Source organism: Protomyctophum parallelum (assembly GCF_964188405.1).
Source record: "Protomyctophum parallelum genome assembly, chromosome: 6".
Classification (NCBI taxonomy): Eukaryota; Metazoa; Chordata; class Actinopteri; order Myctophiformes; family Myctophidae; genus Protomyctophum; species Protomyctophum parallelum.
Genome location: NC_139701.1, coordinates 14,122,410 through 14,194,191, shown reverse-complemented (window position 1 = coordinate 14,194,191; position 71,782 = coordinate 14,122,410). Strand labels below are relative to the sequence as shown.

The 71,782-nt window shown below is 41.8% G+C and overlaps 5 protein-coding genes and 2 long non-coding RNA genes across 7 annotated transcripts; 2 read left to right on the top strand and 5 right to left on the bottom strand.

Annotated features, from left to right (window-relative positions):
• Positions 1-2,359: 2,359 nt before the first annotated feature.
• LOC310859856 (uncharacterized protein) lies at positions 2,360-6,850 on the bottom strand (the record flags this gene model as incomplete). The annotated part of the gene is made up of 7 exons (XM_083766623.1): positions 2,360-3,304; positions 3,391-3,476; positions 3,890-4,057; positions 4,609-4,695; positions 5,197-5,361; positions 5,777-5,971; positions 6,748-6,850. 7 exons carry the CDS (start codon positions 6,848-6,850, stop codon positions 2,360-2,362), a joined length of 1,749 nt encoding a protein of 582 aa, XP_083622749.1.
• Positions 6,851-7,402: 552 nt separating this feature from the next.
• On the top strand, positions 7,403-11,067 carry LOC310860146. Its single transcript, XR_014569348.1, has 3 exons — positions 7,403-7,493; positions 8,451-8,505; positions 9,726-11,067. It is a non-coding gene; the product is annotated as an uncharacterized lncRNA (long non-coding RNA).
• A 17,899-nt stretch (positions 11,068-28,966) lies between these two features.
• LOC310859855 (negative elongation factor C/D-like) lies at positions 28,967-30,721 on the top strand (the record flags this gene model as incomplete). Its single annotated transcript, XM_083766622.1, has 1 exon — positions 28,967-30,721. One exon carries the CDS (start codon positions 28,967-28,969, stop codon positions 30,719-30,721), a length of 1,755 nt encoding a protein of 584 aa, XP_083622748.1.
• A 2,446-nt stretch (positions 30,722-33,167) lies between these two features.
• On the bottom strand, positions 33,168-36,201 carry LOC310860980 (uncharacterized protein). Its single transcript, XM_083768208.1, has 5 exons — positions 36,040-36,201; positions 35,757-35,841; positions 35,130-35,341; positions 33,940-34,157; positions 33,168-33,187 (listed from the first exon to the last, which is right to left on the bottom strand). The coding sequence occupies exons 2-5, from the start codon at positions 35,839-35,841 to the stop codon at positions 33,175-33,177; spliced, it is 528 nt and encodes a 175-aa protein (XP_083624334.1). The 5' UTR covers positions 36,040-36,201; the 3' UTR covers positions 33,168-33,174.
• A 10,179-nt stretch (positions 36,202-46,380) lies between these two features.
• LOC310859665 lies at positions 46,381-48,504 on the bottom strand. Its single transcript, XR_014569324.1, has 4 exons — positions 48,343-48,504; positions 48,060-48,144; positions 47,433-47,644; positions 46,381-46,458 (listed from the first exon to the last, which is right to left on the bottom strand). It is a non-coding gene; the product is annotated as an uncharacterized lncRNA (long non-coding RNA).
• Positions 48,505-52,863: 4,359 nt separating this feature from the next.
• Positions 52,864-55,956, bottom strand: LOC310860413 (uncharacterized protein). Its single transcript, XM_083767297.1, has 5 exons — positions 55,795-55,956; positions 55,512-55,596; positions 54,885-55,096; positions 53,694-53,911; positions 52,864-52,941 (listed from the first exon to the last, which is right to left on the bottom strand). Exons 2-5 carry the CDS (start codon positions 55,594-55,596, stop codon positions 52,929-52,931), a joined length of 528 nt encoding a protein of 175 aa, XP_083623423.1. The 5' UTR covers positions 55,795-55,956; the 3' UTR covers positions 52,864-52,928.
• A 6,348-nt stretch (positions 55,957-62,304) lies between these two features.
• LOC310860743 (uncharacterized protein) lies at positions 62,305-65,370 on the bottom strand. Its single transcript, XM_083767876.1, has 5 exons — positions 65,236-65,370; positions 64,953-65,037; positions 64,326-64,537; positions 63,128-63,345; positions 62,305-62,382 (listed from the first exon to the last, which is right to left on the bottom strand). Exons 2-5 carry the CDS (start codon positions 65,035-65,037, stop codon positions 62,370-62,372), a joined length of 528 nt encoding a protein of 175 aa, XP_083624002.1. The 5' UTR covers positions 65,236-65,370; the 3' UTR covers positions 62,305-62,369.
• Positions 65,371-71,782: the final 6,412 nt, after the last annotated feature.

Sequence of the window (71,782 nt, the reverse complement as noted above, 5' to 3'; positions counted from 1 at the left end):
CACTTTACTGAATGAAATGGAGAACACAAACCATAGCACTACAATGTATAAAATCAAATGTCGTTGGACATGCTTAAGACAGAATAATACAAATGTACAATTTCAAATAGGATCAAATAAGCAATTATTAACAGAAAACATGTACAGGGTGAAATGCCATTAAAACAACAGTATTTACAATAGTATTGAACATACTGTCATTTTAACCTGTACATGTTTCTGTTAATAATTACTTCTTATTTGACAAATTACATTATACTGTCACGTTGTCAACAGCAGAGGTGAAGTCGTCATAGCTGCTAAACACTCTGTCGGTCAGACCAACACATGTTGAGCTTGACATCATTTTTACAGGGCAATACGTTTTCTTTTTGTATTTTCTATGTCCCTGAGATATTTGGCCACATAGTTTACAGACAGGTAGACTATTGTGAACCCGTGACACTTTGCCTCCTACTCCTGTTTCCATGTTCTTGCGCTTTAGGTATAACGTAGACTTCGCCCAAGATAGACAACTGGCAACAGTTTGAGCACCAGGTGTTGTGGGCATAGTTGGAGGGGCTGATGTAGGTGGCCCAGCAATGCCTGGAGTTGCCCGACAGGCAGCTATTATGGACTGTGTGGAAGGGCCCGTGACAGGCAGTGGTAGTAGCACTTGAGGTTTTGGTTGAGGCCAGGAGTGTGTGGATGGGCGAGCAGTGGCAGGGGCAAGCATTATGTGTCGTGTGGATGGGCGAACAGGGGCAGGCATTATGTGTCGTGTGGCAGAGCCAGCAGGCATTATGTGTTGTGTCGATGGGCCACCAGGGGAAGGAATTAGTATTTGTGTGGCAGGGCCAGCAGGCATTATGCGATGTGTCGATGGGCCACCAGGGGAAGGAATTAGTAGTTGTGTGGCAGGGCCAGCAGGCATTATGTGTTGTGTCGATGGGCCACCAGGGGAAGGAATTAGTAGTTGTGTGGCAGGGCCAGCAGGCATTATGCGATGTGTCGATGGGCCACCAGGGGAAGGAATTAGGAGTTGTGTGGCAGGGCCAGCAGGCATTATGCGATGTGTCGATGGGCCACCAGGGGAAGGAATTAGGAGTTGTGTGGCAGGGCCAGCAATACCTGGGTTTACTGTAGATGCTGAGAGAGTGAGCACAGGTCTGGTGATGGTAGAGGTGGCAGGGGTAATTGTCATAGGCAGTGGCAGTAGCACACAGGGCGGCAGTGACCCCAGTGGTGGTTGAGACCTGCAGGAGAGTGTAGCAGTATCACCAGTGGCAGGCATTATGAGCATTGTGTAGGGGTCAGCAGTTGCGCGGGCAGGTACACACACACACACACACACACACACACACACACACACACACACACACACACACACACACACACACACACACACACACACACACACACACACACACACACACACACACACACACACACACACACACACACACACACACACACACACACACACACACACACAGCTGTTATTATTCAAAAATGGCAAATATACAAGTTCACAATGTGTGATTTATTAGATTATTATTATTTAATTTTCTGAAAACACCTACAAGCCTGTAGATGTATAGATCTATTAAATTTAACATGTATAATATACATTATTATGACACAATGGGAACTATGCACATTGATGATAGGTCTTATAATCTGTCATGCTCTGTCAGCTATTAAATAAATAATTTAAGCTGCCCTGAATATGTGTCTATAACAGGGAGACGCTGACGTTGCTAATTGAGGCTGGCTAGCAGCAGCAGTAACAACAACAACAACAGTAGTAGTATAGTAGTAGTAGTAGTAGTCATAGTCTACACAATTATCCAATACCAAGCTGGGTCTAAAAACCCATCGACTGTAACTCGTAGCGTTTTCATAAAGTGTGCGTTCTCGTGTAAAGGGTCAATATAAATTGAGAACGCAACAGGACTTTGCCGTTTTATCTGGAGATGGTCGCCGTGTAAAAGAGGCATAAATCCTCTTCTCCTTTAGCTCTTTTGTAATGGTCGTTTTTCTGTTTCTCCTGTTTGTTAATGACCTTGTGTGCAATATCCGGATGGATCAAATCAAGAGTGCAGCACAGCTTCCTCTCCAACAACATTTCAGCAGGTGACAGGCCTGTTGTAGTCTGCAGTGTCACTCTGTAAGACTGTAACTGAACAAAACTCTAGACTCCAGGCTTCCCTCTGTACTGTATGTTCATCAGGCATGTTATAGTATTCTTGTTCATTGATACGTATTGTCTATTTTATAACCATGTGCTAAATAAACTAAACTATGTACAGTATTTTAAAAAAATACCAAAAATTGATGCCGCTATATAAATATTTGAAGTTTTTCCAGAAAACTTACGTCAGGATTTAGAAGACGTTTTTAGAATCGGCCTCAGTCCCAAAAGGGTTAACCTCCTCCAGCTCCTATGTCTAACCTCCTCCTTCCACTCGTCAAGTGGCACACTTGACGTGGGACAGTACACAGACCCAAGATAGTGCCTGTGGCCAGTTTCCTTCTTGCAGGCCTGGGAGCACCTCCTGCATGTAGGGACTTGTGGGATCATAAACACAGGCCAGGGGTCAGAGGTAGACGGAGGGGACGTCTGCCTCTCAGCGCTCAGTGTCGGGGAGTCAGACTGTGAAGGACGCGGGTGTTCGACCGGAGCCGCGGACTCGCTCGTCGTGTCCATTGCCTGTTCTGCTACAGTACTATGAGGAGAGCGGTATGGATTCTGGCGACGAGGCTGTGGGGGCGGTGCAGCGGGTGGCGGTGCCAGAATGCTGGCAGACGTGACCCCTTGCAGGAGAATACTACAGTCCTGCATCCGCATTCGCCTCCCGTGCCAATCAATGAAAATGTCCTGACTGACCATAAACAACTCAAGATTAGTGTTCTCCGTGACTGTGCGGTCACGACGGAGCAGCTGACAGATCTTGTTGTATTCCCTGAGAACCGGTGTCCATCTTAGTGTGTAACAGGCCTGGCCTCTTATGGATTTCTTATGGATGTCACAGAGTTTGACAAGGATAGACTCCACCAGATGACAACAGTCTGGCCACTGGGCACGGGATCCTGTTCCAAGATCTAGTATAATGAGACGTTTAATAGGCCTGGAGTGCATCGACATACACTGGTGCTGTGCTACTTGCCTCTGGTCGTATAGTATTGGTAGAAGGTTATCCCACAGGGCTATGATGGTATCGGCCTGCTGGGTGTTCAGTGTTGGGCCAGTTTCATTCCTCAGCCCCACCAAGCACTCTGCCAGGCTGCGCAGCCGGTCCATCCACGAGACACTGCACACGCCCTGGAAGAAATATACACAATATGACACAATGACACAAGCAGAGAAATCTTGTCACATCCGTCACAGGGTAACCTGTAAATGCTTACCAGCTGTTCTGCCGGGGTCATGTCAGTTGGCCAATGGGGACCAGGGGTTGTAGCGGTGGAAACGGTGTCTGGGAGGTTGGTGACAGCTGTTGGCCCAGAGTAAAATAATCTATTTAAGAATTTTGAATAGGAAATTTGATTCATGACCCAGGGGGCATGGCTCTGACGCAGTGTTTGTTAATTTCATCGACTGAAAACTATGACTACCTTTTTTCACTGACGTAAACGAAATAAAAACTAACCTATGATGACTAAGACTAAATATATTGTCAATTTTGTAAACTAGGCAAAAAGGGGGACTAGTGGCGAAGTGATCCAGTTGGTTGCGCTCTGGTATTGCACTCTGAAAATAACAGATCTACAAGCTCACAACATGTCACATTTTCTGTATGTAAAGTGTAAAATCAGGTATTACGACACCATCATGGCGTGCCAAAATAAAATGTTGTATGACTACACACAGTGGTTGCTCCTCACTTCACACAAGTTTTTTTTTTACCTGAGAGAGTGCCTAGGTGAGACTTCGTATCTTCTAATGTGGTCATTGTTGACACATCAACAATCTCTGGTATTGGAACAAGCTCCTCCGGTTCCTCCTTAACCCGTGGAGACTCTGGGTCCTCCTGGACCAGTCTGGGGATCCTCTCCTGCTGTTCTGAACAAATCTCTTTTCACACAGGAATGAAGGAGCAGGATTACATTATGTACAAGAGAGAGAGAGTAAGTAAAGTCAGCACAGGAGCAACTCGATGTGATTTCACATTTTGTCAATATTGTTTACATTTGACAAATTTTGCAGCACTGCCAAAACATTTAGCTTCACCAGTGAAGGCTCATTCATAGTCTGGATTTTCGGTGGTGGGGTGACCACCGCTCCGGTGGTCACCATGAACAGTATTTCTGTCCATTGTGTTAAGGAGACCTCCTAACGCTATGGACAATACCGTAGGGCCTTTTTGAGTGGTGCAACCACTCCAAGGAACAGCAATGTGTGTCTGTGTTCACCTATCTATGTGACGTTAATGAGCACCAGTATATGACTATTAGTACCAGTAGGGGCGCTGTTTGCCAGAAACAGAGAGAGGGATAGTGCTGCACTGTTGCCTGCTAATGAGAGATAGAGAGAGAGAGAGAGAGAGAGAGAGAGAGTGAGAGAGAGGTGTGTGTGGGGGTAAGTTGCACCACTCAGTTCACACAGGTGTGATTCTTATACTATACCTGAGGCAGGGAATCCTGGGAAATCATCATTATCATCACTTTCTTCTTCAAGCATTTTGACGATCAATTGTTGATGTTCCGAGATGCCTGCAGGTTTTAGAAGTGCAAGACTTAAAGGACAACTTTAGTTTTTTTCAACCAAAGGTTCATGTTTTAGGTTGTTATTAAGAGAGAGAAAAGTTGAGCGTTTTCATTTGCTGCTTTCTTTCGTTTTAGGGATTTTAGCTGTTTTTGACAGGGGGGCGGGGGCATTCCTAAATGGGGATAAATATGTATTTTTTCACAAACTTTTATAGCGATTTTTTTTATTATTATTTACTACAGTATAGTCCTACTAGACCCCAAGTAATTACATCTGGCCACAAAAGATCACAGGATCTACTGAATGTGAATGTAGCCTACTGGGGGGAAGCCACACTGTGTGTCATTGGCTCAATATGTCAGTTTGACACATTCAGTAGATCCTGTGATCTGTTGTGGAAACTAATCAATGATTTACTGTGTTATCTGATGAAGGTCAACGGACCAAAAACATCCCCAATATGTTTTCAATAGTATTAAGAGATTTGTACCAGAGATTGTTCTTACCCGACAGAATGTCACCCCTCGCCATCCCGTCTAGTGACATCAACGACAACGCTGACCAGTCAGCCACTGCTTTGAGCTCCTCCTGGCCTGCTTTCATCTGCGGTGACTCTGGTTCCTCCTGGACCAGACTGGAGCTCTTCTCCTGCTCTTCAAGTGAATCCTCTTCTACACAAACACACACACACACACACACACACACACACACACACACACAGGAGGAAGCGGGGAATCGAGGAGGAGGCGAGAAAAGGTAACATCCATCAGCAGAGCACAAGTACTTTCTGATTGCATTTTCCTACTTATTGTTTTTAACAACATCATTTCCAAGCTGTATACCGATACTCGTTAAGAAGACGTTTTATGCAGAACCACAGGCAGGCACGTTTATATGGCATGTGTATGGCTATTATTGGAAAACAAAATAGTAGTAGGTAAAACGATCATTAAGTAGACATAATCTCCGCCAGAGAGCATGTCTAAGTAGTACTTTTAAAGTTTTGTCTAATTCTTTCAGTTGGACAGATCCAGATATTTTTTCCCCTCTAAATTTCTGTTTTCGTTGAATCCTCCTCCTCCTCACCTGAGGCAGGGAATCCTGGGAAATCTTCATCTTCGTCATGACCATCACCATTATATCCACCCTCACTGGCAGTGATGGTCTCTTCTGGGGAAGTTTCTTCATCACCATCATCTGGGGAATGTTCATCACCACCACCACCATCACTTTCCTCTTTAAACACTTTGACGGTCCGTTGTTGGTGTTCTGGGATGTCTGCTGCAAGCATCAGAAGTAAGAAATAACAGTTAATCAAACCAATTGATTGAGCTTTTTAAATGATGTGACAGTGAAAAGCCTGACATGATTGCAGGACTGAACATATGAAAACTTCCCTTGTGGAGCACATTCGTATGTGTAGGACTAGGAGCCAATGGGATTTATAGTTTATTTTGTGCATTTTGAGTGGATTATTGACATAATGTGATGTAGGACCTAGGTAGATAAGTAAGCCTGGGACCGAGGCTAGGTAGATGTAGGCACTGCATTGGCACTTTGGTGGTGGGAGTGTCTATGTTGGTGGCCTCCGGTTACAAGTAATGGTCCTCACCTGAAGGCTGGTTTGACCATGGGGGTAGGGTGAGCTGGGAGGGATATTTTTGACCACATCTTGGGGGAAATGCTCATGGTTGAATTTATATCTTTGCAAAGATGCATGTTACTGACTGGAACATATCATTTCATGTGATATTGAAGTAAATCATTTTAAACTTTCATTTAACTTTGGACATGAGTCGTTTTAGTTTGCGTGTCAGATAAATTTATTGGGGATTGCTCTCAGCCACTAGCCATACACACTCAAACTTAAATTAACATTGATTTTACAATAGGCCTATAAATTATCTGCGGAGCAATGAGTGTCAATTTGGGGGTCCTTGACATGAAAAGGTTTGAGAGCCAATGAGCTACAGTAGGCTATGGGTCAAGCACAAGCACAAGCAGGGTTCCAAATTATGGAAGGAGGGGGAAAAATGGTTAGGCTATACTGTACCAACCTGCTCTGTGTAATTTGTGTGATTTTGAAGCCTTATCCAGAACTCTTCCCGGCTGCTTATCAATGTGGTGTTTGGAACGTAAAGCCTCATCCTCTCTTATCATTCTTTCAACAACCATACATATCTCTTCAGCAGCCGCAGAGAGGCGCTCGTTGACAAAGGTCTTCAGTGTTAGTATTGAAATCATTATTAGAAGAGTTACAATCTCCCCTTGTGTGGCATGCGAGCAAAGAGAATATAGATAGAATCTCTTTGATGCGAGTGAAAAAACACACACACAACCATAGAAAACAAAACACAACGGGGAGGGGGGAATCACTTCCGGGTTGACTACGTTGAGTTGGTTGATTTAACGATCAATGACCGCCCCTGCTGTTGAAGATCTGTATAAAAGGGGGTCAACCTGAAATAAATCATACGTTTACTTTATTTTTCAACAACATTCCTATCAATCCTATGTATTTATTTTAAACATAATCTATTTGACTTGAATTAATTAATTCATAAACCAGTTGTATTATTCAAGTGGTGTGTATTGATTCCCTTAATTTGCAAATGGACAGTTTTTCAGTTTACTCTAGGTACTGCTATTTTGAAGAGATCGATTCGTCCACCGGAAGTCTTGTATTTGTTTTGCTGGCTAGACACTGGCAGAAATCTGAGTTCCCAATAAGTTTTTGCCAGCTCCGCTCCCGCATTGCCATCCTGTCCTGTCCTGATAGTAGATTTGACATTGAACACAACAGGTTTGTTTTATTAAAACACTTTTCTTACTCAGATATTTTGATTTAAAAGTCACTGTGAGGAGATGTGTAGGGTTTTAAACCGATCGTGATTTATTTGTGTAGGCCTGTGCTAAAGACGTTGCAGAAGCTAATTGTTAGCTACTAGCTTGATTTTTTAATTTTCCATACAATTGCTTTTAAAAAGCATGTAGGCTACCGTGTCTGGCGAAGAGGAGCGCCCTCCGAACTAGAGTTCTGCACGTCTGCGTGTGTGCACATTTTAACCACAAATGCACGACTTTTAAATCGCTTGAGACGGGCATTGCCTTCAGTGTTGCCAACTCTCATAAGAGAGAAATAAGCCAACCCACCACCTCCAAAAACAAGAAAACTCTTGCGAGAGAATTACCAATTAAATCTACCCTCGAAAAACAAGCCCAATAACATGGCCATATAAATCCTAATAAATAAAGATGTAGGCCTAGGCCTAATGCATTCGAGGGCAGCTACCAATACTCTACTCACCAGGGGCAGCGGTGGCCGAACGGTTTGCGGAGCGGTCTTGATATCGGAAGATCGCTAGTTCGTATCCCCGGACCGGCACGTTAAAATTACCACCGTAGTGCCCTTGGACAAGGCATTGAACCTCTACCATGAAATGTTCTATGAGCAGGGCCTGGCTGTAAACAAGTTCTTGAGCTTAGTCCAGTTACCCTGGGTAAACATAGTACCTTTCCTTTCCTTACTGCAGTGGAGTCCACCCCCAGTGCACATGAACCCACACATACTCGTGCAAACAGCCAAACACTGATCACTTTAGTTGCATTTGACTTCAGTCATCTTCTCTAAGGTTGATTAATGATAACCTAATATTATTAAATGTATTTATTTTTTCCTTTCCACAGCACACCACAGGGAGAGGTCTACAGTATCATGAGAGATAACTTATTGTCTGAGGAACAGTGAGAGATGGAGCAGGGACGTGGACTGTTTGATGCATCGATGAACCCTGTAGTAAAGTTGTACAGGAAAGGTATGTACAGCTATTTTTTTAATCCACCGACTACTGCACAGTAATCTGGGTTAAAGGAGAATTCCAGAATAGTAATTTTCTTACCATAATCTGACAATAATCTAATGACGAGTGGTAGACGTGAAATATTACATAACATCCATAGTGCAGCACTGCTCAGATCGGGCGCGCTGGGTCATAGGCTCTCTCTCCCAATTGTTACAGAAGCCCCGTTGTGACAAAACACGTATGTACGTCTTTGGTCATTATAAAAATAATAATAATGAAAACAGGGTGGGGGGTATTATTGCAGGATTTAGGAATGCTCCGATCAGGTTTTTTGGGACTGATCCCGATCACCGATTGTATTTCTCACAATTGGCTGATACCAGGTGGTCCTGGGTTCGATTCCCGCTGGGGATGCTGTGGGTGCTGGGGGCGTGTTCTCTCTTCCGCGTCATCAGTGCCCATACACGAGGCGGGGTTGGCGAAATGGACTTTCTGTGAGGAGTTTGCATGTTCTCCCCGTGTCCCCTAGGGTAGGTACCCTCACAAAAAAGGGTAAACTACCTCCCCCTGGCCACCCAGGGCACCTGATGGAGGGGAAAGGAACTGGTCAGAATAACGTGTTCCTTCCATGCAAAAAATGGGTTGCAAAATCATGGGATAAAAATTATGATCGGCCGATACCAATAGGTCCAATAACCCGATCTTGTGCGTAAGGGGCAAATTGTAATATTTCCAAAATTATTATATATCCAAACTGTTCCTGTGTGGGGAGGAAGGGGAGAATGTTTAGGCCTGTCACAAAAATGATATTATACTATATATCTGATTGACATTTATACCACTTAAATGTTGTAAAAGATCGGTTTCTCCAGATAGGGTAAATTGCCGATCACCGATCGGTGGCCAATTATCGGAGCAGGATTACATTAGACAATTGACACTGGCTGAAGAAAATGGGTTACAAAAATCGTGGAATAGAAAAACAAAAAAGAGCCATGAGCATGCACGGCCCTTGTGTACACCCGGCTGGCTAATTTTTTTTATAACAGGTGGACATTGTGTAGACTAATGGAACAACACCCTGTTCAAATTGGAATAATACTAGTATGGCATCTCACACTTAATAAAACAGAAGAAATTCCTTCAACTACCACATGATCAAAACAGAGGAAACTGTTTGGGAAATATTGTAATGATTGCTCTCATTTCATCTTTTGCCTCTGTGTGTAAAGAGGTTTCCCCTGAACAGCAGGAGGGGAGCCGCAGTCTTGTCAAGGAGGAACCAAATGATCCACTTCAAAGAGCAATGGAGGCAGTGAAAAGTGATGATGGTGGTGAAAACTGTGGATCATCACAACCAACTAGTGATGACCAGCTCCTCTCTCCTACCTCACACTGTTCTGAATCTGACACTGAAGATGGTGATGATGAGTGGGATGAGACCAGAGAAGATCAATCAGCTTTAAATAGAAGGAAGTCACACAATACAAAAAATGCTGAAGGAAATCAATCTTTGAAAATGCACAAGATAATCCATACTGGAGACAAGGCTCGTACATGTACAGATTGTGGCAAAGGCTTTAATCGAATGTGTGATCTGAAAAGACACATGATGAGTCATACAGGGGAAAAGCCCTATAGTTGTACAGTTTGTGGTAAAACCTTTGTTCGTAATGAACATTTGACAACACACAAGAGAACTCATACTGGGGATAAACGGGATAAACTGTTTAGTTGTACAAGTTGTGACAAAAGGTTTGCTACTTCGCGAAGTCTGAGGAATCACATGCTGGTTCATACAGGGGAAAGGCCGTTTAGTTGTACAATTTGCAGCAAAAGCTTTGCTCGTAATCAATCTTTGAAAATTCACGAGAGAAGCCATACTGGGGAGAAGGCTCATAAATGCACAGAGTGTGGTGAAGGCTTTCATCAAATATCTGATCTGAAAAGACACATGAGGCGTCATACAGGGGAAAAGCCTTATAGTTGTACAGTTTGTAGCAAAAGCTTTGTTCGTAATGAATATTTGTCAATACATATGAGAACCCATACAGAGGATAAACCAGATAAGCTGTTTAGTTGTCCAAGTTGTGACAAGATGTTTACTACTTTTGGTCTGAAAACTCACATGATGATTCATACAGGCGAAAAACCCTATATTTGTGCATTTTGTGAGAAAGGATTTATTCAGCAAGGAGATCTGAATAAGCACCTTAGAGTACATACAGGAGAGAAACCCTTTATTTGTAGTGTTTGTGGAAAAGGTGTATCTTCAAAAGCTAATTTAAAGATACACATGAGGACTCATACAGGAGAAAACACCCTTTAGTTGTACGTTGTGTGAGAAAGCTTTAAGACTTTGGTCAAATGGGTTAACTGAAAATACATGAAGATTCACACAAATTGTTTGCATCCATTTAGTTGTACAGTGTGTGGCAATAGTTTTGCAGAAAAGTGGATTTTAAGGTGCACATGGAAAGACGTATGAAGCGTCATTCAGGGTATCCTCCGTGTACCCTTCCCATTATTTGTACAGTTTGTGAAAAGTTATAATTTGAAGATGCACGTGAAGATTCATACAAAGGATCAACTCTGTTATACAAACTTTAGTCAGACGAGGTATCTGAACACACACATGATACGTCAAGTGCCACCCATAAGCACCAACCAACGGATTCGAGTGAATATAAACCGATAATTCCCAGTAGGTTACTTATCAAGGCGATTTTATCGACCTACTGCATGTAGATGTAGTCTGGGAGCCTACTGGCTGCGATTGGCATTGATAAAACGTTCGAGTGAAAATCAACCGATGATTCCCAGCAGTTTACTTATCAAGCCGATCTTATCGGTCTACTGCACATGCTGGGAGCCTACTGAAAACGACAAGCCTCCTCATACCCTAACCTAAACATAACCGCAAGCACGTATAGCGTGGTCTCAACCTTAACGCATGTTCGCCAACCTTAATCAGGTCGTTTAGGTCTACTGCCTACTGAGAAACGACAAGCCTCCTCATACCCTAACCTAAACATAACCGCAAGCACGTAGCAGCGCGGTGCCAAACTTAATCGTCGTTTTATGCTAATTGTAGCCAGTAGGCTCCCAGACTACATGCAGTAGGTCGATAAGATCGGCTTGATAAGTAACCTACTGGGAATTATCGGTTGATACCATTCGAAGCAGGTGCAGAACAATGCGGTGCTCTGCTGCGCGGCTGCCAACTTTGTACAGTTGTAGTAAAAAAAAACAAAAAACACTTTCACCATGCTGCAACGCCTGGAAATAGAACATTGGTGCATCGAAGCGCTGTGCGATGCGTGAACGATGCCGCCGGTGTGGGATAGGTCCATTGAAAATAATGGAGGCAGCTGTTTTGACGCGAGCCTGTGTGTGTTGGGCTTCATAAGGCAGGGGGAGAATCCTTTACTTGTACAGCTTGTGACAAAAGCTTAAATCAAAGTCTGAAGACACTATGCAACATAATTTAACAATTAATTATGAATTAATTAAATGAGTTAAACATATTCATGACATCAACATGACTAGTAAATCAACATAATTTCGGTTTACTTTGAATTATTTTATTTGTTTTCACAGTAGAATATATTTAATTGCTCAAACATACATTCACCATGCTGTACCTAATTTCAGTTGAAACGGGTTCCATATTGATCTGACTTTGTTATGGTTCTAACTGGATTTGCTGTTTTGTACAGTACATCATTATATTAAAATGTGTGTATGTATTTAATTCTAGAAAAGCTCCTTCTGCTAGGGGCCTTTATGTGATCCCCCCACCTACACATAGTGGAAATAAGCTCTTACTTGAGATTTATCATTTGGACAGTGGTGTGCGATTGCATGTTTAAATTTTGTTTTCAGATCCCATCCCATATGTCAATAAAGATGGAAATCAAATTCATTTAAATGTTTGTTCTGTTTTTTTGTTACACAAAAAATATGTTTAAATGGCTAACTCACCAAAGACCCATTTTTGCTAGTGAATGGTTCGCTATGTTTCTCATGATTTTATAGAACTCAAGTTCTTTGAGGAATCAAATGGTTTCTGATGGTTAAAGAACCATTTAGAGTAGGGTAACCTTAAAGTTGCAGTGAAATGGCTAGCAGTATTGCCATGTCTGCTTATTATAAGCGGCTTTGGGCTTGTTTGTGTGTAAAAAAACACAGTTATTCGGGAACGCCTCACAAAAACACTTCCTGGCCTTGACAGCCCATACATCCAAACAAAGTTAAACGACTCTCTTTGCCACTCACTTCATGCATGCGCATACCCTCTGGTAGTTTGTTTTTTTGGCTTATATCTAAAGTGTAGTGCAGCTTATTTGGACTTGCTTCACAACGTTTGAAGTGGTTTCTCAAACTCTTTCATGTCAAGGACATCCAAAGTACAAATTAATATAGACCTATATTTGTCTGCAGTCTCCCATGTGTAGCATTACGCGCGGAAGCAGGGATTAACCCGGGGCTCCCATTCGCCAGACCAACACGTAACCGATCATGCCAATAGGGCTGAGCCTGATTGGCAGGGCTGTTGCGGGCTGGGACTTGGCTGGGGGCTACACATGCAAGCATCTGTGTAGCTTCTATGAATTGAATACTCAGGACCCCAATGGTAACAAAGCCATAGTAGGCCTACTCTTCTGTGTTTTTTTTTACAAACGGTTCATTTTTAAAGATTTGTCTTTTCAAAATAGCAGATCTACAATCATCATTGTCCATTTTTTTCCTTATTTATTTTTATACTCATTTAGAAGAAGAAAAAGGCGACCCCCCCGGTTGAGAACTCTGTTGACTATAGGGTCCTAGAGATGAAAACACAAACGCAATATAATCAGCTAATACTTTGCAATAATTAGATAGGATGGGAGTGGAATTATGACAGTTGCTGCCCGCATAGGAGTCTAGGACCCCGGACAGTCGGACACCCCCGAGGTCCCATGGTACGATTCCAGCTCATAATGTGTCCAAGTGTCCCTGACTCCCTGAGGAAGACACAAACCCACTTTGAGTTGAATTGAGAGAGCGAGAGATACTACTATTGTCTATTAGTCATTATTTTGTCAATATAGGCATACATGTTATTTATTTTCATGTTATTTTAGCCCAGCCCCAGGCTAGCTTGTTGAAATTGAAAATGTCTTCAAAAACGACTAGGCTTTTATTTTGACGTTTACTAACGGAACTGCTGCACGTGTTTATTTTTTACGTCTGGACTGTGTGCTGATGTTGTTAAACATTAATAAACAATAGATGTTTGAAAGAATTACGGCATGAACGAGGACTTCTCCTTCAGGCTGCGAATACATCCTGATACTAGGGGATCATGTAGATTATATATATTGAACACAACAGGTTTGTTCTTACTTGGTCTATTTAAAGTCACCGTGAGAAGATGTTGGAGGTACAACCGATCGTGATTTATTTGTGTGGGGCAGGCCTGTGCATGTTAAAGACGTTGCAGAAGCTAATGTTACTAGCTAGCGAACACAGTTACTCTGTGAGCGTGAGGGTTCATATTCGTCTCGTCTCTCAGAGTTAGCTACAGATTTCTAAGGGGTCCACGTCCACTCCATTTGGTTCCTCTCGAAGAGACCGCCTGGAAGCGAATTCCCCCTGTCCCTCTCGTAATGTCAGTCTTTTACTGATGTTGACGTTTGTATATACGAGCGTCTTAGCGACCACCCCCCAGTTTGCGCTGGACGGAAAGTCCGCAGTTCTCCGAACATATATATAATACGTGTATAAATGCAAAATATAAGGTGATTAGCGGTGAGCCCCAAATGTTAACTAGCGCTACGGATTCTTTGTGCAATGTATCAGTCCATATCTTTCAATAAAGAAGTGTTTCAAATTCCGTCTGTGGCTGAGCCATTTATTTTTTCTACTCGTTTACATAGTGTTGATTGAAGTATGTATTAACACAGTTTGCAGAATTACAGTACATTTCAAGCACAACTCACTACAAAAACTGTTAAATGTGAGTGGACGACCCAATAAAGCACTACACTTGTTTACAAGAGGGTCCATAATTCTTGCTTTCAATTAATAAGCCCTCTCACTACCGACCACTATAGCTCCGTTTGGAACCTCTATATCTAGGCTGCTACGCTTTAGCTCCGATGAGGTTCCGAGAAAAGCTATCCCTGCGCTGGTAGAATTGAGTCTTTAATGAATTGAACATGGTGGACCCTCTTGTAAACAAGTGTAATGCTTAATTGGGTCGTCCACTCACAGTTAACAGTCTTTGTATTGAGTTTGTGCTCGAAATGTACTGTAATTCTGCAAACTTAATAAATATTTAAATCAATCAATCAAAAGTCTAGCTGGGTCGAACCCGTTGACAAGTAGTGGATTAAACCCCTTTCGCAGTATTTATTTCAAAAAGTAAGGTATCAGAACCAATACACAGTTGATAAACTTAACATAGGCCCCTACATTTTAATTATTATTATTATTATTATTAACCTTTATTTAACCAGTAAAATCACATTGAGACTGCGTCTTTTTTACAAGTGGGAACTGGCCGAGAGGCAGAAATAAAAATTACACTTCAACTGAGGCAAACAACCGCTTAAATCAGGCTTAAATAAAAATGTGGTCCAGTCAACCCCCGTTGGCATGCAGAGTACTACTTCCGTAAGATTGCATTGGGAAAACCGGGGAAACAAATCTTACTGGGCCTGGCTGACAACAACCGCTGTAATGTTGTAATGTAATGTTTGATGCCTCAGTTAAAATGTTAGGGGCCTATATTAAAGGACCACTTCACCACTTTTCAACCTATCTTCATATAATAGGCCCTAACTAATAATCTTGAAAAGATTGCGCAATTTTTTTCTACTCGGTCTGTCTCATAGGAGGGCTGTGGGCAGTTCATAAACCGTCTTCCATTGACATCATCGATGGGGAATACAAGCTAATAAAAACTGCAGGCTTTCTAGTCCTGAAAAGTTGCAGTGCGAAAATGGAAGCCAACGTTCTCACGATAATGAAAATCGAAAAAGAAATGTCAAAAAAATCTTGTTTAAAAAATAATCTGCCTAATGATGATGTCACTGGAAGAAAAAAATCGTGCCATTTTATCATGATTATTAGTGAGGACCTATTATATGAAGATAGGTTGAAATGTGGTGAAGTGGTCCTTTAATTAACAAAAAGTAAAAGGTATCAGAACTAAGATACAATTGATAAACTTAAGTTTATCAACTGTATCTTGGTTCTGATACCTTTACTTTTTAAAATAAATACTGCGAAAGGGGTTTACCGGTAATCTAATCCACTAGCCTACTTGTCGACGGGCTCTACCCAGCTAGACTCCAATTCTACCAGCGCCAGGGATAGCTTTTCTCAGAACCTCAACTCAGAGCTAAAGCGTAGCAGCGTAGATATAGAGGTTCCAAACGGATCTATACCGACCACTGGGAACTTCCGACAGAATTGGCCACAGATGTGATTAAATTACTTCTTTATTGAAAAATATGGACTGATGCATTAATTTCACAAAGACTCTGCAGCGCAAGTTAACATTTGGGGCTCGCCGAAGCACCTTATATTTTGCATTTGTATTTTGTACGCATGTTTGTTCAGAGAACTGTGTGTGTGTGTGTGTGTGTGTGGTGGGGGGGTGCTAAGACTTGTAGATAATGACAACATCAATGGAATACATCTACAATAGTCTTGAAGGCTACCTGAGTCGTATAGGCCTACCTGAGATGAAAACTTGGATCGATGAACCAATATTCTCCAGCGCTTGCTCCATGTGCGCCCGACCCTCTAGACCAAAAAGCATGCTCGCTGGGCCAGGCTAGCTGCCTCCTAAGCAGGCCCGGCGCAACGGGAGGGCAAAAGTCAATAATCTTAAATGGACCATGCCTAGTCAAGATAATTTTGTTTTTCAAAGGGGCGCACCCCACTTACGGCCGATTCATACTCCTATTTTACCGCTGTTTCGGCGCTGTAGTGCCGAAATGATTTCGGCTCATCAGAAATTTTCAGTAGCACCGAAGAGCCGACTTTAGGACGGTACCCGCCCCCCCGAACCTCAAATGACGTCAAATTGTAGGCTCTACAGAGCCGAACCGACTTTTATTCGGCTCTAAAATAGGAGTATGAATCGGCCCTTACAGTAGCACAGAACGCACCGCTGCGCACAGACATATAGATATGCAAATGTATGCCTGACCCCTCTACTTATGCAAATGACCCCTACACGGTTGTCTCCTCCCGCCGGGCCTGCTCCTAAGCCAATGGGAGACATATACCCATGAAATCCATAGTCTGAACGTCATAAAACCCATACTCTGAACACCATATGTGAAGCCCTATTAGCTGCATACTCTGAACGCAGCAACATGAAGCCGTGAGCTGAGGCCAAAGCTGAGGCACACAAACGGATTATAGCTGTTCATAGAGCTTGCTGCAGCTGGCAATTATGACTGAGTCATTCCCTTTTTTCTTCTAGTAGTATTTTCCCACAGAGCACCACAGGGAGAGGTCTACAGTATCAAGAGTGATAACTACTTGTCTGAGGAACAGTGAGAGATGGAGCAGGGACGTGCATTGTTTGATGCATCGATGAACTCTGTAGGACGGTTGTACAGGAAAGGTATGTAGAGTATTGTTTTTTAAACTGTTGGTTTCCACTGACTACAGCAGAGATTGATCTGTATTAACAGACACGCTTATTGTTCATTGATTTGATCAAATACATTTGCAGTGTAGGCCTAATTAGTTTTGGTAGAGTGTTGGACAAAGTACTCAACGCATAGTCTTTGACTTTATTTGTTTATTTGAGAGGGACAGTATGTCTTAAAGGTATATTCAGTGATTTCACTTAATTCAAATATCACTTATTTTTTTGTTTTGTTGTGATAATCCTCCCTACTATAGAGTGTGCTGACCATATAAGGAGTTCCTCCCTGTCCCCAGTTAACCCCTGGGGGTCAAAAAACCTTAGGTTTCGTTTTTGACTCTCTATCCTGATTGGACGAAAGGCTGGGTCCCACAGCCAAAAACGAAACCGAAGGTTTTTTGAGTGAAATCACTGAATATACCTTTAATGGACAAGGCAAATACAGTACAGTAAAGTACAGTTACGGAAGCGGTGTAGCCTATATATAAAGGAGTTGGCAAGAATGCCGTCCTAATTTTCATCCACAGAACATGAAGCAAAAACAAGTACAGTAATGCAATTTATGCATATTGCATAAACAAAATTAAACGTGAATAACGGTAGTATACTAAAATGATGTTATAAATGTCCAAAAAGTATAGTCAAAGTATAGGTACTCCTGGTCAAATATGGACATGATACAAGTGAAATTGAAAGTGATGACAAAATCAGACAAAACTAGCCAGGCTAAGACAAAACTGGAAATGAACAAACACCCTACCATTAAGAATAGAGCCATGAAAAAAACTGCATGTACGACACCTGCGTGCACCCGGCTAGCTACTTTCTTGACCCAGGTGGACATTGTGTAGACTAATGGAACACCCTGTTCAAATTGGAATAACGCTAGTATGGCATCTCACACAAAAACCAGGCACAGACACTGTATGCTACCAACAGCAGAAATTCCTCCCAACTACCACATCATCAAAACAGGAAAGGGGAAATGTAATTGTAATGATTTCTCTCATTTTATCTTTTGCCTGTAAAGAGGTTTCCCCTGAACAGCAGGAGAGGAGCCGAAGTCTGGCCAAGGAGGAACTATATGATCCACTTCAAAGAGCAATGGAGGCAGTGAAAAGTGATGATGAAACCAGAGTGACTGAGCCTCTAGCCAGCACCTCAACTGAACACATGAAATCACAAGTTGATGTAGAGGACTGTGGATCACCACAACCAACTAGTGATGACCAGCTCCTCTCTCCTACCTCACACTGTTCTGAATCTGACACTGAAGACGATGATGATGAGTGTGATGAAAACAGAGAGACGGAACCTCCAGCCAGCACCTCAACTGAACACATGAAAATACAAGCTGATGTTGATGTTGAGGACTGTGGATCATCAGAACCAACTAGTGATCACCAGCTCATATCTCCGATCTCACAATGTTCTGAATCTGACACATACAGTGATAATGATTGGGATGAGACCAGAGAAGATCAGTCAGCTTTAAATACAAGGAAGTCACACAAGACACAAAACGTGGATGGGACTCATCAAGGGAGCTTTATATGTACAGAGTGTGGTAAACGCTTTCGTCGAATGTTTGATCTGAAAACACACATGATGAATCATACAGGGGAAAAGCCCTTTAGTTGTACAGTTTGCAGCAAAAGCTTTACTCGTAATCACTCATTGAAAATACACAGGAGAATCCATACAGGAGATAAAGTCTTGTGTAGTGTTTGTGGCAAAGGCTTTCAATTAATAAAATATTTAAATAGACACATGATGACTCATACAGGAGAAAAACCCTTTAGTTGTAAATTGTGTGACAAAAGTTTTCGCCACTGTGGAACTCTTAAGAAGCACATCAGGACTCATACAGGAGAGAAACCCTTTATCTGTAGTGTTTGTGGCATAGCCTGTACTAGTTTGAAGACACACATGAGGACTCATACAGGAGAAAAACCCTTTGGTTGTAAATTGTGTGACACAAGTTTTAGTCAGAGTGGACAGCTTAAGACGCACATGATGAAGCATACAGGGGAAAGAAGTATGAGTAAAGGGGAAATGTGTGAAGTTTGTGGCAAAAGTTTTATGCACCGTGGAACTCTGAAGAAACACATGAGGTTACATTCAGAGAGAGGAAAGTATAAGTGTGCGGTGTGTGGGAAAGTCTTTGGTCAAATGAGTTATCTGGAAACTCACATGAAGAATCTTCACACAACACGTCAGACTTCAGGTCCGACTCCGTGTCCATGTAGTTGTACAGTTTGTGGCAAAAGGTTTCAATTAAAAGCTTATTTGAAGAGACACATGAAAATACATGTGCGTCAATCAGGGAATCATCCCTGCCCCCATCCATTTATTTGTACAATTTGTGAAAAAATATTTTCAGACAATTTCAATTTAAAGACGCACATGAAGATCCATACAAACAGTGACCTCTGTAGTTGTACCGTTTGTGGTAAAAGTTTTACTCAGACGAGGTATCTGGACGCACACATGATGGTTCATGTAACAGGGGGAGAATCCTTTACTTGTACAGTTTGTGAAAAAACCTTCAATCGCAAAGGAAGTCTGAAGACACACATGCTCATTCATAACAGGGATAGTAGAACATAATTAAACAATTAATAAAAGCTTTTCTCAGACATCCGAGTTGAAAACACATCTCAACAAGACTGTTTGACAAGATTGTTTACTTTTAATTATTTTAGTTTTTGCAGTAGAATATATTTAATTGCTCGAACATACATTCACCATGTTGTACCTAATTCTCCACCAGGTCGAAGACACTGTTTTTTACACTCCGTCCGTGTAAGTCCGTCCGTCTGTTACCAGCTAATCTCCGGCACCATTAAACCGGTCAATGTCAAACTTTGCACACGCACTCCCTAGATGCCAATGATGAACCTCTGCCCCAAATTTTCCAGAACGGCCTGTTATAGCACCACCAGGAGGCCGACTTTTGTCCAAAAATCCCGCAAATCGTTACATGGTATCTCTATAGTCATATGCTCAAGACAGATCTGTCCGATATTTCATATTCCATCCTGTGTGTATTAAACTGGCCAGCCAGCCGGGGGAGCAACTTGGACACTCAGGTATGAAGGAAGCATGAGTTCAAGTCTGTTGCTCTCCCCTTGTCCCCCATATATGGGGACTAGGTTGGTGGAGGGTGTGTAGAGCCCAGGATCACATTAGATAATTGACACAGGGGTGAAAATGGGTTACAAAATCGTGGGATAAAAATTAATTATATATAAAAGAAAAAACTATTTACATATTGCTTGTCAGGTATGAACACTGCCAGTGTTTTCCAGTGTTGTATCTTATCTTGTCAACCCACGGGACCCAGGATGTGAACTGGATGTAAATAGGCTGGAGTAGCGGACAAATTGGACAATCATCTTTTCTTTTTGACCATTAACGCAATCTGGGAAAAGTATCAGAGATAAATGTATTTTCCTAAATACTTCCGGTTCATTTCCGGTTGTATCCGTCTCCTAGTAACCTAGAATAATTAATGAATACGTTGACGATGAGCACTCTCTAGCGTAAACACTGAAAACACACAATTGACATCCTGGGATGTCCATGGCAGTCAATGTATTTAATTCTAACTCAAACATACATTCCCTGTCACTCCCTTTATGTAGCGTGTGCGCATACACATTCTAAGGACAATAGTGGAAATAAGCTCTTTACTTGCATGTATCCTTTTGACAGTGGTGTGTGGCTACTTAATTGTTTGTTTTGTTTTATATCACATATGTCAATAAAGATAGCAATCAAATTAATTTAAATGATTTTTCGTTTTCCTTTTATTTCCATTTGTTTAAAAATAATGGCTCTCTAAATGGCTATATGGTTCCATAAAGAAAGCTAGCCATTTTGTGACTTGAATGAGATTCATATAGCCTACTGAGTAGTACTGTAATTAAAATCAGGTGTGTTTGGACTGGAGGAACGTGAGCTATGGGAATCAAAACGGGTGAATGAAATCAAATACATTTCTATATAGGCCTACATGAGTATCTATGTCATCATGCAGTACGTTTGCGTTCACAGGAAGAAATTAAGATTAGCCTCATTCGATATAAAAATACAAAATTGAGGGCAGCTAATATTGTTATAGGCATGTCCATAATTATGACCATGGATATCCTCTAAATGTGTGAATAAATACTTTTAATTTGAAATTGAAAATATCATCAAAAACGACTAAGCTTTTATTTTGACGTTTACTAACGGAACTGCTGAACGTGTTTGACATCTGGACTGTGTGCTGATGTTAAACATTAATAAACAATAGATGTGTTGTGATGTTTGAAATAACTACGGCACGAACAAGGGCTTCTCCTTCAACACAGAGGCTGCGAATGCATAATGGATCAGAACTCACACTAGACACAACAGGTTTGTCACCGTGAGAATTCAGATGTGGACTGTGGAGGTTAACCGATCATGATTTATTTGCGTAGGTCTGTGCTAAAGACGTTGCAGACGCTAATGTTACTATAGCTAGATAACACACGGAGTTACTCTGAGAGGGTTCATAATTAATTATTCGTCTCTCAGAGTTATCTACGGATCTCCAATGGACCATTTCCTCTCGAGGAGACCCGACCGCCTGGGGAGCTTTGGCTATAAAACGCTGAATCCCGCAGATAAAGTAGGCTAGGCTATAACTATAGTCTATTGCCAGCCCATAACCCCATTGTGAACCCGGACATGTAACATTTTGAGTACACCAAAGACCAAAGTCTTATGTTAGAAATGTTGAGTATGTCTACAGCATGTAGAAACTGCCGGATGAACTTGCGTTTTTTGATGAATTGAACAATGTGGACCCTGTTGTAAACAAGTGTAATGCTTAATTGGGTCGTCCACTCACAGTTAACAGTCTTTGTATTGAGTTTGTGCTTAAAATGTACTGTAAATTCTACAAACTGTTAATAAATATTTCAATCAATCAATCAATCGTTGAGCAATTTTCATAATTGGCATATGTGACCATACCATTAACAACCTATAGAAGGCAAAAATAAATTCTCCAAATTTCATCGTGCTTTATGAGTTTATGTATAGCATGTTGAGGCTCTTTGTTGGTTCCAAACATTTCTACCTTATAGCCAACAAACCCACTGATGCACCTAGGGATTATGGATGTACGCAGATATAAGAAGTAGATTGTCCACAGGTTCATTGTCATTTTTGTTTGTATTTACTTTCCTTTAAAGTGCAGTGATGGTACATTACAAACAGCTCCTTCTGGCATTTGTCTCTTCTGTGTTGTCTGTCTGGTAAAACTGGTTTGTCCACCAGGTGCATGTCGCTCCCCAATCACCCAGGCCTACATTATGCTCTCAATCAATCAATTAGGTCTGGGGAGGCGTGCCCTTGGTGTCCAAACAGTGATTCAAATACATAACACATCAAACCAATACCCAATAATGCCAAATAATAACTACAACAATTGTGATAATAATAATACTAAATAGACATACAAAACAGTGAGGATGGCTTCTTTCTACATAGCATATGTGACATGTTAAACTAGGGGGAATCCATTCCAAGCATTAGTTTTGCAAAATAAAACGCTCCTTGGGCTATAAATGGCCAAATGTGCTGACATCATCACATTTGTGATTAAGGCAGCAAGGCTATGGCCGTTTTAGCCTAAGGATTGTTTTTTGTGCAAAACTAATGCTTGGAATGGATTCAGCATCATGAAAACCCCCTAGTTTGACATGTCACATACTACTTAAAGCATGATGAAATTGTCCCAGTGTGCGTTGCAAGTCCTCGCATTCGGGAAGAGCCCCCCCCCCCCCCCCCGTCCATCTCATAGATGTATTCTATTTTATTGATGTTGACATATGATCGAGTTTCTTAATGACCAACAACAGTTGTTGTATTGAGTTGTACTTGAAATGTACTGTAATTCTGCAAACTGTTAATAAATCAATCAATCAATCAATTGTTAAATAACAAGACTCTCTCCCAGTCTCCAAACAGAAAATACATTTCTGTTTGGAAAACACTTACAGTGGCACAGAACGTACCGCTGCGCAATGCATAGACAGGCGCCTAGCGTCCATATATGCAAATGTATGCCTGACCCCTCTAATTATGCAAATGACCCCTACATGCACCGTTGTCTCCTCCCACCGGGCCTGCTCCTAAACCAATGGGAGACTTGCCCATAAAATCCATAGTCTGAATGCCATAAAACCCATACTCTGAACGCTGCAACATGAAGCTGTGAGCTGAGGCAGTGGCTGTTCATAGAGCTTGCTGCAGCTGGCAATTATGACTGAGTCATTCCCTTTTTTCTTCTAGTGGTATTATTCCACAGAGCACCACAGGGAGAGGTCTGCAGTATCAAGAGAGATAACTACTTGTCTGAGGAACATTGAGAGATGGAGCAGGGACGTGAATTGTTTGATGCATCGATGAACTCTGTAGGAAAGTACAGGAAAGGTAAGTACAGTTTTGTTTTTTAAATTGTTGGTTTCCACGGACTACTGCAGAGAGTGATCCGTAATTAAAGACACACTTATTGTTCATTGATTTGATCAAATACATTTGCAGTGTAATTATTTTTGGCAGAGTGGTGGACAAAGTACTCGATGCAGAGTCTTTGACTTTATTTATTTGAGAGGGACAGTATGTCTTAATGGACAAGGCATTCAAATACAGTACAGTAAAGAATAAAGTACAGTTAGGGAAGCGGTGTAAATATAAAGGAGTCCACAGAACATAAAGCAAAAACAAGTACAATAAGATTGCAATGTACTGTATGCATAAACAGAATTAAACGTGAATAACATTCTAAAACAGGTGTGTTTTAAAATACAATACATATAGTATACTAAAAATGATGCTATCAAATATTACTCAAGTACAAGTACAATCCGCAAGGAAAGTGTTAATTCACTAATCATTGTATCACTTTGGCTGCATTACAGCTTCAATTTAGGGGAAAAATACCCACTAAATTGATGGCCCTTCAGTTAAGGTTACCCTTCAGTTTAGTTATCCGTGGTTGTAGAAGTGTACATGTTTTCCAGTGTTGGCTAACCCTATTGTGTACCTACTATGATTGGTTGGTCTTGTCTTGAAGGCTATGGCTTTGCAACAATCAATTATATCAGATAGTATGATTAACCACTTAAGACTTATTTGATACTAAATAAAAAGGGTCCACAATGCAGAGTCAGTGGTGTCACAATACCACTATTATTCAACATTGCCATGATTGATCTGCAACTAAACTAGTATGTATATCTCAAGACATCATGTCATGTTATTTTGCGTGGCGTCCTAATCCAAGGCAGTGTGGTTTGAACGGAGCCTCGTTTAGACTCCACACATGGCACTCTGTTTTTCCTCACTAAAAGAAGCAGCTACAAGCTAACGCTTCGCATCGCTTGTTGCCTTTAAGCTGTTCTACCAACTACCACGGTGTAGTGCGGATAGCTGAGCCTATCTACAAGCGCACAACACGACTCATCCACACCGCGTTGTGGCCTTGTATGTCGCCTACGTATGTTAGCCGTGCAACGAAACAGAGCTTCGTCATGTGGCGAAAGTATAGAGACTTAAGTAGTAACTTCCTTGTAATTACAACAAGGGAAACGGCACCAAGCCCACTCTGTCTTATTTATTTTAGAACAAATCTGTATACTATATACAAAAAGATTCTGCATTCATATATTTACATTTGAATTCATATTATTTTTCACCATTCAAATGTAATAATTAGACATATTTAACCTGATTCAACAGTATGATGAGTTCATATGCAGCTTATAACCAGTAACCACACACCCAGGGACCTACTTCTGAGAAAGCGATAGACACCCAAACTACAGTAGGAAATATTTTGTAGAGCTAACAATATGTGTATTTTCTTTTCTTAAAATAGCTCTATATTCTGATAGAATTAATTGCTTTCAGTGTTTTAGTAACAGGAGTGTCAATGTCTCTCCAGCTCTTTATTAAACGGAAAATGCATTTAAAAAAATGTTAACAAATCAGGATAGAGCACTTGGACAGGATACAGATTAAACAAGTGAAATTGGAAGTGATGACAAAATCATACAAAACTGGAACCGGAACACTTTATAATTGAATCTGATAAATTGGTACTCTCTCATGATTGGTTGAAATTTTGCAACCCACCTGAAGATTTTATTTTATTTTATTGAAGATGGAGAGATGGATGTTCTTCAACAAACACCCTACTATTAAGAATAGAGCCATAAAAAACCCTGCCTTGGATATGGCATCTCACACTTGAATAAAAACCAGACACAGACACTGTATGCTGCCAACAGGAGAAAGTCCTCCCAACTACCACATCACCAAAACAGAGGAAAGTGCAAGGGAACATGTCATTGTAATGATTTCTCTCATTTTATCTTTTGCCTCTGTGTGTAAAGAGGTTTCCCCTGAACAGCAGGAGAGGAGCCGCAGTCTGGCCAAGGAGGAACCATATGATCCACTTCAAAGAGCAATGGAGGCAGTGAAAAGTGATGATGATGATGATGATGATGATGATGAAGAAAACAGAGAGACTGAGCCTCTAGCCAGCATCTCAACTGAACACACAAAATCACAAGCTGATGTAGAGGACTGTGGATCACCACAACCAACTAGTGATGACCAGCTCCTCTCTCCTACCTCACACTGTTCTGAATCTGACACTGAAGGCGATGATGATGAGTGTGATGAAAACAGAGAGACGGAACCTTCAGCCAGCACCTCAACTGAACACATGAAAATACAATTTGATGTTGAGGACTGTGGATCACCAGAACCAACTAGTGATCACCAGCTCATATCTCCGATCTCACATTGTTCTGAATCTGACATAGTATCAGAAGACAGTGATAGTGAGTGGGATGAAACCAGAGAAGATCAGTCAGCTTTAAATACAAGGAAGTCACACAAGACACAAAACGTGGAAGGGACTCATCCAGGGAGCTTTATATGTACAGAGTGTGGTAAACGCTTTAGTCGAAAGTGTGTTCTGAAAACACACATGATGACTCATACAGCGGAAAAACCCTTTACTTGTACAGTTTGCAGCAAAAGCTTTACTCGTAATCACTCTTTGACAATACACATGAGAATCCATACAGGAGATAAAGTCTGTTTTTGTAGTGTTTGTGGCAAAGGCTTTCAATCAATAAAATATTTGAATAGTCACATGTTGATTCATACAGGAGAAAAACCCTTTAGTTGTAAATTGTGTGACAAACGTTTTCGCCACGATGGAACTCTTAAGAAGCACATGAGGACCCATACAGGAGAGAAACCCTTTATTTGTAGTGTTTGTGGCATAGCCTGTACTAGTTTGAAGACACACATGAGGACTCATACAGGACAGATACCCTTTATGTGTAGTGTTTGTGGCATAGCCTGTACTAATTTGACAACACACATGAGGATTCATACAGGAGAAAAACCCTTTGGTTGTAAATTGTGTGACAAAAGTTTTAGGCAGAGTGGACAGCTTAAGATGCACATGATGAAGCATACCGGGGAAAGAAGTAAACTGGAAATTTGCAAAGTTTGTGGCAAAAGCTTTATGCATCTGAAGCAACACATGAGGTTACATTCAGAGAGAGGAATGTATAGGTGTGCGGTGTGTGGGAAAGTCTTTGGTCAAATGAGTTATCTGAAAACTCACATGAAGAATCTTCACACAAGTCAGACTCCAGGTCGGACTCCCTGTCCATGTAGTTGTACAGTTTGTGGTAAAACTTTTCAAATTAAATCTAATTGTAAGAGACACATGGAATATCATATGAGGCGTCAATCAGGAAACCACTCCCCACGTCCCCAACCATTTATTTGTACAATTTGTGAAAAAAGATTTTCAGACAACTGTAATTTAAAGACCCACATGAAGATCCATACAAACAGTGAACTCTGTAGTTGTACCGTTTGTGGTAAAAGATTTACTCAGAAGAGGTATCTGGACGCACACATGATGGTTCATGTAACAGCGGGAGAATCCTTTACTTGTACAGTTTGTGAAAAAACCTTCAATCGCAAAGGAAGTCTGAAGACGCACATGCTGATTCATAACAGGGATAGTACAACATAATTAAACAATTAATAAAAGCTTTTCTCAGACACCCAAGTTGAAAACATTTCTCAACATGACTAAAGTAAATGAACATAATTTCAGTAGAAAATATTTAATTGCTCACCATGCTGTATCTAATTTCAGTTGTAACGGGTCCATATTGATCTGACTTTGTTATGGTTTTAGCTGGATTTGTTGTGATGTTTTGTACAGTATTAAAATGTGTGTATTTATTTACACATTTCTTGTCAGGTATGAATTAATTATTCCGCCCCCGCCACAGTTTTCAAGTGTTTGTATTTTATCTTGTCGATAGCTTGTTTTGACCAAAAAACGCAATCTGGGAAAAGAATCAGAGATGAATGTATTTTTCTAAATCTGATAACATTGACACGAATGGAGAGTTTTCACTTCCGGTTCATTTCCGGTTGTCTTAGCAACCTAGAATCATTCATATGTTGGTGAAGAGTGCTCTCTAGTGTAATCACTGAAAACACGCAATTGACGTCCTGTGATGTCTATGGCAGTCAATGTATTTCAATCTAATAAAGCTATAGGGAGAGATAAGCGCCAGATTGTGCACAGATGTAGCCAGGGCATGCTCCAATCCAATGATTTAGCTAGGGCGCCCGACCCGGTGATCCATATATATAAGGCAAACATTTCTAAATTTCATTATGCTTTAAGTAGCATGTGACATGTTAAACTAGGGGATTTTCATGATGAACCAAGTATTAGTTTTTCACAACAAACAATCCTTGGGCTAAGTTCGGCCATAGCCAGATGCCCAAATGTGCTGACCTCATCAAATCTATGGAAGTCTATGGAAGTGGCCTATATAAGGTTCAAGTGGGTATAAGGTTCTAAATGATAGTTATACCCTATTATTTAATAATGTTACCTAATGTACTGTCATGATTATTAATATGGATTATTAATAATCCATATTGACCTATAGGCCTACCATTAGGTTAGACAGCCTACAAAAACATGCTCTCTCATTTGTGTTCATAAAGATAGCCTAGCAGGAATAGGCAGAGGTTCATCGTTGGCATCCAGGGAGTGTGTGTGCAAAGTTTGGCATGGATCGGCCTCATGGTGGCGCTATAACAGGCCGTTGAGGAATATTTGGGGCAGAGGTTCGTCGTTTGCATCTACTGTATAAAAACATAGTTCATGTACTGTAGCATCAAAATCATTTCAACCACTATCCATTTTTATACATTGGCTATATTCAAAATGATCAAACTTACAGCGTGTCAATTGTTCCACACTGCGAGCTTATATCTGCTATTTTAGATTTTTAATAATAATAAAATAAACAATCAAAACATTTGTGGAAGCTTTCAATAATTTAGAAAAAAAATCTCTTTTCTGGGTCCTTGGCACAAAATGCTCTGAGAACTACTGTGATATATAACTCACTAATTTATGTCATATAGATACTGACATCACAGATGCCTCACAGGTTGGTCACATGAAGTCCCATGTGGATCCAGACATCCACAGTTATAGTTATGTCATTATTTTACCCCTCAACACAGATCTCTTTGCCGAAATATCAGATATACAAGTTCACCTGATGTGTTCACCACGTTAGCACACCCACCCCTACTTGGTCTAGCACAGTGACATCACTGATTGTGTCACCCACTGCATAAATAGGAAGTGTCTGGGAGCACTGTTTAGTATTTTTGATATTAGTTTTTTATTTTCCTGTCGAGATGGACAAGGAATATCATGGTGGTGAGAACTGGGACGGTTCAGAGAGTGTTATGGAGCATGACGATAGTAATGTTGAAGGAGAAAAGCAACGGAAAATCCAAGATTGTCTTCAGAAGTTCTCTAGTAGAGATTACGTAATGGAGCCTGCCGTCTTCAACACCCTGGAAACGTACTTCAGAGCAGGGGGTTCTCAGGACCATGTCACCCAGCTCCTGTCTGAGAACTACACCGTCCTGGCGCGGACTGTCAACCTGCTGGCAGGGTGGCTCGTCCAGATGGACGTGGACCAAAGCGAGGTGGAGGAGCGAGTGGGGAATCATCTCAAGCGTCTTCTGATGAAGCACTTTGACCCTCAGAAGGCAGACTCGATCTTCAAAGACCACCCGAGCAGAGAGATACCCGTGTGGCTTAAACAAATGATAGCCCACACTACCTGGAGAGACCTCTTCTACAAGCTGGCCGAGGCTCACCCAGACTGCCTCATGCTCAACCTCACGGTTAAGCTCATTTCAGACGCGGGGTACCAGGGCGAGATCACCAGCGTGACGACGGCGTGTCAGCAGCTGGAGGTCTTCTTCGGGGTGCTGAGGACCTCACTGGCCACGCTGCTCGACGAAGGAGAAGACGAGCTGGAGAAGAACCTTCCGGGATTCGCGGAAATGGTGTGCCACGGTGAGCACACGTACCTTTTTGCCCAGGCCATGATGTCGGTCCTCTCGCGGGAGGAACAGGGTGGGTCGACCATGCGTAGGATTAGCCAGGAGGTGCAGAGGTCAGCACATCAGATGGGCCACGACGCCAGTCAGATAACCCTGGCGTTGGGTACAGCGGCCGCATACCCACGAGCGTGCCAAGCCATGGGGGCCATGCTGTCCAGAGGAGCTCTTAATCCCGCAGACATCACTGTCCTTTACAAGATGTTCAGCAGCGAGGATGATCTGCCGCCTCCAGTGGAACTGATACGAGTCCCTGCCTTCTTGGACCTCTTCATGCAGTCCCTCTTTAAGCCCAGCTCAAAGATCAACCAGGACCATAAGCACAAGTACATTTACATCTTGGCCTATGCTGCCACCGTGGTTGAGACGTGGAAGAAAAACGAGAGAGTCAAGATCAGTAAGAATGAGCTGGAGTCCACTTCTGAAGCCATAAGGAAGGTCCATAACTTATGTTGTAAGGAGAACAAAGGCACTACGGAACTGGTGGCCGAACTCAGCCACTTGTACGAGCGCATCCTGTTTCCAGTGGTTGCCGTGGGGGTTCTGAAGTGGGTAGACTGGACCGTGTCCGAGCCGTCCTACTTTCACCTCCAGACAGACCACACTCCAGTTCACTTGGCGCTGCTGGATGAGATATGCATCCACCACGAGCTGCTGCATCCACAGGTCCTCCAGCTGCTCGTCAAGCTGTTCGAAGCTCAACATTCCCAGCTGGACGACATCGAGCAGCTGGAGCTGAAGAAAACGCTGCTGGATCGCATGGTTCACCTGCTGAGACGCGGCTACGTTCTGCCCGTCGTACGTTACATCCGCAAGTGTCTGGAGAAGCTCATCACGGACATCTCTCTCATTCGATACTTTGTCACCGAGGTGTTGGATGTCATTCTTCCTCCATACACGTACGATTTTGTGAAGCTCTTCCTGCCTATCCTGGAGAATGACAGCATTGCAGGCACAATTCCCATAGAAGGAAGGCATGACCCTGTTGCCGAATTCATAGCTCATTACAAGGATCATAATCAATCAATGATTAATTGACTTGGGAAGGACAGTTTGACATAGAGCCACAAAGTCATGAGAAATATTATTCTATTTTCTGCTGGACATTCTTGATTTTTATGGTGAAAGGAGCCATCAAGAGGGTGTGTGTGTATATATCTAGGGCTAATTTCACGGACAGATAGATCAGCACCAATTGTCTTTTGCAGGCTGCGAGTTGGCCAAGACTATGAATCTTAAACTTTTTCATAATGTTACTTTATTACTTTTATAATAATAAGTGAATATCGTTCAGATACTTCATACAGTCACCCCAATCCCAAAGCTATGTGTGTCTGTTATCTGGGGGTAATCTTAATAAAACTAGTGGACCGATCAGCACTGCATTTGTTGTGTACGCTGGGACCCTATTTTTGTCAGTGCTAATCCCCTTATCCCTAAACTTCTTCGCCTTTTTGACTATTTCAAAAACCTTTTTGACCACAGTGCGTCCACACTCTGACTTATTTATGGTGCCTTACCTGTTGAAATCACATTGTAAAAATCACACCTGTGTGAAGTGAGGGGCGCTATTATATTAAAGTCGATTAGGTGATTAGGTGATGTAATGGTGATGCAAAACAAACAGTGCAAACTCAAACATTAAATGCCATTAACAATAAAGAGACAATGACCCTTCATTGTCAATGCGTTTACAAAACAAACATTGAACTAAAGACAAACATTAAACCTGTGTATAGGAGGGACTAGCTCCCCTAAACAATAAAGGTAATGGGTTGCACACACCAAGACTGTGTTTTTAGTTTTTGCATGATGGAATGACGTTTCGGCTCCCACGGTTGTCCAGAACCGGCCCAAAAAGGCCTCTGCCTGGGCTGTGGACATAGTCCGGCAGTCGAGGTGGACGGGTGGAAAATTTGGTATATAGTCTTTTATTGGCCTAAAATATTGTCTAAAATACATATATTCATGAATCCACTTGCTGACCGGCTGTTTATTGGGCAAGTTTTTATAGGTGTTTGTGACCCTATCATTAGCATCCTATGGCAGACACAAATGTCAAAATTTCCTTTTGCTTTAAGTAGCATGTAACATGTCAAACTAGGGGGTTTTCAGGATTCTGAATCCATTCCAAGCATTAGTTTTGCACAAAATACATTCCTTGGGCTAAAAACAGCCCAAAATGTGCTGACCTCGTCACATTGTTCATGACGTCTATGGCCGTTTTTAGCCCAAGGAGTGTTTGTGCAAATCTAATGTTTGGAATGGATTCAGAATCATAGAAAACCCCCTGGTTTGACATGTCGCATGCTAAGCATAAGGAAAGTTTGACATTTGACCATTTTGCCTGCCATAGGATGTTAATGGAAAAAGCCCAATACTAACAGCCGGTCAGCAAGTGGATTCATGAATGTATGTATATAGACAATATTTTAGGCCAAAAAAAAAAAAAAAAGACTATACCAAATTTCCCACTTTAAACAAAAGAAGCCCGTCGGCTGCCGGACTAACAGGCGTCAGGGCCCCTGCCCAGGATCCATATATGGAGCTGGCCTGCTCAGACATCATTCTGATGTCTACATAGACTCCATATTTGGGCATGCCTGACAAAGAACTATATGTATATATATATATATATATATGGACATAAAACACAGACATAATATGGGGGGGCATGCATTTCCAACTTGCATCGTTCCAAGTAGGCCAGTGCCCAACAGGCACCGCTCTAGTATACAATACTCGTTAGATTGTCCCGTTTCACCACTTTAATGTCTAAAATATTAAATCTATTTTCAAAAGATTTATATTTGAAAACTTGAGAAATAACTTGATAAATTCCTCCCCATTGTTGGAACAGATTCGGCTCCAATTGAAAATGGAGGACCCTGCTGTAAACAAGTCTTAGTGCTTCACTGCTTTTATCCTCATAGCAGCTTTGTATTGACCTTTTGAACTGTACCCAGGCCATTCTACAAACTGAATGTTGTGCTTTTCGAAGACGCACCCCATTTGTGGGTGTGCATTTCCCCCTAGTGGACACATCATGCTACTGTAGCACATTTAATGTATTTGGAAAGGGTCTTATTTTCACAGTGTGCTCCCATTCACCAAAAGATAAGTGAGTGGGCTATAATGGGAAAAATAAATAGGCTTGATGGTGAATCTTTCATTATTGAAATAGTTTAAAAAAAACTGGCTCACACACATACCCTCTAGTCTATAGGGTGGCATTTTGCCCCATGTATGGGGATTTCCCAGTGTGGGGCAATAGATGCCTCCATCAAGTAATTATATGCAAGGTTCCCAGTGCCCACTTAGTACCAATGTTTATAGAATTTATATCAAAATGTTAACCGTCTCAAGACACTTTCTGAAGGGGTAATAAATCAGTCATCTGTGAATCTGAAGATTTCAGTTTATTAAGCCATCTTGACAAAGTATTTAGATCAGTTCAGTACATGTGATCCTCCTCTTCAATGCGGTCCGTCTTAATTGTGGTGTCTGGGGTAAGCAGAGGGAACATTATTTGTACAAAATAGTTTAATACATTTAAAAGAATCATGAATAGGTCTAGAATCAGAGCTGCTCCTCAGCTTCTGGTGGTGTAAGTTGTTCCCAAACTTTTTAGCTCAAGACCCAAAAGAGAAATTAGACGTTTGCCTGGGACTACTAGTGATATAATAGCCAATCTACAATCTCACAACACTGTGAAGATCTGCCATTTACACCACTTCTTAATTATATATTTTTATTTAATTTATGGAATGTCTTTTTGTTTGGCGTTTACTCGAGTTGTGACCTCAAAATAATTGGTCTGTGACCCACAAATGGGTACTTACTACTTGGTACTACTGTTTGGCATTTTGTTAAAAGGTTAAAGTGTTTGTTCAATAACAGGGGGCCAACAGTCTCAGTAAACAGATTATAAATCTCATTACAAGTTCGGTATTCAAAATGTACTTCAGCAAAAGTACAAAAGTATTGGCATCAAAATATACTTAACATACCAAAAGTAGGCTACTTTATGCAGAATGCTCACCACAAAGTTTTCAAACTCAGATCTACAAGCTCACAATGCGACGTGTTGCGAGCTTGTACTGCATATCGGCCATTTTCAAATTGCCAAAAGTCTATCTATAAATTATAGGTTTGAAGTGGTTTTGAATTGTAATAATCAAAATCTACAAAATGACAAGTTAAAGTTTTCAAAGAACAGTGAAGACAATATGTAGAGGGTTAAAGTATTGGCACACCTTGGAAGAGACGGAGGAGTACTATCCCCATAGTAGTCCCTCAGGAGATCCTGTACGAAGTTCTTCTTGGCAGTCTCCCGGGCACGCTTCCGGTACCCTGCCTCCGTCGAGGCCCCAGACTCACTATAGTACGTGGCCGCTCCCGTTCTATCGGCCTCTCTCAGTTCCTGTTGAAGGGCACTATAGTAATAGATGCTGAAAAGGGCCATGTGCAGAAGCTGAAAACACAATGAAGATCTGGAGTTAGAAAGGCTCAGACCAGAAAATGTGACCTTATCAGTACAAAGTATATATTTGATGATGTGAAGTAGATAGATAAGGATTTGAGGGCCCCTTTCAAGAGCTATTGTGGGGCACATCACACTACCCTTTTCTTTAGTCGTCTGATAGGTTTGCTCATTGTTGGGTCGAACTGGGCAAACGGTTCCGCCAGACCAAGAAGTTCCCGTTATTTGGCTTACGTTAGGGTGTACCAAGTATAATTCAGGCATCATCTTCTTGGACATTGAGTAAAAGTCAGTCTCACTTGAGCCAAATGCGAACGAAAATAAAAGCCTGGGTACTGAGGCTACACTTTCTGAAACCACTGCAAGTAAGAGTTCACTGGCAAATGGGGAACAGCAGACAATAAAGACTGAATCTGATGATTCAGACTGAGAGTAGGCTAAATGATTCTAATCAGTCAGTCCACCCTTGTTGAAATGTGCTATATATGCCTTCCTTAGAGTTCACCCCAAAAATGACTTATTTTCTATCAATTACACACCCCATTAAGCCTTGAATTCATGGGGGTTTTAGTTTGTCGCATTCATAAGCCAATAATTTTATGACCGGCAAAGAGTCTCCGGTACGTATGGGGCCCATACGACAACGGAGTACGAAAATATCCGTTTTATTAAAGATTGAGTATGTGTAGCCTGGGCCTAAATGAAACATTAAACGCCATTGAAGGGAAAATCTACGTCATATGTAAACGAGCAAATCGGCTGACCAATCATGGGAGCATCTAATGTCCGCCAACCTAAATTGATGTAGGATGACAAGAGCGCCCCTCATTTCACACGGGTGTGATTTTTAGCTTGGCTTGGGCTCACTTGACGATACATGTCCTTTTAAGGTTCTGATGTGTTCATTGCTAGCATTACAAATAGTGTGAATAGGCTTTTGTTACAATAGATCCAGCCACTTACCCCATGATTTTCATTAGTCATAGTATGTAGATCTTGTAGGTGTGCTTTAATTGATCTGAGTTCATCGAAAATAAACTGGACAGCCTGATTGGGATGACGACGGGTTGGATCTTCCACATCGTCGATAGCCGTAGCTTCCACATGGCCAGCAGTTTCGTCAACAACACGATATGGAAGTGGTCCCCAGTACCCATGTAACGTTGGAAGCTCGTCTGTGTTTCATACAGAGGAGTAATGGAATTAGAATGTTTACCAAAGGAAAAATTGTGGATTGTTAGATCAGATGTAAAACTTCGACAATGTCAAAGAGACATTGAGTGAAACTTGTCATTATGTTTTTCCTTTTTTCCCCTCATGTGCAAAAGAATCAGAAAAATAATTGTTAATTAAAATACAGATTCATGGGATCTGGCATTCCTATTTTGGGCCTATGTAGGTGAATATTTTAAGACCTTTCAAATTAAAACATTTTCAAAAAATACAAAGAATCTACAAGTTCACAATGTGTCACAGTGGTGAATTGTAAGCTTGTAGATCGGCCATCTTTAAGTAGCCAAATAGACAGACAGCAGGGCTGTATTTGACCCAATAAAATCTACTGAATGAATGTCTCTGAACGTAGGCTACCTGAGCCTGCTGGTGCTGCTGCAACAATGCGGTACTGGACCAGAAGGACCAGTATGGACATGGATACCAGCAAACACAGCTGCATCTAGTAACAGTTCATAATGTAGAAAAGATTATTATTTTAAGAGGAGAATCATGAATGAATGGCTACAGAAATGAGATGGCATATGACTTAATGTCTTGGTGTATTCTTCTTTACCATCAAATGCTAAAGTACAATCAACCGAAGTTCACTGAAAGAACAGTAGGCCTAGGCTATAAAAGAAAACGGAAATGGACTCACTGTTCAAACTTAAGTGTTGTGTTTATCCTGTTGGCTGGTTGCTGAATCCCAAATCAGGAGGAGTACAGAATGAGGAGCTGGATTTATAATAAACACTCAACAGAAACTAAAAACAGGAGCAGTTATTGAATTGACTATACTTTGTAATGCTTTAAGTCAATATAAATGTCATATGTTGTGGGGTGAGAGCTAGTTATTTATCCCTTCTCCCTACTCTCAATTTATGTGATGTCCCCCTAATCACCCATATTCAGGACAGCTGAGCTGAGCTGAGACACCTGGCAACTGGCTGATTAACCTTGAGTCACCACTTGCAGACATGCTGCCCCCCATTTCATCACTTCCATTTTCACTTTATCATTATCCTGTACATTTGTATAGACTCATTTCCAGACAATATTATGTCACAACCTGTTTGCATGCTCAGGTCGGGGGCAATAGAAAGTACCAATCGCTACAATTTTGTTATTATGCAATGTAGAAGTAGGCCATGTAGAAGTTGTGCTCATAGTTACTCAACAACTTTTTTTCTTCTTTTTATTTTACAATTTCTATCCCACGATTTTGTAACCCGTTTTTCACCCCTGTGTCAATTATCGAATGTGATCCTGGGCTCTACACAGTACACACCCTCCACCAACCTGGGGAGAGCAATGGACTTGAACTCATGCTTCCTTCATGCAAGAGTGTCCAAGTCGCTCCTTTACACCTGACAGGGGGGAGTTTCCCTGGTTGCATGTAGCGCGACAGCGCGTGGAAGGAACACGTTATTCCAACCAGTTCCTTTCCCCTACATCAGGCGTCCCGGCTGGCCAGGGGGAGGCAGTTTAGAGACCAGGATTAATGCATGTTTTTTGTGAGGGTACCTACCCTAGGGGACACGGGGAGAAGAGAACATGCAAGCTCCACACAGAGGGGCCCTTTCGCCAACTCCGCCTCAGGTATGGGCACTGATGAAGCGTAGGAGAGGACACGCCACCGGCGCCCACAGCGTCCCGAGCATGAATCGAACCCAGGACCTTCTAGCTGTGAGGTGACAGCACTGGCGACTGTGCCACCGTGCCCCTCGTGTCCCTCGTTACTCAACTTTTCTAACATAAAACCTTAGGGTAGCTACTGGACATGTCAGGGACGATTAACTCCCAACAGGGCCCCTGGGCCGGTCATTTATTTGGGACCCCCATAGCACGCACGCGTGTGACATTTTCGTGGTTTTATCATCTTTTTGACCTAAATTTAACGAAATCAATGGCCACAGGAGCCCTTTTCAGGGCCTGAATCCCAGTACCACACGGTCCAATTTCCCTGAAGAGCCCATATCCGGGTTCATATTCTGGCCACTGTGGCCACTGCAGGCTACAGTGTCCTGTTTGCATTTGCAGTAAGGCAGCTTCACTACTCCTACCCGTTATTGACAGTAGAGGGCACCAAAGGCTTCTGTTTGAGGTTGTTTACGGCACAGCATCAGTTTCAGGAGTGAAAGTTGGGTTTTGATTGATTGATTGAAATATTTATTAACAGTTTGTAGAATTTACAGTACATTTTAAGCACAAACTCAATACAAAGACTGTCAACTGTGAGTGGACGACCCAATTAAGCATTACACTTGTTTACAACAGGGTCCACATTGTTCAATTCATCAAAACATTTAAAGACATACAACCATTTAGAGACATACAAATAGACATTTCTATGTAGCTAAAGAACAGAACAGGAATTCATCATATGGGAAGCAAAAAAGGGAAAATATACAAGCACTGGGAAAATATACAATATACAGTGAGGGAAATGGGGTGGGGGGGTGGGGGGGATTCAGATTTTACAGAGGCCAGTTTCGAATTGCAGCCATCCGTAGGTGCCCTTTGAGAGCGGTTTTGAAGGAGTCAAGGGATTCACATGTCTTAATGACTGTTGGTAGGGCATTCCACATTTTGGTGGCATAGGAGCGAAAAGAATTTAGTCCCTTGTTTGTGCCGAATCTGGGTTGTACATGGTTTGTTGCACTCCCTCTGGTGTTGTGGGTGTGGACTTCGTTTACATTAAGGAAGTATTTAGACAGGTACATGGGTATCTTGGTGGTGTATCGAATCTTGTGGACCAGACCCATTGCAAGATGCTGTACTCTGTCGACGACCCTAAGCCATCCCAGCCTGTCAAAGTGGGCAGGGGTGAGGTGGGTTCGGGGGGTGAGGCCAAGTAGGAGCCTGACCAGTTTGTTTTGGGAGGTCTGGAGCCTTGTTTTAAGGGCCTTTGAGGTGCCTTTGAGGTTCAAACTGGGGCCATGCTCTACAGGAGGACAAAATGATAACAGGCATGTACTTCCCCCGGTCAACAATTACAAAATGTAGCGTTGTTGTCTGTCAGGAGCCTTTAATAAAGGCAATCAGTCGTATAATTGATGTTGCTGATTGATATTCCCTGGACGTGGCACGCTTTGCTGTGAAACTAAAGGTGCTTTATAGCAGTGGTTTTCAAAGTAGGGGTCCTTGGTTCAGGGGGTCCCCAGCTAAATGGTGCTGTAATGTTGCGGTCAGAGACAAGATATGCAATCCCGATCTTGAACTGCTGTGCATTACATTACGACCATACTACCTGCCAAGAGAGCTTTCCAACATATTTGTGTGTGTCGTATACGTTCCACCAGATGCTAACGCCACCAGAGCAGCGAGTCGGATCGCTGACTGTGTGCACCAGCACCTACAGAACAAACCAGACGCGACCATGCTGATTCTGGGCGACATGAACCACTGCAAACTGGAGACATTTCTGCCAGGATTCCAGCAGTACGTGAAATGTAACACAAGGAAGGAGAAAATACTGGACAAGTGCTATGGTAATATTAGGGGAGCATACACAGCCAGGGCCAGGCCCCCACTCGGCACATCCGACCATAGAAATGTATGCATGTCCGACCATAACACTGTCTATCTCATGCCAACGTACCGGTCCGTTTTTAAGTCCAGTAAACCGGTAAAAAAGACAGTAAATGTGTGGTCTAGGGACGCAACTGAGGAGCTAAAAGGATGCTTCTTATGTACTGACTGGGACATTTTCTTTGAGGATGCTAGCATTGACACAGCCACCGAGGCTATTACAGCTTATATTTCTTTCTGTGTTGAAATGATTGTGCCACAGAAAATAATAACTAAGTTTAATAATAATAGGCCATACCTCACGAATGAAATAAAGGAATGTATATGTGGCAGGATGGACGTGCAATGACACGGCCCATCTCCCATCCTTGTTGGTGGATGGATCAGAGTCACAGCCATCCTCCGCCCACTTAGTAGTGGGCTGATTGGTATTGTGGCAGGATGGGCGTTAGCGTTCCCACGCTGTCACGGCCCGTCCTCCGCCCACTGATTAGGGCTTGATGAGTGTCCTGGCTGGCTTTATAAGGTGACGTGTCGGCAGTGTTTGTCAGCTGTCAGTCTCTCTCTGCCACACTGCTGGTGGGTTTCACGGCCCGGAGTTATTCCGCCGCATTGAGGTGATCATCCTTAACAGAGCTGTCCCGTCGGGTGACAGTGTGTTTGGTCCGCACTTCAGTGCAGGTATGTTTCTATACGTTGCTGTTACGATCGCCTGCACTTAATAGTTGACTGTGAACTTGACTGTGAGCACTTGTTGTTGTTTTAGCCTTGGAGCTACTCGCTCCGGCCTGTGTCCTGTTCGGCGTGTTGTGAACCAACACCACGCCACCTAGGTTGGTGTTCCTCCCTCTCCGCAGTATTTATATTCATTTGGTGTCTGTGATGCCATGGGGGTATAAACATGGGCTCTTGTTGTTTACAGTTGTATTATTTACCTGGCTACCGCTGCAGTGGGTACAACAACGGTGCACGTTGGCCTCATTAAAGCGGGTGAGTTTGCGTGTCTTTGCTGTTCCTGCCTCAGTGACTATAGTATAAGAGTGGTATTTTAATACAGCCGTTGTGCTTTCAGGGCCAGTACTACACCTGCTGCTTTGCTGACCTTAACCTTCCACACACACTCGTACCGCAGTGTTCGAGAGGGCTCATCCCACGGCCACGAGTGGTCCGTTCGGTGGTCGCCTGAATCGGGGCCCTGGTCGCCCATATCGGGCATCGTTATCTATATTCCGCCTATATTATAACGTATTCCACTTGATCTTGGTCGATATATGTATAGATACTTAGTGCTGTATTACCTCTAAATTGGATACGACTGGCTTGTATAGTGGTGCGATATTGATATATATGTATTTATGTATTATCTATATATAATATATATACCGCTCTATGCACTTTATAGCACTTTATAGCATTTTAGACCTTGGGAGCCTTTATTTATTGAACCGTCATCTTACTGTATGAAATATCTAATTGCTTTTATAAACTTTTATGTTGCTGACCAGGTATTTTAATAAAGACTTTTGTATATTGGTTACACACGTTTCTGCCCTGCCTATATGTATGTATACTGAATCTGTGTTGGGGAGTCATTACGTGCTCCGGGTGTCCAGTATTGCATTTAGTAAATATCTCCTGGGGCGCAATTCCCCAGGTGGCGTAGTAGGCTACCTTAAGCAATACCACCTTACCACATATACATAGGAAAAAGGTGGCCTTCAGATCAGGAGACACGGCAGCCTTAAAGGTTGCACAGAAAGAACTGAATATAAAAATGAGAGAAGCCAGAATTAAGTTTAAGGAACGAGCGGAACAAGACTTGGCCAACTCGAACACAAAAAGACTCTGGGACTCCATCAGGGAGATGACTAATATGAAGTCAGAGAGGAAGCCCATCTTTGCTCTAGATGAGAGCGCCAGAGCGAATGAGCTCAATAATTTCTTTATGCGATTTGAATGTGATACTTCTCAGGGATGCTATGAGGTGATTAATGAACTGAAATGTGATGCTGTTAATAACAGGATGGTAATAGATCAGGACACAGTCTGTAAAGTGTTTAAAACCATACAGACCGATAAAGCAACAGGGCCGGACGGAATGCATGCTTTCCTGTTAAAAACGTGTGCTGAGGAATTAGCCCCAGCCTGGCACAGGCTTTTCCAACTGTCACTAGACTCACATACAGTGCCTGAGATCTGGAGAAAATCAGTGATAGTCCCAATCCCGAAGAAAGCATGTCCACTAGAGAATAACGATTATAGGCCTGTGGCTATAACATCTAATGTAGTAAAAGCACTGGAGAGGATCCTGACAGAGGAACTCCGAAAGGAGGTAGGACCTCAGCTAGACCAGTATCAATTTGCATATTCTAAGAAACGCAGTACATGCGATGCAATATCTACATTAGCTCATCTCACTTTGAAACACCTGGAAAGTAAGGTGGCATACGCTAGATTACTTTTTATCGACTTCAGCTCGGCCTTTAATACTATACATCCAGACATTCTGTTGCGTAAATTAGCTCAGTTAAATGTGAACCCCTTTATAATTAAATGGTATTTTTCTTTTCTCTCTAGTAGACCACAGAGGGTGAGATTTAACTCGGTGTTCTCAGAGGAGACACTGAGTAGTACAGGGGTGCCTCAAGGAACAGTCAGTTCCTCTTTTCTATTTACCTTGTATACGGACGACTGTGTCAGCTCACACCCAAATCAATTTGTTATCAAGTTCTCCGATGACACTGTGATACTTAGTCTGCTGAAGAGTGATAATAACATCCTCAGCCATACAGAGGGAGTAGACAAGTTTATAGAGTGGTGTGATCTACACCATCTGAAAATAAATGTAAACAAAACAGAGGAGGTCATAGTGGACCCCAGGTCCATAGGAGACCACAGTATAATTAGTGTCCATGACCATAACATCAAACAGGTCCCCTCATATAAATATCTGGGAGTACAGATCGATGAGGACCTGAGCTGGCACACGCATGTTACAACACTGTGTTCTAAGATACACCAACGTCTACACTTTCTCAGAAGACTTAGGCTTTTTGGAGTCAGTAGAAATATCATGTTGACCTTTTACAGAGCTAGTATAGAGTCAATCCTAAGATACGGTATATCCAGCTGGTTTGGCAATCTAACTGTGAAATACAAGTCTCAAGTAAATAGGCTAGCAAACATGGCTGGGAAGATCATGGGCATGTCCACCCCACCCATCACTCCCCAGGCCATCTTTGAACAAGCAGTGGTGAGACAGGCTCGGAATATTGTATCTGACCCCTTGCATGTACTGTACCGAGAGTACGAGCTGATGCCATCCGGTAGGAGGTATAGAACTCCACGATGTGTATATAATAGATTTAAACACTCTTTTGTTCCCCTGTCAACTAAAATGCTCAATCAGGGATTGCCGAATGCACTTTAATGACTATAGTTGCACTTTATCAAGGGAATGTGTGCAATATCTCTGTTTTGTGTATATTGAGTGTTTCATGGTGTTTTTTCTTTTTCGTATGTGAACATGTCTGTTATTTGTATGCAGCTGTGACTGTCTCCAAGACAAATTTCTCCCAAGGGAGACAAATAAAGATAACCTTGAACCTTGACCTTGAAATGTGATAATATAGCATCACAATCATTTAACTACTTTAATATCTGTTTATATGTTGACTATTCAAAAATATACCAGCTCACAGTACAAGCTTGTACATTTTATTTATTTATTTAATATAACATTTTTGGAAAATATCAAAATATGTGCTGACCTCATCACATTGGTCATGACGTCTATGGCCGTTTTTAGCCCAAGGAGTGTTTTTTGTGCAAATCTAATGCTTGGAATGGATTCAGAATCATGAAAACCCCCATAGTTTGACATGTGACATGCTACTTAAAGCATAAGGAAGGTTTGACATTTGACCATTTTGCCTGCCATAGGATGTTAATGGAAAAAAGCCCAATACTAACAGCCGGTCAGCAAGTGGATTCATGAATGTATGTATATAGACAATATTTCAGGCCAATAAAAAAAAAGACTATATACCAAATTTCTCACTTTAAAAAAAGAAGCCCGTCGGCTGCCGGACTAACAGGGCCCCTGCCCAGGATCCATATATGGAGCTGGCCTGCTCTGACATCATTCTGATGTCTACATAGACTCCATATTTGGGCATGCCTGACAAAGAACTCTATATATGGACATAAAACAGACATATGGGGGGGGGGGGGGGGGGGGGGGCATGCATTTCCAACTTGCATCGTTCCAAGTAGGCCAGTGCCCAACCGGCACCGCTCTAGTATACTATACTCGTTAGATTGTCCCGTTTCACCACTTTGTCTAAAATATTAAATCTATTTTCAAAAGATTTATATTTGAAAACTTGATAAATTCCTCCCCATTGTTGGAACAGATTCAACCAGAGGTTTAAGTCCTGGTGAATTGAAAATGGAGGACCCTGCTGTAAACAAGTCTTAGTGCTTCACTGCTTTTATCCACATAGCAGCTTTGTATTGACCTTTTGAACTGTACCCAGGCCATTCTACAAACTGAATGTTGTGCTTTTCGAAGACTTTCTCCCTAGTGGACACATCATGCTACTGTAGTACATTTAATGTATTTGGAAATTGTCTTATTTTCACAGTGTGCTCCCATTCACCAAAAGATAAGTGAGTGGGCTATAATGGGAAAAAGAAATAGGCTTGATGGTGAATCTTTAATTATTTAAATAGTAAAAAAACAAAACAAAAAAACTGTTCATATCTACAGGCTAATTCAGGTCAAGAAACCATCCATTCAGGAGAGAGAACAAAGTATAATGGAAGTGATGCAATAGAGGGTATGCGCATGCTTAAAGTGAAGGGCACATAGAGTGGCAACATGCAAAGTGAGTTTAACATCATTTAATTCAATCAGATAGGACTTCTGTTTGGATGTATGGGCTGTCGAGGCCAGGAAGTAGTTTTTTGGCCACTCAGTAGGCGTTCCTGCATAACTTCCTGGTTTGACGATGTCACACGCATACCCGTCTAGTCTATAGACCGATTCCGTACCGGTTTCATGGTCGCAGCCTACGTATTTCCTGTAGGCGGACTCGACGTAGCTGCGGGGGTAAAACCCTCACCAGGCGCACTCTTCCACTACAGTGAACGGCAGAGTGACTGATGTTAGTTTGCCTCAAACTTTACTCCTTTACCTGCTTTTTTACAAACGCTAACATTACAAAGATGCCCAGAACATCGAGATGAACCTGTGTAGTTTATGGCTGCTCCAACAGTAGTGGCAACATAACAAATAAAATAAAACAGAATGTCTAATATCCACCGCGATGGCTGAGACCAGAGCCATTGAGTAATGGTTGAGACAAAGCAGTGAAGAATCCTGCAAGATACATAATTTCAGTCTTACCCAATACCCAATCTTTCTGTTTTATGAACACAAGGCTGCTGTATTTTATACCTCATACTAAGCATTTAAAGTATGATGTATAAAGTACAGCAGCCTTGTGTTAATAAAACAGAAATATTTGGTATTGGGTAAGACTGGCGTTATGTATCTTTCACTGCTTTGTCTCAACCATTGCTCAATGGCTCTGGTCTCCGCCACCGCCGTGGATATTAGACATTCCGTTTTTATTTTATTTTTATGTTGCCACTACTGTTGGAGCAGCCATAAACTACACAGGTTCATCTCGATGTTCTGGGCATCTTTGTAATGTTAGTGTTAGTAAAAAAGCAGGTAAAGGAGTAAAGTTTGAGGCAAACTAACATCAGTCACTCTGCCGTTCACTGTAGTGGAAGAGGTGCGCCTGGTGAGGGTTTTACCCCCGCAGCTACGTCGAGTCCGCCTACAGGAAATACGTAGGCTGCGACCATGAGACCGGTACGGAATCGGTCTATAGAGCGTCGCAGTCCCGCCCCCTCGAGAGACCCGGAAAACAAATCGCCGTTCAGTTTCCTCATAGACTTTTCAGAAAGTATTTATTTAAAGACGTTTACGCCGCAGACAAAGCCAACTCTTGTCGTGACAAATCATGACAATAAACAATGTTTTGGGCCAAACAAATAATTAGAAAGTAGAAACAAACGGCAGGTTGTTTTTCTTCTTATAAATTTGATCGGCCCAAAGGATTGTGTTCATTGTCATGATTTGTCACGATCAGAGTTGGCTTTGTCCGCGGCGTAAACGTCTTTAAATAAATACTTTAGGAAAAGCCTATGGAGAAAATGAATGGAGAACCATTTCCTGGGCCACTCATTCTGAAAGGGGGAGGGACTGCGACGCTCTATACTATAGGGTGGCATTTTGCTCCATGTATGGGGATTTCCCAGTATGGGGCAATAGATGCCTCCATCAAGTAATTATATGCAAGGTTCCCAGTGCCCACTTAGTAACAATGTGTATAGAATTTATATAAAAATGTTGACTGTCTCAAGACACTTTCTGAAGGGGTAATAAATCAGTCATCTGTAAATCTGAAGATTTCAGTTTATTAAGCCATCTTGACAAAGCATTTAGATCAGTTCAGTACATGTGATCCTCCTCTTCAATGCGGTCCGTCTTAATTGTAGTGTCTGGGGTAAGCAGAGGGAACATTATTTGTACAAAATAGTTTAATACATTTAAAAGAATCATGAATAGGTCTAGAATCAGAGCTGCTCCTCAGCTTCTGGTGGTGTAAGTTGTTCCCAAACTTTTTAGCTCAAGACCCAAAAGAGAAATTAGACGTTTGCCTGGGACTACTAGTGATATAATAGCCAATCTACAATCTCACAACACTGTGAAGATCTGCCATTTACACCACTTCTTAATTATATATTTTTATTTAATTTATGGAATGTCTTTTTGTTTGGCGTTTACTCGAGTTGTGACCTCAAAATAATTGGTCTGTGACCCACAAATGGGTACTTACTACTTGGTACTACTGTTTGGCATTTTGTTAAAAGGTTAAAGTGTTTGTTCAATAACAGGGGGCCAACAGTCTCAGTAAACAGATTATAAATCTCATTACAAGTTCGGTATTCAAAATGTACTTCAGCAAAAGTACAAAAGTATTGGCATCAAAATATACTTAACATACCAAAAGTAGGCTACTTTATGCAGAATGCTCACCACAAAGTTTTCAAACTCAGATCTACAAGCTCACAATGCGACGTGTTGCGAGCTTGTACTGCATATCGGCCATTTTCAAATTGCCAAAAGTCTATCTATAAATTATAGGTTTGAAGTGGTTTTGAATTGTAATAATCAAAATCTACAAAATGACAAGTTAAAGTTTTCAAAGAACAGTGAAGACAATATGTAGAGGGTTAAAGTATTGGCACACCTTGGAAGAGACGGAGGAGTACTATCCCCATAGTAGTCCCTCAGGAGATCCTGTACGAAGTTCTTCTTGGCAGTCTCCCGGGCACGCTTCCGGTACCCTGCCTCCGTCGAGGCCCCAGACTCACTATAGTACGTGGCCGCTCCCGTTCTATCGGCCTCTCTCAGTTCCTGTTGAAGGGCACTATAGTAATAGATGCTGAAAAGGGCCATGTGCAGAAGCTGAAAACACAATGAAGATCTGGAGTTAGAAAGGCTCAGACCAGAAAATGTGACCTTATCAGTACAAAGTATATATTTGATGATGTGAAGTAGATAGATAAGGATTTGAGGGCCCCTTTCAAGAGCTATTGTGGGGCACATCACACTACCCTTTTCTTTAGTCGTCTGATAAGTTTGCTCATTGTTGGGTCGAACTGGGCAAACGGTTCCGCCAGACCAAGAAGTTCCCGTTATTTGGCTTACGTTAGGGTGTACCAAGTATAATTCAGGCATCATCTTCTTGGACATTGAGTAAAAGTCAGTCTCACTTGAGCCAAATGCGAACGAAAATAAAAGCCTGGGTACTGAGGCTACACTTTCTGAAACCACTGCAAGTAAGAGTTCACTGGCAAATGGGGAACAGCAGACAATAAAGACTGAATCTGATGATTCAGACTGAGAGTAGGCTAAATGATTCTAATCAGTCAGTCCACCCTTGTTGAAATGTGCTATATATATGCCTTCCTTAGAGTTCACCCCAAAAATGACTTATTTTCTATCAATTACACACCCCATTAAGCCTTGAATTCATGGGGGTTTTAGTTTGTCGCATTCATAAGCCAATAATTTTATGACCGGCAAAGAGTCTCCGGTACGTATGGGGCCCATACGACAACGGAGTACGAAAATATCCGTTTTATTAAAGATTGAGTATGTGTAGCCTGGGCCTAAATGAAACATTAAACGCCATTGAAGGGAAAATCTACGTCATATGTAAACGAGCAAATCGGCTGACCAATCATGGGAGCATCTAATGTCCGCCAACCTAAATTGATGTAGGATGACAAGAGCGCCCCTCATTTCACACGGGTGTGATTTTTAGCATGGCTTGGGCTCACTTGACGATACATGTCCTTTTAAGGTTCTGATGTGTTCATTGCTAGCATTACAAATAGTGTGAATAGGCTTTTGTTACAATAGATCCAGCCACTTACCCCATGATTTTCATTAGTCATAGTATGTAGATCTTGTAGGTGTGCTTTAATTGATCTGAGTTCATCGAAAATAAACTGGACAGCCTGATTGGGATGACGACGGGTTGGATCTTCCACATCGTCGATAGCCGTAGCTTCCACATGGCCAGCAGTTTCGTCAACAACACGATATGGAAGTGGTCCCCAGTACCCATGTAACGTTGGAAGCTCGTCTGTGTTTCATACAGAGGAGTAATGGAATTAGAATGTTTACCAAAGGAAAAATGGTGGATTGTTAGATCAGATGTAAAACTTCGACAATGTCAAAGAGACATTGAGTGAAACTTGTCATTATGTTTTTCCTTTTTTCCCCTCATGTGCAAAAGAATCAGAAAAATAATTGTTAATTAAAATACAGATTCATGGGATCTGGCATTCCTATTTTGGGCCTATGTAGGTGAATATTTTAAGACCTTTCAAATTAAAACATTTTCAAAAAATACAAAGAATCTACAAGTTCACAATGTGTCACAGTGGTGAATTGTAAGCTTGTAGATCAGCCATCTTTAAGTAGCCAAATAGACAGACAGCAGGGCTGTATTTGACCCAATAAAATCTACTGAATGAATGTCTCTGAACGTAGGCTACCTGAGCCTGCTGGTGCTGCTGCAACAATGCGGTACTGGACCAGAAGGACCAGTATGGACATGGATACCAGCAAACACAGCTGCATCTAGTAACAGTTCATAATGTAGAAAAGATTATTATTTTAAGAGGAGAATCATGAATGAATGGCTACAGAAATGAGATGGCATATGACTTAATGTCTTGGTGTATTCTTCTTTACCATCAAATGCTAAAGTACAATCAACCGAAGTTCACTGAAAGAACAGTAGGCCTAGGCTATAAAAGAAAACGGAAATGGACTCACTGTTCAAACTTAAGTGTTGTGTTTATCCTGTTGGCTGGTTGCTGAATCCCAAATCAGGAGGAGTACAGAATGAGGAGCTGGATTTATAATAAACACTCAACAGAAACTAAAAACAGGAGCAGTTATTGAATTGACTATACTTTGTAATGCTTTAAGTCAATATAAATGTCATATGTTGTGGGGTGAGAGCTAGTTATTTATCCCTTCTCCCTACTCTCAATTTATGTGATGTCCCCCTAATCACCTATATTCAGGACAGCTGAGCTGAGCTGAGACACCTGGCAACTGGCTGATTAACCTTGAGTCACCACTTGCAGACATGCTGCCCCCCATTTCATCACTTCCATTTTCACTTTATCATTATCCTGTACATTTGTATAGACTCATTTCCAGACAATATTATGTCACAACCTGTTTGCATGCTCAGGTCGGGGGCAATAGAAAGTACCAATCGCTACAATTTTGTTATTATGCAATGTAGAAGTAGGCCATGTAGAAGTTGTGCTCATAGTTACTCAACAACTTTTTTTCTTCTTTTTATTTTACAATTTCTATCCCACGATTTTGTAACCCGTTTTTCACCCCTGTGTCAATTATCGAATGTGATCCTGGGCTCTACACAGTACACACCCTCCACCAACCTGGGGAGAGCAATGGACTTGAACTCATGCTTCCTTCATGCAAGAGTGTCCAAGTCGCTCCTTTACACCTGACAGGGGGGAGTTTCCCTGGTTGCATGTAGCGTGACAGCGCGTGGAAGGAACACGTTATTCCAACCAGTTCCTTTCCCCTACATCAGGCGTCCCGGCTGGCCAGGGGGAGGCAGTTTAGAGACCAGGATTAATGCATGTTTTTTGTGAGGGTACCTACCCTAGGGGACACGGGGAGAAGAGAACATGCAAGCTCCACACAGAGGGGCCCTTTCGCCAACTCCGCCTCAGGTATGGGCACTGATGAAGCGTAGGAGAGGACACGCCGCCGGCGCCCACAGCGTCCCGAGCATGAATCGAACCCAGGACCTTCTAGCTGTGAGGTGACAGCACTGGCGACTGTGCCACCGTGCCCCTCGTGTCCCTCGTTACTCAACTTTTCTAACATAAAACCTTAGGGTAGCTACTGGACATGTCAGGGACGATTAACTCCCAACAGGGCCCCTGGGCCGGTCATTTATTTGGGACCCCCATAGCACGCACGCGTGTGACATTTTCGTGGTTTTATCATCTTTTTGACCTAAATTTAACGAAATCAATGGCCACAGGAGCCCTTTTCAGGGCCTGAATCCCAGTACCACACGGTCCAATTTCCCTGAAGAGCCCATATCCGGGTTCATATTCTGGCCACTGTGGCCACTGCAGGCTACAGTGTCCCGTTTGCATTTGCAGTAAGGCAGCTTCACTACTCCTACCCGTTATTGACAGTAGAGGGCACCAAAGGCTTCTGTTTGAGGTTGTTTACGGCACAGCATCAGTTTCAGGAGTGAAAGTTGGGTTTTGATTGATTGATTGAAATATTTATTAACAGTTTGTAGAATTTACAGTACATTTTAAGCACAAACTCAATACAAAGACTGTAAACTGTGAGGGGACGACCCAATTAAGCATTACACTTGTTTACAACAGGGTCCACATTGTTCAATTCATCAAAACATTTAAAGACATACAACCATTTAGAGACATACAAATAGACATTTCTATGTAGCTAAAGAACAGAACAGGAATTCATCATATGGGAAGCAAAAAAGGGAAAATATACAAGCACTGGGAAAATATACAATATACAGTGAGGGAAATGGGGTGGGGGGGTGGGGGGGATTCAGATTTTACAGAGGCCAGTTTCGAATTGCAGCCATCCGTAGGTGCCCTTTGAGAGCGGTTTTGAAGGAGTCAAGGGATTCACATGTCTTAATGACTGTTGGTAGGGCGTTACACATTTTGGTGGCATAGGAGCGAAAAGAATTTAGTCCCTTGTTTGTGCCGAATCTGGGTTGTACATGGTTTGTTGCACTCCCTCTGGTGTTGTGGGTGTGGACTTCGTTTACATTAAGGAAGTATTTAGACAGGTACATGGGTATCTTGGTGGTGTATCGAATCTTGTGGACCAGACCCATTGCAAGATGCTGTACTCTGTCGACGACCCTAAGCCATCCCAGCCTGTCAAAGTGGGCAGGGGTGAGGTGGGTTCGGGGGGTGAGGCCAAGTAGGAGCCTGACCAGTTTGTTTTGGGAGGTCTGGAGCCTTGTTTTAAGGGCCTTTGAGGTGCCTTTGAGGTTCAAACTGGGGCCATGCTCTACAGGAGGACAAAATGATAACAGGCATGTACTTCCCCCGGTCAACAATTACAAAATGTAGCGTTGTTGTCTGTCAGGAGCCTTTAATAAAGGCAATCAGTCGTATAATTGATGTTGCTGATTGATATTCCCTGGACGTGGCACGCTTTGCTGTGAAACTAAAGGTGCTTTATAGCAGTGGTTTTCAAAGTAGGGGTCCCCAGCTAAATGTGATAATATAGCATCACAATCATTTAACTACTTTAATATGTTTATATGTTGACTATTCAAAAATATACCAGCTCACAGTACAAGCTTGTACATTTTATTTATTTATTTAATATAACATTTTTGAAAAATATCAAAATATGTGCTGACCTCATCACATTGGTCATGACGTCTATGGCCGTTTTTAGCCCAAGGAGTGTTTTTTGTGCAAATCTAATGCTTGGAATGGATTCAGAATCATGAAAACCCCCATAGTTTGACATGTGACATGCTACTTAAAGCATAAGGAAGGTTTGACATTTGACCATTTTGCCTGCCATAGGATGTTAATGGAAAAAAGCCCAATACTAACAGCCGGTCAGCAAGTGGATTCATGAATGTATGTATATAGACAATATTTCAGGCCAATAAAAAAAAAAGACTATATACCAAATTTCTCACTTTAAAAAAAGAAGCCCGTCGGCTGCCGGACTAACAGGGCCCCTGCCCAGGATCCATATATGGAGCTGGCCTGCTCTGACATTCTGATGTCTACATAGACTCCATATTTGGGCATGCCTGACAAAGAACTCTATATATGGACATAAAACAGACATATGGGGGGGGGGGGGGGGCATGCATTTCCAACTTGCATCGTTCCAAGTAGGCCAGTGCCCAACCGGCACCGCTCTAGTATACTATACTCGTTAGATTGTCCCGTTTCACCACTTTAATGTCTAAAATATTAAATCTATTTTCAAAAGATTTATATTTGAAAACTTGATAAATTCCTCCCCATTGTTGGAACAGATTCAACCAGAGGTTTAAGTCCTGGTGAATTGAAAATGGAGGACCCTGCTGTAAACAAGTCTTAGTGCTTCACTGCTTTTATCCACATAGCAGCTTTGTATTGACCTTTTGAACTGTACCCAGGCCATTCTACAAACTGAATGTTGTGCTTTTCGAAGACTTTCTCCCTAGTGGACACATCATGCTACTGTAGTACATTTAATGTATTTGGAAATTGTCTTATTTTCACAGTGTGCTCCTATTCACCAAAAGATAAGTGAGTGGGCTATAATGGGAAAAAGAAATAGGCTTGATGGTGAATCTTTAATTATTTAAATGGTAAAAAAAAAAAAAAAAAAAAAAAAACTGTTCATATCTACAGGCTAATTCAGGTCAAGAAACCATCCATTCAGGAGAGAGAACAAAGTATAATGGAAGTGATGCAATAGAGGGTATGCGCATGCTTAAAGTGAAGGGCACATAGAGTGGCAACATGCAAAGTGAGTTTAACATCATTTAATTCAATCAGATAGGACTTCTGTTTGGATGTATGGGCTGTCGAGGCCAGGAAGTAGTTTTTTGGCCACTCAGTAGGCGTTCCTGCATAACTTCCTGGTTTGACGATGTCACACGCATACCCGTCTAGTCTATAGAGCGTCGCAGTCCCGCCCCCTCGAGAGACCCGGAAAATAAATCGCCGTTCAGTTTCCTCAGACTTTTCAGAAAGTATTTATTTAAAGACGTTTACGCCGCAGACAAAGCCAACTCTTGTCGTGACAAATCATGACAATAAACAATGTTTTGGGCCAAACAAATAATTAGAAAGTAGAAACAAACGGCAGGTTACAACACTTTGTTGTTTTTCTTCTTATAAATTTGATCGGCCCAAAAGATTGTGTTCATTGTCATGATTTGTCACGATCAGAGTTGGCTTTGTCCGCGGCGTAAACGTCTTTAAATAAATACTTTAGGAAAAGCCTATGGAGAAAATGAATGGAGAACCATTTCCTGGGCCACTCATTCTGAAAGGGGGAGGGACTGCGACGCTCTATACTATAGGGTGGCATTTTGCTCCATGTATGGGGATTTCCCAGTATGGGGCAATAGATGCCTCCATCAAGTAATTATATGCAAGGTTCCCAGTGCCCACTTAGTAACAATGTGTATAGAATTTATATAAAAATGTTGACTGTCTCAAGACACTTTCTGAAGGGGTAATAAATCAGTCATCTGTAAATCTGAAGATTTCAGTTTATTAAGCCATCTTGACAAAGCATTTAGATCAGTTCAGTACATGTGATCCTCCTCTTCAATGCGGTCCGTCTTAATTGTGGTGTCTGGGGTAAGCAGAGGGAACATTATTTGTACAAAATAGTTTAATACATTTAAAAGAATCATGAATAGGACTAGAATCAGAGCTGCTCCTCAGCTTCTGGTGGTGCAAGTTGTTCCCAAACCTTTTAGCTCAAGACCCAAAAGAGAAATTAGACGTTTGCCTGGGACTACTAGTGATATAATAGCCAATCTACAATCTCACAACACTGTGAAGATCTGCCATTTACACCACTTCTTAATTATATATTTTTATTTAATTTATGGAATGTCTTTTTGTTTGGCGTTTACTCGAGTTGTGACCTCAAAATAATTGGTCTGTGACCCACAAATGGGTACTTACTACTTGGTACTACTGTTTGGCATTTTGTTAAAAGGTTAAAGTGTTTGTTCAATAACAGGGGGCCAACAGTCTCAGTAAACAGATTATAAATCTCATTACAAGTTCGGTATTCAAAATGTACTTCAGCAAAAGTACAAAAGTATTGGCATCAAAATATACTTAACATACCAAAAGTAGGCTACTTTATGCAGAATGCTCACCACAAAGTTTTCAAACTCAGATCTACAAGCTCACAATGCGACGTGTTGCGAGCTTGTACTGCATATCGGCCATTTTCAAATTGCCAAAAGTCTATCTATAAATTATAGGTTTGAAGTGGTTTTGAATTGTAATAATCAAAATCTACAAAATGACAAGTTAAAGTTTTCAAAGAACAGTGAAGACAATATGTAGAGGGTTAAAGTATTGGCACACCTTGGAAGAGACGGAGGAGTACTATCCCCATAGTAGTCCCTCAGGAGATCCTGTACGAAGTTCTTCTTGGCAGTCTCCCGGGCACGCTTCCGGTACCCTGCCTCCGTCGAGGCCCCAGACTCACTATAGTACGTGGCCGCTCCCGTTCTATCGGCCTCTCTCAGTTCCTGTTGAAGGGCACTATAGTAATAGATGCTGAAAAGGGCCATGTGCAGAAGCTGAAAACACAATGAAGATCTGGAGTTAGAAATGCTCAGACCAGAAAATGTGACCTTATCAGTACAAAGTATATATTTGATGATGTGAAGTAGATAGATAAGGATTTGAGGGCCCCTTTCAAGAGCTATTGTGGGGCACATCACACTACCCTTTTCTTTAGTCGTCTGATAAGTTTGCTCATTGTTGGGTCGAACTGGGCAAACGGTTCCGCCAGACCAAGAAGTTCCCGTTATTTGGCTTACGTTAGGGTGTACCAAGTATAATTCAGGCATCATCTTCTTGGACATTGAGTAAAAGTCAGTCTCACTTGAGCCAAATGCAAACGAAAATAAAAGCCTGGGTACTGAGGCTACACTTTCTGAAACCACTGAAAGTAAGAGTTCACTGGCAAATGGGGAACAGCAGACAATAAAGACTGAATCTGATGATTCAGACTGAGAGTAGGCTAAATGATTCTAATCAGTCAGTCCACCCTTGTTGAAATGTATGCCTTCCTTAGAGTTCACCCCAAAAATGACTTATTTTCTATCAATTACACACCCCATTAAGCCTTGAATTCATGGGGGTTTTAGTTTGTCGCATTCATAAGCCAATAATTTTATGACCGGCAAAGAGTCTCCGGTACGTATGGGGCCCATACGACAACGGAGTACGAAAATATCCGTTTTATTAAAGATTGAGTATGTGTAGCCTGGGCCTAAATGAAACATTAAACGCCATTGAAGGGAAAATCTACGTCATATGTAAACGAGCAAATCGGCTGACCAATCACATGTTGGTGGGAGCATCTAATGTCTGCCAACCTAAATTGATGTAGGATGACAAGAGCGCCCCTCATTTCACACGGGTGTGATTTTTAGCTTGGCTTGGGCTCACTTGACGATACATGTCCTTTTAAGGTTCTGATGTGTTCATTGCTAGCATTACAAATAGTGTGAATAGGCTTTTGTTACAATAGATCCAGCCACTTACCCCATGATTTTCATTAGTCATAGTATGTAGATCTTGTAGGTGTGCTTTAATTGATCTGAGTTCATCGAAAATAAACTGGACAGCCTGATTGGGATGACGACGGGTTGGATCTTCCACATCGTCGATAGCCGTAGCTTCCACATGGCCAGCAGTTTCGTCAACAACACGATATGGAAGTGGTCCCCAGTACCCATGTAACGTTGGAAGCTCGTCTGTGTTTCATACAGAGGAGTAATGGAATTAGAATGTTTACCAAAGGAAAAATGGTGGATTGTTAGATCAGATGTAAAACTTCGACAATGTCAAAGAGACATTGAGTGAAACTTGTCATTATGTTTTTCCTTTTTTCCCCTCATGTGCAAAAGAATCAGAAAAATAATTGTTAATTAAAATGCAGATTCATGGGATCTGGCATTCCTATTTTGGGCCTATGTAGGTGAATATTTTAAGACCTTTCAAATTAAAACATTTTCAAAAAATACAAAGAATCTACAAGTTCACAATGTGTCACAGTGGTGAATTGTAAGCTTGTAGATCGGCCATCTTTAAGTAGCCAAATAGACAGACAGCAGGGCTGTATTTGACCCAATAAAATCTACTGAATGAATGTCTCTGAACGTAGGCTACCTGAGCCTGCTGGTGCTGCTGCAACAATGCGGTACTGGACCAGAAGGACCAGTATGGACATGGATACCAGCAAACACAGCTGCATCTAGTAACAGTTCATAATGTAGAAAAGATTATTATTTTAAGAGGAGAATCATGAATGAATGGCTACAGAAATGAGATGGCATATGACTTAATGTCTTGGTGTATTCTTCTTTACCATCAAATGCTAAAGTACAATCAACCGAAGTTCACTGAAAGAACAGTAGGCCTAGGCTATAAAAGAAAACGGAAATGGACTCACTGTTCAAACTTAAGTGTTGTGTTTATCCTGTTGGCTGGTTGCTGAATCCCAAATCAGGAGGAGTACAGAATGAGGAGCTGGATTTATAATAAACACTCAACAGAAACTAAAAACAGGAGCAGTTATTGAATTGACTATACTTTGTAATGCTTTAAGTCAATATAAATGTCATATGTTGTGGGGTGAGAGCTAGTTATTTATCCCTTCTCCCTACTCTCAATTTATGTGATGTCCCCCTAATCACCCATATTCAGGACAGCTGAGCTGAGCTGAGACACCTGGCAACTGGCTGATTAACCTTGAGTCACCACTTGCAGACATGCTGCCCCCCATTTCATCACTTCCATTTTCACTTTATCATTATCCTGTACATTTGTATAGACTCATTTCCAGACAATATTATGTCACAACCTGTTTGCATGCTCAGGTCGGGGGCAATAGAAAGTACCAATCGCTACAATTTTGTTATTATGCAATGTAGAAGTAGTCCTACGTAGAAGTTGTGCTCATAGTTACTCAACAAAAATTTTTCTTCTTTTTATTTTACAATTTCTATCCCACGATTTTGTAACCCGTTTTTCACCCCTGTGTCAATTATCGAATGTGATCCTGGGCTCTACACAGTACACACCCTCCACCAACCTGGGGAGAGCAATGGACTTGAACTCATGCTTCCTTCATGCAAGAGTGTCCAAGTCGCTCCTTTACACCTGACAGGGGGGAGTTTCCCTGGTTGCATGTAGCGCGACAGCGCGTGGAAGGAACACGTTATTCCAACCAGTTCCTTTCCCCTACATCAGGCGTCCCGGCTGGCCAGGGGGAGGCAGTTTAGAGACCAGGATTAATGCATGTTTTTTGTGAGGGTACCTACCCTAGGGGACACGGGGAAAAGAGAACATGCAAGCTCCACACAGAGGGGCCCTTTCGCCAACTCCGCCTCAGGTATGGGCACTGATGAAGCGTAGGAGAGGACACGCCGCCGGCGCCCACAGCGTCCCGAGCATGAATCGAACCCAGGACCTTCTAGCTGTGAGGTGACAGCACTGGCGACTGTGCCACCGTGCCCCTCGTGTCCCTCGTTACTCAACTTTTCTAACATAAAACCTTAGGGTAGCTACTGGACATGTCAGGGACGATTAACTCCCAACAGGGCCCCTGGGCCGGTCATTTATTTGGGACCCCCATAGCACGCACGCGTGTGACATTTTCGTGGTTTTATCATCTTTTTGACCTAAATTTAACTAAATCAATGGCCACAGGAGCCCTTTTCAGGGCCTGAATCCCAGTACCACACGGTCCAATTTCCCTGAAGAGCCCATATCCGGGTTCATATTCTGGCCACTGTGGCCACTGGCCACTGCAGGCTACAGTGTCCTGTTTGCATTTGCAGTAAGGCAGCTTCACTACTCCTACCCTATGGGTTTCCTAGAGTTATTGCACTCCTTTGATTTTATCCAACATGTTGTTGGGCCTACACATAAACATGGGCACACTCTGGACCTGGTGATTTCTAGAGGGCTGAACATCACTGTGGAAAGGACTATTGAAAGGCCCGAGCTGTCAGACCACTTTCTGCTGTGTTTTAATATGACTGTCTCTGATCTAGAGAAAAACATCACTGAATATACCATAAAAAAGCGTTTTTTTAGCTCTTCTGCTGCCGACGAGTTCTCTCGTCACCTGGGTCCCCCATTGCCCGATACTCCCCCAGTGAATGATATGGTTCAAAATTTTAATCTTAAACTAGAGTCAGCTCTTGATATAGTGGCTCCTTTGAAAACAAAAAAGAAACATAATACCAGAGTAACACCCTGGATAAATGAGCTCTCACGCTCACTGAAGCAAGAATGTCGAAGAGCTGAGCGAGCTTGGAGAAAAAACAAACTCACCATCCACCTAGAGATTCTTAAAAAGTCAACAGTCGCCTATAACAAAGCCTTGCGTTTAGCAAGGCAGGCATATTTCTCTGGCATTATTAACGAGAACAAGAAAAATGCTAGAGTCCTATTCTCTACCATTGATCGACTTTTAAACCCCCCCCAGTCCTACAAGCAGTCATTCCCGGCCTCTAAAGCTAAGTGTAATGAGTTTGCATGCTTTTTTGACAACAAAATTTCAAACATTAGAGCCGATATTAAGAATGGTGCTACTGCTAGCGCAAACCGTCAAACAGCAGCAAATGGTCCCAGGGTAGATCTCTCCAGGGGGAGCCTATCATCGTTCTGCGAAATTGAGGAAGACGAACTCCGCAAAACTATATCACAGATGACATCATCCTCCTGTTCATTAGATACAATTCCCACCAACTTTCTCAAAGAAGTCTTAGACAGTGTGATTGGAGATATCCTAAAAATTGTAAACAGCTCTCTACAATCAGGCGTCTTCCCAGACTCACTGAAGACTGCTGTAGTTAAGCCCCTTCTCAAGAAACACAATCTTGATCCCTCTGTTTTGGGTAACTATCGACCCATTTCAAATCTACCCTTTCTGGGCAAGGTTTTAGAAAAATGTATCTTTCATCAATTGGATGTGTTTCTACAGAACAATAATGTACACAACAAATTCCAATCTGGCTTTAGGAAAGGCCACAGCACAGAAACAGCACTTGTAAAAGTAATGAATGATCTGAGGGTGTCTGCTGACAAGAAACATGTATCCGTTCTCTTACTTCTAGATTTAACGGCTGCATTTGACACGATTGATCACTCAATTTTAATACAGCGTCTGGAGCACTGGATAGGCCTGTCTGGTACGGCCCTGTCCTGGTTTTCCTCCTACCTATCAAACAGAAGTTACTTTGTCAATCTAGCCGAGTTTGACTCAGACAAACACGACATCAGTTCTGGTATTCCACAGGGCTCGATTCTTTTTTTTTTTAAGATATTCTTTTGCGGCTTACGCCTTTTATTGATTTTTTAAGGGACAGAAAGTAGTCTGACAGGAAACGGGAGAGAGATGGGGGGATGACATGCGGTAAAGGCCGTGTCGGGTCCGGGAGTCGAACCCGCGGCACACCGCGACTGGATCACCAGTCCGGTGCCCAGACCGTTACGCTACGGCCTGGGCCAAGGGCTCGATTCTTGGCCCTCTGCTTTTCTCCTTGTACATACTGCCACTGGGCGAACTCATTGCCAATCACGGAGTCAATTTTCATTTCTATGCTGATGATACCCAATTATATCTATCTGTGGCTCCAGATGATCCCTGTGCTTTAGACCCGCTGCTTACCTGTCTGTCTAGCATCAAATGTTGGATGAGTGAGAACTTTCTCAAGCTAAATGAGGACAAGACAGAAGTTCTCATAATCGGCTCTAGTGAGCAGAAAGAATCAATATTAAGCAGACTTGGCAACCTGACTGTAGACAGTAACAGTACAGTAAAGAACCTGGGGGTTATTATTGATTCCGAATTGAATTTTAATTCACACATTAATCATGTTACCAAGATTGCCTTTTTTCACCTTAGAAATATTGCACGAATCAGAGCCTATGTGTCCTTGGACGATGCAAAAACGCTAATCCACGCCTTTGTTTTCTCTCGGCTTGATTACTGCAATGCACTTTTTTCAGGACTGCCTAAGAAAACAACTGACAGATTACAACTTGTCCAAAATGCAGCAGCCAGAGTTTTAACTAGAACTAAGATGAGAGAACATATTACTCCAGTTTTGGCATCACTGCACTGGCTTCCGGTTGTTTTTAGGATTGATTTTAAAATTATTTTACTTGTCTATAAAGCCCTCAATGGTCTCGCACCTTCCTACCTACATGACTGCTTGCCTAAATATGTCCCAAACCGCCCGCTAAGGTCTTCCACTGCTGGCCTGCTCGCTTTGCCTAAAAAAATGGCAACTAAAAAATACGGGGAAGCAGCTTTTTGCTTCTACGGGCCATCGGCATGGAACAAGCTCCCTCTGTACCTTCGTCAGGCAGCCTCTGTAGACATTTTTAAAGCTCAGCTCAAGACCCACTTCTACAACATTGCCTTTAAGTGATCTTATTCATGTCCTCACTGTATTGCATTACTGCTTGTTTTTTAATGTCGTTGCCTTGCTTTTCTTTTATGCTTTTCTTTTATTTTATTCTCCATTGTTCTGTAAAGCACTTTGAGCTGCATTTGATGTCATGAAAGGTGCTATACAAATAAAGTTTTATTATTATTATTATTATTATTACCCGTTATTGACAGTAGAGGGCACCAAAGGCTTCTGTTTGAGGTTGTTTACGGCACAGCATCAGTTTCAGGAGTGAAGGTTGGGTTCAAACTGGGGCCATGCTCTACAGGAGGACAAAATGATAACAGGCATGTACTTCCCCCGGTCAACAATTACAAAATGTAGCGTTGTTGTCTGTCAGGAGCCTTTAATAAAGGCAATCAGTCGTATAATTGATGTTGCTGATTGATATTCCCTGGACGTGGCACGCTTTGCTGTGAAACTAAAGGTGCTTTATAGCAGTGGTTTTCAAAGTAGGGGTCCTTGGTTCAGGGGGTCCCCAGCTAAATGTGATAATATAGCATCACAATCATTTAACTACTTTAATATCTGTTTATATGTTGACTATTCAAAAATATACCAGCTCACAGTACAAGCTTGTACATTTTATTTATTTATTTAATATAACATTTTTGAAAAATATCAAAATATGTGCTGACCTCATCACATTGGTCATGACGTCTATGGCCGTTTTTAGCCCAAGGAGTGTTTTTTGTGCAAATCTAATGCTTGGAATGGATTCAGAATCATGAAAACCCCCATAGTTTGACATGTGACATGCTACTTAAAGCATAAGGAAGGTTTGACATTTGACCATTTTGCCTGCCATAGGATGTTAATGGAAAAAAGCCCAATACTAACAGCCGGTCAGCAAGTGGATTCATGAATGTATGTATATAGACAATATTTCAGGCCAATAAAAAAAAAAGACTATATACCAAATTTCTCACTTTAAAAAAAGAAGCCCGTCGGCTGCCGGACTAACAGGGCCCCTGCCCAGGATCCATATATGGAGCTGGCCTGCTCTGACATCATTCTGATGTCTACATAGACTCCATATTTGGGCATGCCTGACAAAGAACTCTATAATATGGACATAAAACAGACATATGGGGGGGGGGGGCATGCATTTCCAACTTGCATCGTTCCAAGTAGGCCAGTGCCCAACCGGCACCGCTCTAGTATACTATACTCGTTAGATTGTCCCGTTTCACCACTTTAATGTCTAAAATATTAAATCTATTTTCAAAAGATTTATATTTGAAAACTTGATAAATTCCTCCCCATTGTTGGAACAGATTCAACCAGAGGTTTAAGTCCTGGTGAATTGAAAATGGAGGACCCTGCTGTAAACAAGTCTTAGTGCTTCACTGCTTTTATCCACATAGCAGCTTTGTATTGACCTTTTGAACTGTACCCAGGCCATTCTACAAACTGAATGTTGTGCTTTTCGAAGACTTTCTCCCTAGTGGACACATCATGCTACTGTAGTACATTTAATGTATTTGGAAATTGTCTTATTTTCACAGTGTGCTCCTATTCACCAAAAGATAAGCGAGTGGGCTATAATGGGAAAAAGAAATAGGCTTGATGGTGAATCTTTAATTATTTAAATAGTAAAAAAAAAAAAAAAACTGTTCATATCTACAGGCTAATTCAGGTCAAGAAACCATCCATTCAGGAGAGAGAACAAAGTATAATGGAAGTGATGCAATAGAGGGTATGCGCATGCTTAAAGTGAAGGGCACATAGAGTGGCAACATGCAAAGTGAGTTTAACATCATTTAATTCAATCAGATAGGACTTCTGTTTGGATGTATGGGCTGTCGAGGCCAGGAAGTAGTTTTTTGGCCACTCAGTAGGCGTTCCTGCATAACTTCCTGGTTTGACGATGTCACACGCATACCCGTCTAGTCTATAGAGCGTCGCAGTCCCGCCCCCTCGAGAGACCCGGAAAACAAATCGCCGTTCAGTTTCCTCATAGACTTTTCAGAAAGTATTTATTTAAAGACGTTTACGCCGCAGACAAAGCCAACTCTTGTCGTGACAAATCATGACAATAAACAATGTTTTGGGCCAAACAAATAATTAGAAAGTAGAAACAAACGGTAGGTTGTTTTTCTTCTTATAAATTTGATCGGCCCAAAGGATTGTGTTCATTGTCATGATTTGTCACGATCAGAGTTGGCTTTGTCCGCGGCGTAAACGTCTTTAAATAAATACTTTAGGAAAAGCCTATGGAGAAAATGAATGGAGAACCATTTCCTGGGCCACTCATTCTGAAAGGGGGAGGGACTGCGACGCTCTATACTATAGGGTGGCATTTTGCTCCATGTATGGGGATTTCCCAGTATGGGGCAATAGATGCCTCCATCAAGTAATTATATGCAAGGTTCCCAGTGCCCACTTAGTAACAATGTGTATAGAATTTATATAAAAATGTTGACTGTCTCAAGACACTTTCTGAAGGGGTAATAAATCAGTCATCTGTAAATCTGAAGATTTCAGTTTATTAAGCCATCTTGACAAAGCATTTAGATCAGTTCAGTACATGTGATCCTCCTCTTCAATGCGGTCCGTCTTAATTGTGGTGTCTGGGGTAAGCAGAGGGAACATTATTTGTACAAAATAGTTTAATACATTTAAAAGAATCATGAATAGGACTAGAATCAGAGCTGCTCCTCAGCTTCTGGTGGTGTAAGTTGTTCCCAAACTTTTTAGCTCAAGACCCAAAAGCGAAATTAGACGTTTGCCTGGGACTACTAGTGATATAATAGCCAATCTACAATCTCACAACACTGTGAAGATCTGCCATTTACACCACTTCTTAATTATATATTTTTATTTAATTTATGGAATGTCTTTTTGTTTGGCGTTTACTCGAGTTGTGACCTCAAAATAATTGGTCTGTGACCCACAAATGGGTACTTACTACTACTGTTTGGCATTTTGTTAAAAGGTTAAAGTGTTTGTTCAATAACAGGGGGCCAACAGTCTCAGTAAACAGATTATAAATCTCATTACAAGTTCGGTATTCAAAATGTACTTCAGCAAAAGTACAAAAGTATTGGCATCAAAATATACTTAACATACCAAAAGTAGGCTACTTTATGCAGAATGCTCACCACAAAGTTTTCAAACTCAGATCTACAAGCTCACAATGCGACGTGTTGCGAGCTTGTACTGCATATCGGCCATTTTCAAATTGCCAAAAGTCTATCTATAAATTATAGGTTTGAAGTGGTTTTGAATTGTAATAATCAAAATCTACAAAATGACAAGTTAAAGTTTTCAAAGAACAGTGAAGACAATATGTAGAGGGTTAAAGTATTGGCACACCTTGGAAGAGACGGAGGAGTACTATCCCCATAGTAGTCCCTCAGGAGATCCTGTACGAAGTTCTTCTTGGCAGTCTCCCGGGCACGCTTCCGGTACCCTGCCTCCGTCGAGGCCCCAGACTCACTATAGTACGTGGCCGCTCCCGTTCTATCGGCCTCTCTCAGTTCCTGTTGAAGGGCACTATAGTAATAGATGCTGAAAAGGGCCATGTGCAGAAGCTGAAAACACAATGAAGATCTGGAGTTAGAAATGCTCAGACCAGAAAATGTGACCTTATCAGTACAAAGTATATATTTGATGATGTGAAGTAGATAGATAAGGATTTGAGGGCCCCTTTCAAGAGCTATTGTGGGGCACATCACACTACCCTTTTCTTTAGTCGTCTGATAAGTTTGCTCATTGTTGGGTCGAACTGGGCAAACGGTTCCACCAGACCAAGAAGTTCCCGTTATTTGGCTTACGTTAGGGTGTACCAAGTATAATTCAGGCATCATCTTCTTGGACATTGAGTAAAAGTCAGTCTCACTTGAGCCAAATGCAAACGAAAATAAAAGCCTGGGTACTGAGGCTACACTTTCTGAAACCACTGAAAGTAAGAGTTCACTGGCAAATGGGGAACAGCAGACAATAAAGACTGAATCTGATGATTCAGACTGAGAGTAGGCTAAATGATTCTAATCAGTCAGTCCACCCTTGTTGAAATGTGCTATATATGCCTTCCTTAGAGTTCACCCCAAAAATGACTTATTTTCTATCAATTACACACCCCATTAAGCCTTGAATTCATGGGGGTTTTAGTTTGTCGCATTCATAAGCCAATAATTTTATGACCGGCAAAGAGTCTCCGGTACGTATGGGGCCCATACGACAACGGAGTACGAAAATATCTGTTTTATTAAAGATTGAGTATGTGTAGCCTGGGCCTAAATGAAACATTAAACGCCATTGAAGGGAAAATCTACGTCATATGTAAACGAGCAAATCGGCTGACCAATCACATGTTGGTGGGAGCATCTAATGTCCGCCAACCTAAATTGATGTAGGATGACAAGAGCGCCCCTCATTTCACACGGGTGTGATTTTTAGCTTGGCTTGGGCTCACTTGACGATACATGTCCTTTTAAGGTTCTGATGTGTTCATTGCTAGCATTACAAATAGTGTGAATAGGCTTTTGTTACAATAGATCCAGCCACTTACCCCATGATTTTCATTAGTCATAGTATGTAGATCTTGTAGGTGTGCTTTAATTGATCTGAGTTCATCGAAAATAAACTGGACAGCCTGATTGGGATGACGACGGGTTGGATCTTCCACATCGTCGATAGCCGTAGCTTCCACATGGCCAGCAGTTTCGTCAACAACACGATATGGAAGTGGTCCCCAGTACCCATGTAACGTTGGAAGCTCGTCTGTGTTTCATACAGAGGAGTAATGGAATTAGAATGTTTACCAAAGGAAAAATGGTGGATTGTTAGATCAGATGTAAAACTTCGACAATGTCAAAGAGACATTGAGTGAAACTTGTCATTATGTTTTTCCTTTTTTCCCCTCATGTGCAAAAGAATCAGAAAAATAATTGTTAATTAAAATACAGATTCATGGGATCTGGCATTCCTATTTTGGGCCTATGTAGGTGAATATTTTAAGACCTTTCAAATTAAAACATTTTCAAAAAATACAAAGAATCTACAAGTTCACAATGTGTCACAGTGGTGAATTGTAAGCTTGTAGATCGGCCATCTTTAAGTAGCCAAATAGACAGACAGCAGGGCTGTATTTGACCCAATAAAATCTACTGAATGAATGTCTCTGAACGTAGGCTACCTGAGCCTGCTGGTGCTGCTGCAACAATGCGGTACTGGACCAGAAGGACCAGTATGGACATGGATACCAGCAAACACAGCTGCATCTAGTAACAGTTCATAATGAAGAAAAGATTATTATTTTAAGAGGAGAATCATGAATGAATGGCTACAGAAATGAGATGGCATATGACTTAATGTCTTGGTGTATTCTTCTTTACCATCAAATGCTAAAGTACAATCAACCGAAGTTCACTGAAAGAACAGTAGGCCTAGGCTATAAAAGAAAACGGAAATGGACTCACTGTTCAAACTTAAGTGTTGTGTTTATCCTGTTGGCTGGTTGCTGAATCCCAAATCAGGAGGAGTACAGAATGAGGAGCTGGATTTATAATAAACACTCAACAGAAACTAAAAACAGGAGCAGTTATTGAATTGACTATACTTTGTAATGCTTTAAGTCAATATAAATGTCATATGTTGTGGGGTGAGAGCTAGTTATTTATCCCTTCTCCCTACTCAATGTATGTGATATCCCCCTAATCACCCATATTCAGGACAGCTGAGCTGAGCTGAGACACCTGGCAACTGGCTGATTAACCTTGAGTCACCACTTGCAGACATGCTGCCCCCCATTTCATCACTTCCATTTTCACTTTATCATTATCCTGTACATTTGTATAGACTCATTTCCAGACAATATTATGTTACAACCTGTTTGCATGCTCAGGTCGGGGGCAATAGAAAGTACCAATCGCTACAAATTTGTTATGATGCAATGTAGAAGTAGGCCTACGTAGAAGTTGTGCTCATAGTTACTCAACAACTTTTTTTCTTCTTTTTATTTTACAATTTCTATCCCACGATTTTGTAACCCGTTTTTCACCCCTGTGTCAATTATCTAATGTGATCCTGGGCTCTACACAGTACACACCCTCCACCAACCTGGGGAGAGCAATGGACTTGAACTCATGCTTCCTTCATGCAAGAGTGTCCAAGTCGCTCCTTTACACCTGACAGGGGGGAGTTTCCCTGGTTGCATGTAGCGCGACAGCGCGTGGAAGGAACACGTTATTCCAACCAGTTCCTTTCCCCTACATCAGGCGTCCCGGCTGGCCAGGGGGAGGCAGTTTAGAGACCAGGATTAATGCATGTTTTTTGTGAGGGTACCTACCCTAGGGGACACGGGGAGAAGAGAACATGCAAGCTCCACACAGAGGGGCCCTTTCGCCAACCCCGCCTCAGGTATGGGCACTGATGAAGCGTAGGAGAGGACACGCCGCTGGCGCCCACAGCGTCCCGAGCATGAATAGAACCCAGGACCTTCTAGCTGTGAGGTGACAGCACTGGCGACTGTGCCACCGTGCCCCTCGTGTCCCTCGTTACTCAACTTTTCTAACATAAAACCTTAGGGTAGCTACTGGACATGTCAGGGACGATTAACTCCCAACAGGGCCCCTGGGCCGGTCATTTATTTGGGAACCCCATAGCACGCACGCGTGTGACATTTTCGTGGTTTTATCATCTTTTTGACCTAAATTTAACGAAATCAATGGCCACAGGAGCCCTTTTCAGGGCCTCAATCCCAGTACCACACGGTCCAATTTCCCTGAAGGGCCCATATCCGGGTTCATATTCTGGCCACTGTGGCCACTGGCCACTGCAGGCTACAGTGTCCTGTTTGCATTTGCAGTAAGGCAGCTTCACTATACTCCTACCCGTTATTGACAGTAGAGGGCACCAAAGGCTTCTGTTTGAGGTTGTTTACGGCACAGCATCAGTTTCAGGAGTGAAAGTTGGGTTCAAACTGGGGCCATGCTCTACAGGAGGACAAAATGATAACAGGCATGTACTTCCCCCGGTCAACAATTACAAAATGTAGCGTTGTTGTCTGTCAGGAGCCTTTAATAAAGGCAATCAGTCGTATAATTGATGTTGCTGATTGATATTCCCTGGACGTGGCACGCTTTGCTGTGAAACTAAAGGTGCTTTATAGCAGTGGTTTTCAAAGTGGGGTCCGGGGACCCCCAGGGCCAGGGGTCCTTGGTTCAGGGGGTCCCCAGCTAAATGTGATAATATAGCATCACAATCATTTAACTACTTTAATATCTGTTTATATGTTGACTATTCAAAAATATACCAGCTCACAGTACAAGCTTGTACATTTTATTTATTTATTTAATATAACATTTTTGAAAAATATCAAAATATGTGCTGACCTCATCACATTGGTCATGACGTCTATGGCCGTTTTTAGTCCAAGGAGTGTTTTTTGTGCAAATCTAATGCTTGGAATAGATTCAGAATCATGAAAACCCCCATAGTTTGACATGTGACATGCTACTTAAAGCATAAGGAAGGTTTGACATTTGACCATTTTGCCTGCCATAGGATGTTAATGGAAAAAAGCCCAATACTAACAGCCGGTCAGCAAGTGGATTCATGAATGTATGTATATAGACAATATTTCAGGCCAATAAAAAAAAAAGACTACGGTATATACCAAATTTCTCACTTTAAAAAAAGAAGCCCGTCGGCTGCCGGACTAACATGCATTTCCAACTTGCATCGTTCCAAGTAGGCCAGTGCCCAACCGGCACCGCTCTAGTATACTATACTCGTTAGATTGTCCCGTTTCACCACTTTAATGTCTAAAATATTAAATCTATTTTCAAAAGATTTGAAAACTTGAGAAATAACTTGATAAATTCCTCCCCATTGTTGGAACAGATTCAACCAGAGGTTTAAGTCCTGGTGAATTGAAAATGGAGGACCTGCTGTAAACAAGTCTTAGTGCTTCACTGCTTTTATCCACATAGCAGCTTTGTATTGACCTTTTGAACTGTACCCAGGCCATTCTACAAACTGAATGTTGTGCTTTTCGAAGACTTTCTCCCTAGTGGACACATCATGCTACTGTAGTACATTTAATGTATTTGGAAATGGTCTTATTTTCACAGTGTGCTCCTATTCACCAAAAGATAAGTGAGTGGGCTATAATGGGAAAAAGAAATAGGCTTGATGGTGAATCTTTAATTATTGAAATTGTTAAAAAAAAAAAAAAAAACTGTTCATATCTACAGGCTAATTCAGGTCAAGAAACCATCCATTCAGGAGAGAGAACAAAGTATAATGGAAGTGATGCAATAGAGGGTATGCGCATGCTTAAAGTGAAGGGCACATAGAGTGGCAACATGCAAAGTGAGTTTAACATCATTTAATTCAATCAGATAGGACTTCTGTTTGGATGTATGGGCTGTCGAGGCCAGGAAGTAGTTTTCTGGCCACTCAGTAGGCGTTCCTGCATAACTTCCTGGTTTGACGATGTCACACGCATACCCGTCTAGTCCTTAGAGTATATATATGAATAGAGAAGGCACCCAGAGGAAATCTTGAGGCGAAATGGACATAGTGGCCGAATGAAGGTATTGCAGCCTGGCCCCAAACACATGAACGCGCTGTCCGTTGACTAACATTGTACACGTTCACGACAGACGACGCTCGTGCGCGTTCAACGGCAGCGTGTTCATGTGTTTGGGGCCACTCACCATTGCAATCCATCCCAGAATGCACTCTGTTCCTACCAGGAAGGAGGAGTGAATCCGCCTCATGCGCTTTTGAGCAACTTAATGCAAGTGGATGGGAGGAGAACTCGGGTGTCTTCTCTATAGATATATAACTCTATGGTCTAGTCTATAGAGCGTCGCAGTCCCGCCCCCTCGAGAGACCCGGAAAAGAAATCGCCGTTCAGTTTCCTCATAGACTTTTCAGAAAGTATTTATTTAAAGACGTTTACGCCGCAGACAAAGCCAACTCTTGTCGTGACAAATCATGACAATAAACAATGTTTTGGGCCAAACAAATAATTAGAAACAAACGGCAGGTTACAACACTTTGTTGTTTTTCTTCTTATAAATTTGATCGGCCCAAAAGATTGTGTTCATTGTCATGATTTGTCACGATCAGAGTTGGCTTTGTCCGCGGCGTAAACGTCTTTAAATAAATACTTTAGGAAAAGCCTATGGAGAAAATGAATGGAGAACCATTTCCTGGGCCACTCGTTCTGAAAGGGGGAGGGACTGCGACGCTCTATACTATAGGGTGGCATTTTGCTCCATGTATGGGGATTTCCCAGTATGGGGCAATAGATGCCTCCATCAAGTAATTATATGCAAGGTTCCCAGTGCCCACTTAGTAACAATGTGTATAGAATTTATATCAAAATGTTGACTGTCTCAAGACACTTTCTGAAGGGGTAATAAATCAGTCATCTGTGAATCTGAAGATTTCAGTTTATTAAGCCATCTTGACAAAGCATTTAGATCAGTTCAGTACATGTGATCCTCCTCTTCAATGCGGTCCGTCTTAATTGTGGTGTCTGGGGTAAGCAGAGGGAACATTATTTGTACAAAATAGTTTAATACATTTAAAAGAATCATGAATAGGACTAGAATCAGAGCTGCTCCTCAGCTTCTGGTGGTGTAAGTTGTTCCCAAACTTTTTAGCTCAAGACCCAAAAGAGAAATTAGACGTTTGCCTGGGACTACTAGTGATATAATAGCCAATCTACAATCTCACAACACTGTGAAGATCTGCCATTTACACCACTTCTTAATTATATATTTTTATTTAATTTATGGAATGTCTTTTTGTTTGGCGTTTACTCGAGTTGTGACCTCAAAATAATTGGTCTGTGACCCACAAATGGGTACTTACTACTTGGTACTACTGTTTGGCATTTTGTTAAAAGGTTAAAGTGTTTGTTCAATAACAGGGGGCCAACAGTCTCAGTAAACAGATTATAAATCTTATTACAAGTTCGGTATTCAAAATGTACTTCAGCAAAAGTACAAAAGTATTGGCATCAAAATATACTTAACGTACCAAAAGTAGGCTACTTTATGCAGAATGCTCACCACCAAGTTTTCAAACTCAGATCTACAAGCTCACAATGCGACGTGTTGCGAGCTTGTACTGCAAATCGGCCATTTTCAAATTGCCAAAAGTCTATCTATAAACTATAGGTTTGAAGTGGTTTTGAATTGTAATAATCAAAATCTACAAAATGACAAGTTAAAGTTTTCAAAGAACAGTGAAGACAATATGTAGAGGGTTAAAGTATTGGCACACCTTGGAAGAGACGGAGGAGTACTATCCCCATAGTAGTCCCTCAGGAGATCCTGTACGAAGTTCTTCTCGGCAGTCTCCCGGGCACGCTTCCGGTACGCTGCCTCCGTCGAGGCCCCAGACTTACTATAGTACGTGGCCGCTCCCGTTCTATCGGCCTCTCTCTCTCTCTGGTTAAGGGCATGATAGTAATAGATGCTGAAAAGGCCCATGTGCACAAGCTGAAAACACAATGAAGATCTGGAGTTAGAAAGGCTCAGACCAGAAAATGTGACCTTATCAGTACAAATTATATATTTGATGATGTGAAGTAGATAGATAAGGATTTGAGGGGCCCTTTCAAGAGCTATTGTGGGGCACATCACACTACCCTTTTCTTTAGTCGTCTGATAGGTTTGCTCATTGTTGGGTCGAACTGGGCAAACCAAGAAGTTCCCGTTATTTGGCTTACGTTAGGGTGTACCAAGTATAATTCAGGCATCATCTTCTTGGACATTGAGTAAAAGTCAGTCTCACTTGAGCCAAATGCGAACGAAAATAAAAGCCTGGGTACTGAGGCTACACTTTCTGAAACAACTGCAAGTAAGAGTTCACTGGCAAATGGGGGAACAGCAGACAATAAAGACTGAATATGATGATTCAGACTGAGAGTAGGCTAAATGATTCTAATCGGTCAGTCCACCCTTGTTGAAATGTGCTATATATGCCTTCCTTAGAGTAGTTCACCCCAAAAATGACTTATTTTCTATCGATTACACACCCCATTAAGCCTTGAATTCATGGGGGTTTTAGTTTGTCGCATTCCTACGCCAATAATTTGATGACCGGCAAAGAAATTCAGAAGAAATTGCATCAGAATTCCACTAAATATGACTTAAATTAAACTAACATTAAACGCCATTGAAGGGAAAATTTACGTCATATGTAAGCGAGCAAATCGGCTAACCAATCACATGTTGGTGGGAGCGCTTGGCCAATAAGGGACCACCTTATGTAGCAATGTCAAATCTAATGTCCGCCAACATAAATTGATGTACGATGACAAGAGCACCCCTCATTTCACACAGGTGTGATTTTTAGTTTGGGCTTTTTAAGGTTCTGATGTGTTCATTGCTAGCATTACAAATAGCGTGAATAGGCTTTTGTAACAATAGATCTATCACCATGGGTGCCACTGCCACTTACCCCATGATTTTCATTACTCAAAGTCTGTATCTCTTTTGCTTGTGCTTTAATTGATCTGAGTTCATCGAAAATAATCTGGACAGCGCGATTGGGATGAAAGACACGGGGTGGAACTTCCACATCGATAGCCGCAGCTTCCAAATGGCCATCAGCTATGTCAATAACACGTGGAGTAAGTGATCCCCAGTAATCAAGTAACGATGGAAGCTCGTCTGTGTGTCCTACAGAAAGAAATGGGTTTAGAATGTTTACCAAAGGAAAAATGGTGGATTGTTAGAACAGATGTAAAAATTCCACAGCAAAGAGACATTGAGTGAAACTGGTCATTATTATGTTTTTCCTTCCCCCCCCCCCCCTCCCCCTCATGTGCAAAAGAAGCAGAAAAATAATTGTTAATTAAAATACAGATTCATGGGATCTGTCATTCCTATTTTGGGCCCATGTAGGTGAATATTTTAAGACTTTAAGATCTTTCAAATTAAAACATTTTCAAAAAATTAAAAAGTTCACAATGTGTCACATAGTGGTGAATTGTAAGCT

What these genes read in the sequence shown, in the direction of transcription:
- LOC310860413 (XM_083767297.1), bottom strand. Translation starts at nt 55,596, where the DNA reads ATGCAGCTGTGTTTGCTGGTATCCATGTCCATACTGGTCCTTCTGGTC. An exon ending in AGCAGCACCAGCAGGCTCAG is followed by an intron (nt 55,097 to 55,511) that starts GTAGCCTACGTT and finishes TATGAAACACAG; the next exon opens with ACGAGCTTCCAACGTTACAT. An exon ending in TGACTAATGAAAATCATGGG is followed by an intron (nt 53,912 to 54,884) that starts GTAAGTGGCTGG and finishes TTGTGTTTTCAG; the next exon opens with CTTCTGCACATGGCCCTTTT.
- LOC310860743 (XM_083767876.1), bottom strand. Translation starts at nt 65,037, where the DNA reads ATGCAGCTGTGTTTGCTGGTATCCATGTCCATACTGGTCCTTCTGGTC. An exon ending in AGCAGCACCAGCAGGCTCAG is followed by an intron (nt 64,538 to 64,952) that starts GTAGCCTACGTT and finishes TATGAAACACAG; the next exon opens with ACGAGCTTCCAACGTTACAT. An exon ending in TGACTAATGAAAATCATGGG is followed by an intron (nt 63,346 to 64,325) that starts GTAAGTGGCTGG and finishes TTGTGTTTTCAG; the next exon opens with CTTCTGCACATGGCCCTTTT.
- LOC310860980 (XM_083768208.1), bottom strand. Translation starts at nt 35,841, where the DNA reads ATGCAGCTGTGTTTGCTGGTATCCATGTCCATACTGGTCCTTCTGGTC. An exon ending in AGCAGCACCAGCAGGCTCAG is followed by an intron (nt 35,342 to 35,756) that starts GTAGCCTACGTT and finishes TATGAAACACAG; the next exon opens with ACGAGCTTCCAACGTTACAT. An exon ending in TGACTAATGAAAATCATGGG is followed by an intron (nt 34,158 to 35,129) that starts GTAAGTGGCTGG and finishes TTGTGTTTTCAG; the next exon opens with CTTCTGCACATGGCCCTTTT.